Below are 63,483 nucleotides of genomic sequence, written 5' to 3'. Positions count from 1 at the left end.
TTAGGAAAGGAAAGGAAAGGAAAGGAAAGGAAAGGAAAGGAAAGGAAAGGAAAGGAAAGGAAAGGAAAGGAAAGAAAAGAAAAGGAAAGGAAAAGACAAGGCTGCCTATACATATAAAATAAACATGGCACACCAAGCTGCTCTAAGACTAGGAACCTCCACTCACATAATGGCTGGATAAGGAAACCTAGGATGGGCAAAAGTTGCACAGAATCTGGAAAAGGAATCAGAGACAGACTCTGCTCCTAACTTTACAGAGACAAAAAAAAGACCAAGCTACACAACTGTAACATATAATACAAGGGCCTAGGTCAGACTCTTGCATGCTCCCTGGTTGTCAGTTCAGTCTATGTGAGCTCCTAGGAGCTGACAGCAATTGATTCATGGGTATTCTTGTGGTCCTATGGTTCCTATACCTCCAATCCTGAAACTCCCTACCTCTGGCATACACACACACACACACACACACACACACGCACACACACACCCCTTTATCAGGATTCTCAGATATCTGCCTAATATTTGGCTAGGTGTCTCTGCATCTATTTCCATCAATTGTTGGATGAAGCTTCTCTGGTGACAATTGGTCTAGGCACCAATCTTCTAGTACAGCAGAGTATCATTAGAACCATTTTATTGACTTTTTTTTTCTGCCAGTTGTTTGCTTCAATCCTAGGTCTCTAGGATATTCAGCCACTGGATCCTGACCCTTGAGGAATTGTCAGATGGACTCCTTCTCAAGGCATGAGTGTCAAGCTCTACTTGTTATTGCTTGGCCACTCCCACAATTTCTGCACTACCTCATCACATCTTATAGGCAGGGCAAGCTGTAGGTCAAAGATTTTCTGGCTCATTTGGTGTCCTAATCTCTTCACTTGAATTCTTGTCTGGTTGTAGACAATGACCAGTTCAGGCTCCATAGCCCCTATAGCTAGGTGTGCTAGCTAAGGTCACCCTTCTAGATTCCTTAATTTCCACTGCTAGGATTTTATCTGATCTCTCAGTTACATTGAACTTGATAGGAAAGAAACTTGGGAATCGCCTTCAATGCATTGGCTAAAGAGAAAATTTCTTGAACAGAATATCAATAATACAGGCACTAAAATAGACAATTAATATATGGGCTCTTATGAAACTGAAAATTTTCTGTAAAAAAAAAGGGGGGGTACTGTCAATAGGGCTTCAGCCCACAGAATGTGAAACATTCGTCTCCGTATGTGACAGAGGGCTAATTACCAGCATATATAAGGAAATTAAACAACTAGACATCAACATATCACAAAATCCAAGTAAAAAAGTTTGATGTAAACAGAATTCTCAACCAAGGCATCTCAAACATCTCAGAAACACTGAAATGTTCAACATCATTAGCCATTAGGAAAATGTAAATCAAAATGACTCTCAGGTTCCATCTTACCTTTGTCTAAGATCAAAAAGACAAGTGACTATTTATGCTAGTAAGGATGTGGAATAAGGGGGACATTCGTCCATTGCTGGTGTGATTGCAAGCTCCTACAATTTTTCCAATGTTATGAATCCAAAATTCTGTATGAGAGTCTTCTTGGTAACAGTCCTCTCTTCAGAAGCATATTGACTACTCATATTGGATGGACTCCTACTTATTATCCCTATGAAGATTTCATGCCACTCTGTCACAGCTTTAGTAAAATCCTACAAAACACACATATGTATCTTCTAAGTTCACAAGATGTAGTTCTCTTTGTGTAACAGTTTGAATGAGAAATGATCCTGGTCTACAAAATTGTTCTTAATAGGGTGCTAAAAGGTAGACGCCTGACTCCTATTCAACCTCCCTTGTCATAGTAGACTGTCGCCATCTCCAACTATGAGTCACAATCCTTCTACCTTTAATTTGCTTCCTGTTAACATTAGTTCGCTGATACTAGAAGAACTACTACTACACAGTGGATAAGTTATTTGAGTTATGTCCTATACCACTTGTGCTCAAATGTGTGTGTGAATGGGTGTGTGTGTGTGTGTGTGTGTACATATCTTCACACCTTTGAACCCCTAGTGGCATATTTCTCTCCCTTTTGCTCCACTGAATGATTGAACACAAATCTCTCATGAATTTCTCGTAGATTTTAGGGGCCAACTCAAAAGGCCTTGCCACTGACTAAGTAACAAAATGAGTCTGGATTTAGCTCAGGCTGGACCCAAGATTTCTGGCAGAGAAATAAAATTCTACAGTCAGCCTTCCTTGAGTACCCATGCAGTAACCTTTTTTTCTGCCACAAACAAACATTTCCCTTTTCTCTTCCTGCCTCCTCCAAATGGGGTAACATTGGGTACATATATCATGGGGTTACATATTAAAAACCCTCATTAACCTACAGGTTCCTTTAGTATGATTGATATGCACCAGTTATGCATATTAAATACCCCATCTTCCTTTGGGCTGTTGTCCTTTATTGAATCCAGCCTTTCTCTCTAACTCTGCAAGCTCCCAGGTTGATACAGCCTATAGTTTCTTCTCCCCACCCCACAGCTTCCGTCTTTCCTCTTATGGCTAGCCCCCATTATCACCATCCAAACCCTCCTATTCTGCTTCATTCCAGTAATTTCCAAGAGAGAGCACAGTGAACAATTGCCCACTCAAAAGTCCAATTTATCCTTCTACCTTTAATTTGCTTCTTGCCAAATCTGGCTGTTCAGAAAAAACTTTACCTTTGCCACAGAGAATGAAACAGTTCTGTACTTACATTGAGCCCCCACTTACAATATTAGTATTCTTTTTTTTCATGATGCTGAAAGAAATTAGTTATTTCCATTACTTTATATGAGATGCTGTTTATTTTTTATCTCATTGATAAGTACATTCAAACCTACCTCTTCTCCTGGTCGTGTTCTCTTACAAGCTGTACATAAATCAGATAAGAAACACCGAGTTGTCAGAAAGTTATACTTATTAACTATGAGAGGGTTGCCATGTTACAGAGTACACACTGAGCATATGCTGGTTGCCAGGAAAAGGAAGTATCATGAAAGTCACACATTTTTTTGTTGTTGTTCTTTTTTTTTCCAATTTTTTATTGGATATTTTATTTATTTACATTTCAAATGTTATCCTATTTCCTGGTTTTCCCTCTGGAAAACCCCTATCCCATCTTCCCTCCCCCCACTTCTATGAGGGTGCTCATCCACTCACTCACCCACTCCCACCTCCCTGCCCTGGTATTCTCCTATACTGGTGCATTGAGCCTTCACAGGACTAAGGTCCTCTCCTCCCACTGATGTCCAACAAGGCCATCCTCTGCTCCATATGTCCTGGAGCCATGGGATCCTCCACGTGTTCTCTTTGGTTGGAGATTTAGTTCCTGGGAGCTCTGGTATATGGGGGAGGTCTGGTTGGTTGATACTGTTATTCTTCCTATGGGCTGCAAACCTCTTCGGCTCCTTCAGTCCTTTCTCTAACTCCTCCATTGGAGACCCCGTGCTCAGGCCAATGGTTGTCTGTAAGTATCTGCCTCTATAGTTGACAGGCTCTGAAAGAGCCTCTCAGGAGACAGATATATCAGGGTCCTGCCAGAAAGTACTTCTTGGCATCAGCAATAGTGTCTGGGTTTGGTGTCTGTATATGGAATAGAGCCCCAGGTGGAGCAGTCTCTGGATGTTCTTTCTTTAAGCCTCTTCTTCTTCTGTGAACAATATCTTTTGAATTCTGAGCTAGACCACATGAAAGTAACATTTGAAGCATCCACAGTCACATCCCCTGGAGACATGTCAGGGCATAAATTTATAAAGATTGTCAGATGTGATCTCAAGACTTCATCACAGAGAAACAAACAAACCAACAAACAATCAAAAACAGAATAAGACAGACTTCTGTAGAAGATAGACAGACAGACAGACAGACAGACAGACAGACAGACAGATAGATAGATAGATAGATAGATAGATAGATAGATAGATAGATATGGAGAGAGGAGGGCTTTCATCTTAAAAGAAAATGATAATAAATAGTACATAATGAAGTCTTATAAGTAATTGGCCTGGGAACACACAGATTTAGTTACCTCAAGTTCCATGTTCCAGTGTGTAAACAGTTTCATGAAGTTTTTATAGATTTACAGAACAACAAAAGTCCTAAATCAAAATAACTTTAACATAATTTGGTGGGGGTCTTAGGTAGGGTTTCATTGCCGTTAAGAGACACCATGACCAAGGTAACTTTCATGAAAGACACTTACTTAGGCCTAAATTATAGTCTCAGTGGTTCAGTCCACTAACATTATAGAGGAAAGCAGGGGAGTGTTAGAGCAGCTGGAGCAGGAACTGAATGTTCTACATCTTGATATGAAGGGAACTAGGAGAAGACTTTGATGCCACACTGGGCTGAGCCTAAACATAAGAGCCTCAAAGCCCATCAACACCGTGACATACTTCCTCCAACAATGCCACACCTACTCCAACAAGGCCAGATCTCCTACTAGTGCCACTACCTGGGCCATACTCAAACCACCATGAGAAATAACATCAAATTAAGATGGGGCAAGCTTTTCTATAGGCCCAATATGCTGTCTGATGATATTAACTTTTAGGTTGATGGAAGCTGGTGAATTACTGGGTTGGTTGCTTCCAATAGAAAAAGTTTTTATAAGTTTGGAAGCCAGCATCTGGATTAGAACTTCTAACAGCAGGCATCACGGGTGATTCATTTTTACCTGGAAAGGAAAAAGAAGGGAATTCTCAGGGAGATTTCTCTTCCCTGGATGTAAATTGTTATTCATCTTATATATGGTTGGGCCTGGCTTTGTCGGGGTATCTATTTATTTCATTAATCTTTTTGATAGCCAGTTAGCTGTGCCTTCTCTGGTATCAAACAGGCATATCAATCCTTGGCTACATAAGGGAACTGGGTCTGGGCCATTCCCTTTAAGGGTAAGAGGGTCCTTCCCCATATCTGTGGCATATTTTTTGTTGGTCTCGGTGGTGCCAGAGGCAGTCAGCAGCAGATTTGCCATGAGCTTTCAGTTTTAGAGAGTTAAAAGTGAACAAGGCATGATGGAGAGTATTTCAGGGGGACTCTTCTGGGTGGGTACCGTTCACCCTCTTTTGTTTTTAAAGCCAATTTTTCAGAGTTCTTGTAAAATCAGGGCAGAAGTGCCAACAGTCGCTCCTTCCACACTCAGATAGTCATGAAGAGCCTATTTAAAGAAATATAAATCTATATTAATAATCTTTTATCAAAAAACTGTTATAGCACTGCTGACAACTAATCAGACTATATAATATATCGATTAGTAATAGCTTCTTCTACTTTTTGTGAGATTACTTCTCTTTTCTCAATTAATTGTTGAGGAAAATTAGGATTTACATCATTCTTGAGAATATTAAACAGAGACTTAAATTCTTTTGTGGAGAGCTTAAAATAAGATCATAGCCAATTAGCAACTCCTAGAAACATTTGAAAATAATTTGAAATAAGTAAACTCTCTCTTTCTCTTTTTTTTAGACCCTTTATCTGTTTTTTTTTTATTGGATATTTTATGTATTTACCTTTAAATGTTATCTCCTCTCCCATTCTCCCCCCAAACCCATTATCCCATACCTCCTCCTCCTATATTTATGAGGGTGTGCTCCAAACATCCTCCCAGTCCCATCTCCCTGCTCTTGAATTCCCCAACACTAGGGGATCCAAACTTTCGGGGACCATGGCCCTCCAATTCCACTGATGTCTGACAAGGTCTCCCTCAATTACCTATATAGGTGAAGACATGAGTCGTCCCTTTGTGATCTCTGGCCAGAGGTTTAGACTTTAGGAGCTCTGGTTGAAACTTTTGATACTCCTTCTAGAAAGGACCAAAGCACCCAAACTCCGGTCTTCCTTCTTCTTCTTGAGTTTCATGTGGTCTATACATGGTGTCTTAGGTATTGTGAGCAAGGGGACCGGAGCCATTACAAGGTCCCCTTCAATTACTGGAGGTCAGGCCTCTATCCCCGCCTTAGCAAAATTAGAATCTCCACAGCCCTTCTATACTTAGAGAAGGGAGGAGATGTCAGGGGCAGCCCTGATTACACACTGAAGGCCTAAAATCAGCCATAGGCCTAAAATCAGCAATAGGCCTGTCATACATGTATACTAACACCAAGTCTTGGGTCTCAGTGGAAAAACATTGAAACAGATGGCTATAAGCTATTGTAAACAGGCAGCTTTTGTGGAAATTTACCAGCCTGAGTAGTCACAGACCTTTTAAATAGATAGCCTTGGCAGACAATACCAACTTAGATAAGGACAAGTGAGTCATAGGTAGAGTCATAGTGACCTGTCCCCTGAACCTTCATCCAGCTGATACCCAGTTCTGAAAGATATCTGTATTCCCCCTGAACACCCACACTCCAGTCTCATCCCCTTCCCCACATCCTGCCTTTCTGTGTTTATAACCCCTGTGTGAATACATTATGATTTGAGAAAAAATAAGTAAATTATTTAAAAAAATAGAAAAAAGTTTTTATGTATTGTTTACAAGATGTTAATTCAAAACCAGAAGAGGGCAAAGAATATCAGTTCCAGAAGTCAGGAAAGAGCCCTTAATAAGATGATTATACTCTGAATGTGCAACTTTTTAATTTCTCCACAGTCAATGAATCTCTGCATTCACAAATTATTTTCCCAGGTTATATAGTTCATATATAGATATGTATGAACAACATTTGAAGAAAATAGAAGATAAGGCTCTACATTTTCATGAGAGCAAAAGGGGATATACAAGAGGGGTTGAAGGAAGGAAAGGGAAGGGAAAAATGCAATTATTATATATTCATATGGTCTTTTCATTTGGGTCAGCTCCAATAGTGCTGTGAAGACAGACATATCCAGAAGTACACTTTGTGAATGTAGGCATTTCTTTGACTAGTCAAGGTAATAGAGAAGTATTTGTGTCTGTGTAGGTAGGTGTGCATGCATGCATGTGTGCATGTGTGTATGATTACTATACGTGTTTTTGTATTTGTTATAGAAAAAGTCAAAATGCTCCAATTTCTTCATTTTTATCAACTTTTTGAATGATAAATATATCTAAATTGAAATTAGTATGATATATTATTAGAATAATAATACAATGCATTAAAATCATCACACATTTACAGATTTTATAAAGAATATGTGCTATTGAACTAGTTTCAATTATAATATAATTGTAGGAACTAATTTGTGTGTCTTTCTACTTTACCTACTGTACATTAGTCCCAATTAAAATTAATGTTTAAGAATTTTCATGATCAGAGAGTCTTCACTTATTTTGCATCTCTTTTCTATATTATGAGGTTTTCACTTAACATGAGCTACTCTTTTTTTTTTTCATTTTAAGAGACTAGTTCTGTCTAAGATGATTGGGCTAGGCACTGATCTATGAGTATAGCAGAATATTAGGAATCAATTAAATGACTAATTTTTTGCAATTATGTTTGTTTCTATCCTAGGTCTTTGGGCTCTCCAGCCTCAAGTTCCTGGCCATCTAGGCAGTGTCAGGCATGATCTCCCTCTCACAGCATGAGCTTCTAGTTGGATCAGTCATTTGCCTGCCATTCTCACAACTTTGTACCACCATTACCCCAGCTCATTTTATAGGCAGTGCAAATTGTAGGTTGGATATTTTGTGAATGGGTTGATATCCTAGTACAAACAAACACTGGAATCCTTTCCTGGCTACACAAGATGACCATTTAAGGCTCCATATCCCCCATTACTAGGAGTCTTCACTAGGGTCACTCATAGATTCCAAGGAATTTCTGTAGAAATTACAAAGGACTCTTCATCCTATCACAAAGACTCTTGCTCAACTATGCTCATAGCAGCTTTATTCAAGATCACGTTCAGGCAAGCTGTCCTCTGGCAAAGTAAAAATAAAAGAGGAAAAGGCTAAAGATAGAGAGTGGAAAGCTCTAGCTCTTCTTCAGGTCCAGCATCTTTTGTGTACAAGAGAATTGTTCCTCTATTGTGCACTTCAGCTTATCTTCTAAATCGTCAGCTTTCATTTCTAGGTGGGCTATCCATCTTTCACCAAACTCCACACAGGTCTCTGCCTCCTTGAATTTAAAGACTGTATTCTTTTCTTCATACTTGTCATCTCTTTTCAGTTAGTTTTCTTCAGCAGCACCCAGACATTTCCAGTTCTTGTGCACCTGTCTGATCTACTCATCTAGTTCTTAGCAAACAGATTCTGGCAGCTTAGCTCATTCCCACATGCTTCCTATGTCTCCTTCAATAATCACCAACTTTCTTCATATTTTTGTGCATCACTTTTGGTCATCTTTGTCTCTCTTCACTCATTTTATCTGCTTTATCTGCTTTGTCCAGCTCTTTCATTGGTCAGAAGCTCCTGAGCAAGGAATATCTCTTCATCAGCCAGCTGGAACTTACGATTCAAGAAGGGCCCCTCAGCACTGGCCTGTACCTGTGCCCACTTTCTATCTCCATTTTTTGATCTGAGGCACTCAGGACTTTGCTCAGCATCCTTTTACTTCTGCTGTAAAACTTAGATCTTGTAATACACTGGCCTCCATGTGCTACCCAGGCAGCTGCTTTTAGAACTCAGATTGCTAACCCCTCCACTTGGAGTTGAATCTACTTCCTCAATGTATATTTTTCTTGTCTTTGATCCAACCTAACTTTCTCAGCTATAGTTGCCACAGATAACATGTACTAGCTCAACTAGCTCTTACTAGACAACAGACTAACTCTTGTTCACTATAGGTAAAAGATTCATTTAAAGTTCCCAAAGGTAGTAAGGTGACCGTTTTCATTGTAAATATGGTAACTGTGTTTGTCTCTCTCCTTTGAATAACATTGAGTAATGGAAAGTTTCTGTCTCCATTATTCTTATTACTGCTTTGTACAGATTGCCCTAGACACATAATAAATCACAATAAGTATTGTATGGCAAGATGACCTTTACTGTATAAGAGAATCAATACTATCAATTTAAGTTTATAAAGGAGCTATATTTGGGACTGTAAATGTCCATCAAAGATCCATGTATATAAGATTTTTGCCTAGCATATGGTGTTATTGAAAGAGGAAAGTAAGTAAGCGATGGTTAGTGATATTTCACCAGAAGTGTTGCCTTGAAGAGGATATTATAAACATTGGCCTTTTCCTGGTTCTTTTTAGTTCTTGGCCACCATATATTGAACTTACCTTCCTTTTCATCCACCTTAGAGATATAGTATCCCATTATAATCCTGATGCATTGCTAGTTTGCTATAATTAAAGTGTAAGGCAAAACAAACATATCTTCTGTTAGGTTAATTATATCTATTATTTTGTTAATGTATAAGAAATAATTGTCCATTATGTGATGTGAAAAGCAGGAATCTTGATTCAATTGTGTTAACAATTTAAACTAAGGCAATAACATAAGAAAATATAAAATATAGTAAAGTGAGAGTATAAATTATTTTTACTAGACTACTTTAGTAAAAATCTAAGGAAACACACTAAAAATGTTATCAAAATTTAATGAATGAACTAAAATATGTATAATGGCTACATGTTGCAAGATAACCTAAAAATAAAAATTAATTTACTCAAATACCAAAAATGTAAATGTAAATTCAAAAAGTACAGTTAAATTTTGTAATTTAGATTTTTAGTGCTATAAGAGAAATTTAAATATGGTATATTGAAAGAAACTAAAATTATCTATTTTTGACATTCACAATTGGCTATGACAAAAATGCTACCTTTTATGTCAATGTCACCACAGATATACGTTCTCCTTGAAAGGAGATAGGAAAGTGTGACAGAGAGAAAGACCACACAAAAGCTCCAGAATTGATATGAGAAAGAAACTAGTTGGCAAAGAGAAGGCTGAGAATCCTTGAACTGAGGTTGACTAGAAGGGCATAGAACCCCTAGCACAGTGGCAAAATAATCTAACAAGTTCGAAAGTCCATGGCTCATTATAAACTGCATCCATTAAAAAGCATGCTGAGAAAGTCCATACTATGCAAATGATATTGTTTAGTAATACAGCTGCTTTTCAGCTTTGTACAGCATTGGTGTTTGTCTAACTTTGTCTCTGCTCTTGCTTGCTTCTTCCCTAGAAATGAATTCTTCTTAATAGATTCTCTGATTTTTTGTTTGTTTGTTTGATTTCAGATGTGCTTCCATTTAATTCTGTGTCCTAGGACACAAAGAAGTGGCTATCCTGAAAGTTGCCCATTGATCACTGATATCTGACAATATTAGTAAAGCTGTAGGAAATCAGATCCTGCAGTATCAATAAAACAGCACATTTTAAGTCTACTTACATAAAAATATCTGATAATTAAAATTAAAGTATTACCTACATAGTAGCATCAAACTTTAAGTATAAACAGGTTTTCTTGAAAACATCTGCTTGGAATAAAAACCAAATTGACTACATACACTCATAAGAGAATCCACAAACCCACTTGTATTAGCTAAATATTGCAATGGAATGAAATATAAGCAGAACAATTTAATGAAAAATTTCTAGAAAAATTCAGTGATACCATGGGATAAGTAATTATTTCAGCCATGGCTAATTCATACCCTGTAATTGACTTGATATGTATGCATGTTGAGGTGTCTAGCTAATCCCCTACACATCACATGTCTATGACCATGACCAACAAGAAGCACAGAATTCTGTAGCAATCAACACATTCCCTGGGTTCTGCAGTCATAGAAATGAAATAAGCAGAATAACATATTAAGTTCAGCTCTATGGAAATGGCAATGGAATACTCAAGATTCCCGCCTGGAAGGAGAGGGTCAAGTTATTCATCTTTCCTAGATATGTTAGCTGCTATCCACAGATAGATATGGTCTTGACTACTATAAGAGTATACAAGGAGTGGAATATTGAATTCAGTGGGAAGGTGTGACTCTAGTGATGCAGTTTATGAATGTTCTTGCTCCTGACAAGGTGAGATTTTTCAAAGTCACACAGCTACCTGTTAATCTTTCAGATTCCAGAAATAGAAACTCCTCCATGCTTTTATAAGTAAGCAAAGTAATGAACATACTGGTTTACTAAGCTGTACTTGGATAAAAATCATGTCTTCAATCTCATGGTTAACTCATTTAGAATAAGCAGACTGCTCTCTATATCTCTCTAAGGAAAAGTCATGGTACAGTACAATGTTAATTTATGTGACCTTATGGAACACATTCAGAAGCAAGTTGATATACAAGGAATAATAGGCAATAGACAGGACTATATAGTCCTAGAATAAATAAATGTAGAAATAACATGAAGTAACAAAAATATATAGTCACTTGAGATTGAACTGAGATCTTGAAATTGTATGTGTGTATGTGTGTATTTACAATTTAGCAAAATATAAAATGCTTTATATTATATGGAAACATTAAAATAATTGATTCAAAAAATTGCCTTTTACATAAGTAAATGTCACTGCATGCATGAAGATAAATATATATCAAATTGTTCATCAGAGTAAGTCTAACTTTGAGATATATGAATGTTTTGTACAATTAACAATTGTACAATTAAGTACAATAGCAGTATATCCCTTAAAGTTAATATAAGCAACAGAGTAAAATAATATAATTTAAGGGAAGATTAAGGTAATTTATATAAATTGCCTTTAAACTTATTCTATCATTTAACACACATGGTGAAATTAACTCAACAGAAGAAGTTGCAATTTAATTTATTCTAAATAAGCATTTTGTCAAAACAGCTTTTGTGAAACTAATTTATATTAAATCCTTAACTAATTGCCCCTCTCTAGCCTATACATGTAATACAGGAAATATCAAATACTTACATTAAATAATGAATTAAAAATATGAACAAGGAACATTTCATTGGCTTTTGAAAATGATTTTTATTTTCAGCAACAATGAGTATAGATCAGCAAAACAGAATTAAAAATATTCTGAGTTGGATTTAAATTTCAATTCTTTACAATAACTACGAAAAAAGAAAACATGATGCTGGGCAGTGGTGGCGCACGCCTTTAATCCCAGCACTTGGGAGGCAGAGGCAGGCGGATTTTTGAGTTCGAGGCCAGCCTCTTCTACAGAGTGAGTTCCAGGACAGCCAAGGCTACACAGAGAAACCCTGTCTCGAAAAAACAAAACAAAATGAAAACATGTTTTGTAGGGTTTTGTTTGTTTATTTGTTTTCAGTACATAAATTCAAGTAAATACAACTATCCTTAAGTTCAGATAATTATCAATTGACTCCATCATTCACTATAATAAATGTAAATCTCAATAATATAAAGGGAATCCTTTGTATGTCATGTTGAATGCCAAAGAAAAGAATGGATTCTGTTAGATTTGTGGAGTCTTCAATCATCTCTAATAAAGACAGAAAGAACTGTAACTTCTTATTTTCAAGTAAAGTGTTACTTTTTAATAGCAAGTGTTATAATCGTGTCTGGCAGTGGTGGCACAGACTTTAATCCCAGCACTTGGGAGGCAGAGGCAGGCTGATTTCTGAGTTCGAGGCCAGCATGGTCTACAGAGTGAGTTTCTGGACAACCAGGGCCACACAGAGAAATCCTGTCTGGAAAAACAAAACAAGCAAAAACAAAACCAAACCAAACAAAACAAAACAAAACAAAAAGTAAGTGTTTTAAAGAAAAAATCAGCACTGTAAAAATCTATTTAAAATGTAAGGGCATATTAAAGCAAGATTTGTTTGGGACTCAAACAAAAATCAACGAAAGTTTCCATGTCTAGCTTGAAATAGAAACTACTTCATATTAAAAGTTTCAAAAATGTTGCATATAAAAAGAGGATATTCAGAGACCGCCCCACCTAGGGATCCATCCTATCTTCAGACATGAAACCCAGACACTATTGCTGATGCCAAGAGGCACTTGCTGACAGGAGCCTGGTAAAGCCCTCCTGACTAATACAGATACGGATGCTCGCAGTCAACCTTTAGACTGAGCAAGACACCAATGGAGCAGTTAGGGGAAGGACTGAAGGAGCTGAAGGAGTTTGCTGCCCTGTAGGAAGAAAAACAGTATCAACCAACCAGAGCCCCCAATGCTCCCAGGGCCTAAACCAGCAACCAGAGTACACATTTGGGGACACATGGCTCCATCTGGATATGTAGCAGAGGATTGCCTTATCCGGCATAAATGGGAGTTGTTCCCCTTGGTCCTGTGGAGGCTCCTGTGGAGGCTCCTGTGGAGGCTCCTGTGGAGGGTAGAGGAATGATAAGATGCAGAGGCAAAAGTGGGTAGGCCAGTGGGGAAGCACCAAGGGGAAGGTGGGTTGGATAGGGAGTTTGTGGAGGGAAAACTGGGAAGGAGGATAACATTTGAAATGTAAATAAATAAAATAGCCAATAAAAAATGAAGAAAAAAAAACGAGGGTAAGTTAGAAAATAGAAACTAACAGAAAATGTCAAAAATTCTAGAATCTGAGACTTATAGCACTGACAAGAACTTACATATATTTAACACAAGAATATAGTGCAAATCATGGAAAATGAAGACATTGAAGATACTGAAATTTTATATTATTAATTAAAGAAGAGTAGACTCTCTAAAATGAAATCAGTGGTTAACACAGTACACTAAATACTGCTGAAATAATAAATAATTTTGAAGATATGTCACTGAAAGCATTTAAAGAAAGCGTATACCTAAAAGTTAGTTCACAATACTAAACAACATTTAAATAAATTTTAGATAAAACTTAAATAATCTACTATAAATGTGAGAATACTGTTGCTATAGAGATGTTCTATAAACACGTTCAACTTAACAATGACCAAAACCATGCAAAAATGTAACCAAGAAAGCTCATATAATCTCAACAAAAAAAGACAGAAAAATAAGAAAGGCAGAGTATAATTGCACTGCTTAAATTAGTCCCGAGTAGAAATAAAACAAAACAAAAAGCCTCCTCCCCAAATCACAAAACCCAACATTCAGAGAAAATAAGCACATTTCATTTTTACAAGAGCAAAATTAGGAATAAGAGCAGCTATTTTTCATAAAATAATTGTGAAATTATTGTAGCAACATTTGCAAAATATTTCTATTTTATGATATAAGTAATTTGTGGAATAATATTTATGCATCCTGTACATTTATATAAAGTTCTATTTTATGTGCAACTAAAATATTCATCAATGACTGACAATAGAGAATCTTTCAGAAAGTATACATGAACTCAAAGATTTCATGTTCAACAGAGAATAATTAAACTGAATACCAAATGAAACCAAGGAAACCAAATAGGCAGATTCAAATATTTCCAGTTTATGCTTTTGAAAATTAGTTAACAAAAACAAAATATGCTATATGAACATCAATGATCAACTATTTTCCTCCCCACTTAAATATATTTAGAAGACAACTAATTCCCCCATCTCAGAGAAGAGACTGTTCACCTGCCACAAATGCTAATAAAGCTGACAAACTGAAAAAATGTATGCATGGCAAGTTTGGTAAGACATGAAAGGAGGAAAATCAATCGTGAGAAATGGTGAGCAAATTTAGCAATGGATGGCCAACACGACTCCTTTGTGAAAGTGTTTTAGTGTTTGTGTGCCTGTAGGGGATTATTTGATGCTTCTGGGATGGGAAGCCTTGCCCACTGTGGGTGGTACCATTCCCTGTACAGGGCACCCTAATATAAAAGAGAAGAAAGTGAGCTTCTTACTAGCATGAACACATTATTTAATGCTTTGCTTTGGACATAATGTGACTAGCTGATTCAAGTTCCTGTGCTGTCCTTTGATGATTCCACAATGACGGATTGTGACCCGGAATTGTGAAACAAAAAAGGGTTTTTTTTTCTTTCTTTCATCTAATCTGATTTTGTCAGGGTATTTTATCGCATCATCAAGAAGTAAAAGTAAGACAGCTTCCTGTAAAGGAATGTTCATCCAGGAACATGGCTTATCTAGCAAACGATCACATTCAAGATCTTCCAGGTATGTGTGATATAGGTGGGTTGACATATTTTTGATCACTCTGAATGGAATACAGAAATTCCCTCACTATATACCTTCAATCCCAAATGATGACATCTAATTGAAGGACAGACAAAGTGATAAATCAGAGAAAGATTTGTCAAATAAGTTAGAGACAGAGTTCACCCAAGAAACCATACAGAAAAGAGGTTTAGAGGCAGTTTTTCTAAGTAGAGCAATTGAGTAAGAAGCTGAGATGAGCCAGACTGTATCAGTCAGCATGGAGAAGAGTTTGAGCCAGAACAACTAAATTGAACCAGCCAGCCAGCATTCAAAAACAACTAGAAAGTGTGAGCTCATTCATCAGTAAGACTGTGAAAAAATTTACTTCAGGTGAATAAAAGATACTTTTACAACTCTAAGTCATTAATCTATACATAATGCATGGCTATTACATATATGAAATTACATATATTATATAGACAGACACGTTGTTAATATGCATGTTTCTCATTAAATTGCTTTGCTTAGCTGCAAACTAACTATTGCAAGTTGTTCTAATTTTCTGGCTTACTCTTATTCTATGGATACTATTCCCTCTACTGACCTGCACTGAACTGCAAAAACGCATGAAGGAATTCAATTTCTTTACATAGCACTAATTGCACTGACTTCTATCTGACTGACTCAACCCCACTGCACTGAATTCAACTGACTAACAGGAACTGATCTTGAACTTTCCTTGCACTGATCTTTTTTTGTTGGTTTTTGTTTTTCAAGCATTACATTTATCTTTTTGAGTTTTTAATTTTTTTTATTTTATTTTTATTATTTTTTTAATAATTTATTTATTTTTCCCAAATCGTAATTCATTCACACAGGGTTTATAAACACAGAAAGGCAGGATGTGGAGAAGGGGATGACACTCGAGTGTGGGTGTTCAGGGGGAATACAGATGTCTTTCAGAACCGGGTATAGGCTGGGTGAAGGTTCAGGGGACAGGTCACTATGACTCATTGAAGGCAAAGATGACATGATGAATGTTCAAAAGGGAATGGTACAGAATCAAGGTCATTAAGTTATACTTATGCTGGAGTATACTTTTGCAATGTTTGAGACAAATCTAAGAGTTTTAACTTTATATCATTTGTAATTTAAACATTCAGTTAACCAAATTTACAGTTATTTTATGTGAGAAACTATGTCAGATTATATAAATAAGTAAAGGTCTTTTGTAAGCTTCACTGGGTGCTAATAATAAGTAATTTAATAGCTCATCTCTGAAATGCATATGTATGATACAGATTTCATACAGGCAGGCTAAGGCAAAGGTATGGCACTTCAATTTGCACTGCCATCTGTTGCTTGAGAAATTTTAGATATGAACTCAGCCAAGTCAACTGTATTCATTAAAAGCATATACAACATGTCTTGTGGGAAACTGGTAGAACCCATCATTTCTGTAATGCATTACAAATTGACAATCTGAAAGGAAAAGATAATGCCTTGGGGTTAACCTTGAATGAAAAATAAATAATTATCAATATTCAGAAGATAATGGCAAGGAGTCAATACATCAATAATTATACTTATACAGAGAGAGTAGCACAATCAGTTTAAGCTTATCCCCAACTACCTTACAAATAAATGAGACTCAGACTATGGTCATTTTATTTGGTTTTGACAAGTGTGTGTGTGTGTCTGTGTGTTTTACACATGTTAATCTCACTGCATTCAAATAATTTAAAACTGTCCATTTTGAACTTTCTGAGGATAACTTGCAACTACTGGTGTTAGTTCTTTGAGGGTCTGGTAAAATTTTGTACAAAATTCTTCTTGCCCTTGGTTATATTTACTTGGGAGAAGATTTTATTTCTTTGTTTTTTGCTTCATCTACATTGTATGTTTGTATTAATCATGCAGCTGGGTTTAGACATTGGTAGGTCACATATATCTAGACATTTATCAATTTACTTTAGGTTTTATTGCTGGGTGGAATATAGGTTTTTGAAATAGCCCCTTCAGTTTCTCTGAATATCTTCTGAGATGTTATACTTTCTTATTCTTCGCGTTTCTTCAGAATTGTTATATTTTCCTTTCCATATCCTATAAGATTAAAATTAAAATTCTTTTAGATAATTGTTCTAAAGTTTTATGAATATTATTAATATTTATAATGAACCAATGTTTTATTTAATTGTATTATAATATTGTTTACTTTGTTTTCTATTTTATTATTTTTCAGTCCTGAATTTGAAAACAAATATCAATAACTGGATAATATTATACAATTTATTTTGATTATATTTATTCAATTTTCTTGCCTCAACCCCCTACTTCTGCCCTCATTTCTTACACCCCCAATATTTTGTCCAATTTTTCCCTTTAATTCATATTTTCCATATACTGCTGTCTTTATGGTAACTTCTAGAGCTTGGTAAATATAGTAGGTGATAAATTTTTAATTACAATTTACTTTCCCTAAAGTAGAAGCCATTATCTGTCTATTGTGCCATAGTTAAAAGTTAAGATACTGAACTCCTTCCAAATATCTGGTGGGATGTTGAATATTTAGGCCTGATTTTATTATTTATATTTGTCTACATTTTGAAGAGAGTATTATTTGTTCTTACTATTCAATGATCTTCAGGTATATCACTGAATTATTAACTTGCGATATCATGAAGGTTTTTTTTTAACTTTTGTACTGTTGAGGATAAATATAATTACCACATTTCTCCCTTCCTTGTGGTTCTTTTATTCATTAATTGATATTGCACCCACATACGGATATGCATGTTGAGAAATTTTAATTCATCAACAAGGCTGCTCTCGCAAGTGATCACATTCAAAGACCTTCTAGGGCTATGTGATCTGGCCAGAATGCAGACATGTTCTAGACCACAGGATGATCTGGTTGAAATATTAATATGCAATTATGAAAGTAAAGTTAGTTTATAGAAGGAAACAATCATGTTTAAAAATTATAGCTAATCAAGGAGCAGTCAAAGTGACAATTCAGAAAAATATTTGACAGAATGAGTCAGAAATAGGATATGGCCAATTCTCATGAGAATAGAACAAGTAAGAGAGGCTACTTAAGAGCAGAGAGACAAAGAAAGAAAGACAGTTTTACAGAGACAGGTTGCAGAGAGAACAAGCTAGATAAGGGTGAGGACACAGTGAACCATAGAATGAGAAGGAGCAAAAGGAGTAGAAGAACAAACATATTGCCAATGTTAGCATGAGACTAAGCAGAGAAATTCAGTGAGAAGCCAGATTGAACCAGTCAGCTTGAAAGAATAGACTGTAGGGAGGCAACATTCTTCCAAGTCTAGACCCAGAGTAGTTTGAACAGAGAAAGAAATGCTCTGGGTATTCACACAGGTTGGGGACTCTTCTCATTTAATACCTTCATCTGAGGAAAAAAAAGTAGTTTTCATATGAATATACATATATATGTATATATTACTAAATTTATTTATTTTATATGTATAAATGTATAAACATTTATAATATATAATATATTTTATATATAAATAATTTATAAAAAAAATAGTTATATTAATAAACATATATTCTGCTTAGTTGCCATAATTGTATTTATTTAGGCTGGCTTGTTTACTGTTGATTAGCCTGTAGATGTACTCTTCTCTGGATAAGACTATTTCTCTCATTTTCAGTATTCCTTAACTGCCTCTAATTTGTTTAAATGTAGGGCTGAGGCTTATGGACCCTCATGATTTTTAAAGACACTTAGCACTGAAAAATTTAGTCTTGGGAGTGTTTGATACACTGTTACATTGTGCTTTTGTGTTATGAGTGTTTGCTATTGATGTGTAGTATTTTCTGTATCATTCAATTACACAAATTGTTTAGTTTCCATAATGATTTCTTTATTCACTGTATTATTCAATAGTGTGTTGCTTAGAACTCATGACCTTGCACAACATTTTTTTTAGTTTCAATTGCTGTTGCTATGCAGCTTTATTCTATTGTAGTCAGGTAGAATACAGTGTATTATTTCAATTTCCCAAAATGGTTTAGACTTGCTATTTGCTATTATATGTGGTGAAGCATACATAAACTCTAAGGGCTGCTCAGAGAAGTATTTACTTCTATTTGTGAGGATTAAATAAAATGCTAATGTGTATTATGCCTATTTGATTTAGAATGCGATTTAGTCAATATTTTTGCATTTAGCTTTGTACAAGTGACCTGTCTCTTATCAAGAGTAGGCTACTCATACTAACTATGTTGGACCTTTTCTCAAATATCCTATTGAATAACATTCTTTTAAATAATTTGGTCTACCTATGTTTGGTGAATACGGGTAAGAATGTGTTTATTTTTCCTTTGATGTGTACAAAGCATAGCTTTTTACATTTTCTAATGACTTTTTTCTTAAAGTCTAACCTTACAAAATAAAACAGATATTAGTATAGCCATGCCTATTTGTTTCTTAGCTTCATTTGTTTTGAATATCCTTTCTAATCCTTTGACTTTAAAGTAGTATCAATCTTTAAGAGCAAAGTTTGCTTTATGAAGATAGAATATGACTGATCTCACCTTTTTCAATTTCATAGTATCCCTTTTAACACTGTAATGGTAATACCTTCTTGGGATTTTAGTTTGTGACTTCCAGATAATTATAGATTCTGAAAAATATGACTTTTGTCCATCCATAAATCTTTTTAGAAATAAGTTTTCAGTTTATAACCCATATGTGTATTTTTAAAAATTTCTCATAAATTGTAGACATTTATATTTTGTTTAACTTCTTGTTGTTACATAAAAATATCTGAAATAATCAACTATAAAGAAATTGATTGACTCATTATATTTTAGAGCTGTATAATATTTAACAGCCCAAAGGTACAATGTTAAGCACATTGTTTAAGGCAAAACTTTTCTGCGAAAACAATTAAGGAGAGAGAAACACAGGCCCAGTCCTTCTGTCCTCGAATACAGTGAAGAATTACTTTTGGACATGATATTTCAAAGTCTTACTTTGTCCTGACAATGCTATAGGATGGAAAAAATTCTGAATTCATGAGACTTTGAGAGGCATTTATAGTAACCATAGTCATTTGAATTTGAAGGTAATGATACAGTTTTTCCCAGGGGTATGTCCTAAGTGTATTCTTGTACGTTTTTGTTTGTTTGTTTGATGGTTTGTTTTGGAAATTTTGGTAATAAAATTAAGGTCTAGATTATTTTGGTTATATATTCCTTTTAAAAATTTATTCTTTAATCAATTTTTACAGTCCAGACTTTATTACTCTCCTGGTCCACTCTCTGATTGTTCCACATCCCATACCTCCTCTCCCTCCCTGTCTCCAAGAGGATGTGCCCCATCACCAGACCACCCCACTTCCTGGGGCTCCTAGTCGCTCAAATATTAGCTGCATCTTCTCTGACTGAGTCCAGACCCAGCAGTCCTCTGCTGTATATGTGTTGAAGGCCTCATATCATCTGGTGTATACTGTCTCATTAGTGACTCAGTCTCTGAGAGATCTCGGGGATCCAGGTTAGTTGACACTGCTGGACTTCCTATAGGGTATCCTCCCTTCTCAACTTCTTCCAGCTTTTCCTAATTCAACCACAGGGAAATGCAGATCTAATTATATCCCTTTGTAGTCAATATGTTTTCTTAACACAACTTTACACTTTCCTCAATATATACCCTTGATTTCGATGTCAAAATTATTCTAATAAATAAACTAACTATCCAATAAAATAAATAAATTAAATAAAGACAAAGGACTCCCTTGCTCCCCCAAAATAAATATATCTGTGATGCTATTTCTGTTATTTTCCATTGAGCTGTTTTATATCAGCACCATTGTGCTTTAGTGACCTTAGTTTTATATTATTTTCAAAGTTTATTCTCCTTCTCATTATCTGGATTAGATTATGTAAAATAATTATGATTAGACTATGTGTTAATAAAATGACTTTTGAACAAATGTAACTCTTTTATAATATATAACATTTCTCATGAAATAAAATCCTGGAACTTGTGTTTACATTGATTGCTTTCTATCTTTTCATTTCCTTAAAGTAAAACTATCTTCATTTTGGAAAAAAATAGCTTTATCTACAATTTAGAGTTAAAGTGCTGTTTTTCAATGACTAAAAATGGATTTTAGTGATTTTGCTATTTAAATGCGAAAATAAATTGGGCTAAGAAGTGAAAAAAAAGTGTGTTTTTCAGTTTGAATATTAACTTATGTAACAAAAGACATGATTAAGTTAATTATCTAGAGTGCAAGCTTATCTTTGATTATATAATTGTATCCTAAATCAAATGGTAGTGTCCTTGCAACAAATCAGTGGGAGATTAGACAGAAACATAAGAGGGGAAGGCAACATGAAGAAGATGGTCATGTTCTTACTGATGGAGCCATGTAATAAGAAATGTCAAACACAATCAGAGCTTGAGAAAGCTAGAAAGAATTGCAATTTTGCTTCACTTTAATTTCAGATACCTTCTCTCCTGAATATAAGAGATCAATTGTCTGTTGCCTTAATTGACTGGCATTTACTAATATGCTATACATACCCTCTCAGAAAGGAATACAGATTTAAACTAGAATCTTCCTTAATGGTACTTTTGAAATTATATAGTCAAACAGTGTACTTGATGTTTTTCTGTCAACTTGACAAAAGCTAGGATGATCTAGGAAAGAGAAAACTCAACTGAGAAAAAAATATATCATTGAACTGTAATCAAGTCTACGTAACATTTCCTTGATTAACGATTGGAATGAGAGGTCTTGACCAAGTGTGGGTGGTGCCTTCCCTGGGCAGCCAGTCCTGGATTATGTAAGAAAGCAAGCCAAGCAAGCTAGTGAGCAGGGTCTCTCCATGATCTTTGTTTCAGTTCCTGCCTCCAGATTAACGCCTTATATTTCTATAATGATGGTCTTCCCTTCAGGTTGTTTTAGCCAAATAAACTCTCTCTTTCCAGAGTTATCATGGTCTTGTTGCCTTATCAGAGATTAAAAAGAAAACTTACACATACTGCTTGTAAAATATACAACAAAGGTCAGGAATCTATGGAAGAGTTAGGGGAAGAACTGAAGGAACTGAAGGGGATGGCAACCCCATAGAAAGACGAACAGTGTTAACTAACCTGGACTTCTTGGAGCTCCTAGACACTAAGTCACCAACCAAAGGGCATACACAAGCAGGTCTGAGATCCTCAGTATCTAAGTAGCATAGGACTGCCTTTTCTGGCCTCAGTAAGAGAAGATGTGTCTGATCCTGTACAGACATGATGCCCCAGGGTAGGTGGATACTCAGGGAAGGGGCATGCTCTCAGAGGTGAAGGAGAGCAGGGATGGGGAAACAAACTCTGGGGGAGGGGCAGGAGGGAGGGCGACATTTGGGATGTAAATAAATAAAATAATTAATTACTGCATTAAAAAAGTGACATACTGCTCTCTGTGAATCCCTTCTCCAATGGGATCACAGCCATTTACACATCTACCATGTTAAACAATTTAGAAGGCCTAGCTCAAATGCATACGTTTGGATCTTTTGTTCTATTTAGATTCTTTTCCACATTGTTTTTTGTGTTCATATTACTGTCCACAACTGTGAGTTACTTTCAGGAAACAGGGTGGGGATGGTCTTTCCTCCTATGCTTCCATGTGCTTATATCATTTGCCAGTTTTTACGTGTATAACAATGGGCAGACTATTTAAATTTTCTTTAGTCTATTGAAAAAAAAAATTCTACAGGGCTGGAGAAATGACTCAGTGGTTAAGAGCACTGACTGTTCTTTCAAAGGTTCTTAAGTTCAATTCCCAGCATCCACATGGTGGTTCACAACCATCTCTAATGGGATCTGATGGCCTACTCTGATATGTCTGAAGACAGCTACAGTATACTCATATAAATAAAATAAAAACATGTTTAAAAAATTCTACAATAGGTTGAGAAGAGATTCACAGTGTAGGATGTACTCAGAGTGAGTGTAAGAACACAGTAAGAATAGCTATCTATTTGTAGAAAGAATTCATCTCTTGTCTAAATTTTGTATAATTTAAATTATGATTTTTTTATCTCATAATAGAAATAACCAGATGTTGTCATAGCGTCCCTGAAATATAAGTTTACATCTTGATCTTTAAAATATCCAGGAGATAATAAACAGGAATTAAACTGACATCACACATGAGGAATTTTATTTAATAATTTCCTCTAAAATTTACATACCTAAGATGTCTCCAATGATAGCAGCATATTTCCTACTTATTTCCATTAGTAATTCCAAGGGTTTGCATGTTTTTTCCCTCATCTTAGGTTTCATATCATGGATTACTATTTACACTTCTATTAATTATCCTTCTCACTCGTCTTGCTTGCAACACACTTAAAACATACTCAAAATCTATTCTGCTTACTGCAATACTTTTGAGTGTTTCCACTCTTCATCATTTTTCACTTATACACACAAAGATTAGAAGCTGTTCAAGGTCAATATATTAAAAATGAGCAGAGATCTACTCACTTTTCTGTCCGTCAAACAGCCTGAACATGACTCAGTAAGACAGGTCAATCTTCCTGGATATTCATTTGCCCTTGAGCCCTTTCTCTTCATCTGTCAGACTTCTCTCAATGGAAATAAGTCCCATTCATTTTTAATTAGTTGATATTGCTTCCCTCAGTGATGGTCATCTAACACTTTGTCTGACTACAAGGGAGGCTCAGGAGACCCTTCTGTATTCAGTGTATTTTTAAAAAATCTTTCAAAGCATTATCCAGGGAGATAAAATGTACCTGCATTTTCCATGCTCCAGCTCATTCCATCCTTTTGTGCAGCAACTGAAGTGAATTTCAAGATCAGGAGGCATAGGTATAATACATCATGTGTAGAGATTGCTCTGTGCGTCAAGGAAATTTCAGAGCACAAAAGGTTGCTTGTCTTGTGAAAGGTTAGTTGCACAAAGATACCTCATATAACTCCCCAACTACAACTTAATGCACTGAGCAATAAAACAGTGAACAGTCGTTTTTTTTTTTTTTTATAACTCCTCAAAGGGAGTTTTATAGATTTACTTTGACTTCACAATATATTTATCTATTTTAAAAATAGGCAATATCATATAAAATGTTCAACTTCATATAACTTTACAGAAACATTCTTTTTACAACTGTGTATTTGTTACTGTGTTGTTGTTGTTCACTGGTTTAATCAGAAATCAAATACATGTGGAATCACTGTAAGCCTCATTCTAGAAGCACTTAAGCAAATAAGAGAAAACAACAGACCTGGTCATAATTAAAATATATGGGGAACTATAACTCATTCATTCCCTCTACCATTGTCTCAGTCTCTTTCTCCATATATATAAACCTACATATCAACAAGAATTAAAATACATATTTTGTCAAATACATCTTACAGAATTTAATGAGAAATAAAAACTCTTTTTGTCTAGATGATATTAAAACATAACATTTCAGAAGAGGAAAATATCCATTTCATCTCTTCTTGATAACATTTAAGATGTTCTGAATATATTTTGAGTTCTGCATATAATACATCAAACTATCTCAAATTCTTTTGGTAAGTCTCAGATTCCCTCATTTCCTTCTTCACTCGGATGATCATATTACTTCATGGAGGAATTTGAGCATACAAAATTGGACTTCATTTAATTTTAGAAAACTGGGAAATGTCCCATAACTCTTTCTTGTCCCCCACTCTCTCGTTAATGCTCCCACAAGACAAAGGTGTCATATATGTGTTCAAATTAGTCTGACTTATTGTAAAACACTGATTACAAGTTCCTAGGTGGGTTGATATATTATTGAGCATACTGATCAAGTTATTTTTCTGAGCACAGAGAAATTGTAAGTTACTTTTCTAGTATTAAAATTGTTTTTATGGTGATAATGAAAATAAACCTTAAATCTTTAACAATGTTCATCAATAATTGTTACTGACAATATATCGTAAGCAAACTTATTTTACTCTGTTTGAAATGATACTCATTCATAGATAAACAATAAAATATTTATAACATAAATAATATATATTTAATATTTTTCTGGAACAACTTTTTTATTCACATCATGCTATAATTGCTCATTTTTAATCATTTATTGATTGGACCATATTTCTGAATATTGTAGAATGTGTGAAAACATTTTCAGAGGGAGGCAGATGTCTGGTGGGAAATTGGAGGTCTCACTGAACAAACAGTCCTACAAAATTGTGAGCTCTAGACTTAGTGAAAAAAAAATCCTATTTCCAAAACTAATGTAGAGGGGGTTAAAAAGAATAAAACAATAACATCTTCTGCCAGCCACACATCCAAATGCAGATGTATGCACCCTACATTTGAGAGCACTTGCATACATCACAAACACAAACACATACAACCGCATGTACACCAACATATTCAAACAATCTATATATTTTTTCCTATGATTTCAATCTAAAACAGCTAGCTGAGTTCTTTCAATGTGATAACACCAATACACTTGGCTAGTTTGCTATATTTAAAGGAATTCTTTGCATATGTTTTCGTTATCATAATTCTAAAAAGTCAAGTTGTTCAAAGCAAATTTCTGGTTTTAAAATACCAACTTCCTTGGTCTTGTCATGAGACATAATGGCATAGATTTCTCATTGTCTTCATTACTGAGAATATATTCAGCAAACTAACTAAAATGTTTTCATTTTATTAGAAATTTTCTTTCCTTTAATTGATCATACTGTAAACTTTCTCCTGGCCAAATAATGTGTCATATTCATTTCTGCCAGTCATAAAGTTTTTCTGCCACAGATAGTAGTCATCAATAGGTTGTTACGGAGGTAATGAGCCAATTAATGAGACAATAAGACAATATTTGCAAAAGACTACAGAGATGACAATTAATAGATTAATAGCAACTTATCTAATGAGTCATGCTTATGCATTAGAAATGAACAAGATTACTCAGTGATTACCACTGATCTAATTATAGATATAGACAATAAAATTAATAGGAAAATTAAAAATGTGCACAAAATGGAGCCATGAGAAATTCTCTGTACTATATACATTAGCTTGCCATGTTTACTTGAATTGTCAAAACCTATTACAACTTTTCTATTTTGTTAATGGTATTATTCAAAAATACACTATTCTTGATTGCATTTGAAATAGACTAGCAACGTGGAACATTTGATGTTCATTTTAGTATTTTCTTTTAATAATTCATATTTTAATTTATTGATTTATTTATTCATTTATTTATTTGTTTACATGTGTGCATATATGTGTGAATTTGTATCATTGTAGACATGTAGAAACCACAGGACAACTTACCAAAATCAGTTCCCTTCCTTGCATCCTGTGAGTTCTAGGGATTGACTTGGTTCCAAGGCTTGAACGTGAACATGCACAGTGAACTGTTGAATTGTCTTCCCAGCCATAATGTTATTTTCTATGTGATATTAGTTACTTTTATTTCATTTGTATATAATTTCCTTGTGTATTCATGTTGGGGATGAAGTGGATATGTCCCATGGGTCGTTGTGTACATGTGGAGATCAGAGAGCAATGCACAGGAGATGATTACTTGCTCCCACAATGTGGACCTGTTTTGAGACACTATCCTTGAGTTGTAAAAAGTATATTCACTCCAGATAGTGAATTGATGACAGAACAATGAAAGGATACCACCCAAATGCAAACTGGTTGAACAATGAGTTTTGCTGACAAAGATTATAAGAATTTTGGGTGAGGGGTTATTTACAGGAATGGAAAGAAGCCGAAGATGCATCACCAAAACTCACTCCAACATGGATGATGGTTTATGTCCAAAGTAAACCTGGAACTTACTGTATGACTTGCAGGCAGCTGGACAGGTTGCACATTGTCTCTTCCAGGTAGCTCAGTTGTTGAGACCCAACTCCAGGTAGCTTCTCTCCTCTGAGGATGACCCTCAGTGCCTTTCTAGCTTATAAGCCTGGATAGGAGAGTTGAATCAGTTTCAGGGGCTTCCTGAAGCTTTTGAGCCTTCACTTCCTGAGCTTAATTGACTCTTGCAGAATAGAATATTTCACCTCCCTTTCAAATACCAAGTGACTGAGTAAGCTTCTCTCAAGTTGGGATGTTTAAAAACAGAAAACAATTCTCTACAACAGGGTTCTTTAAGTGAAACTCAGGGCTTGGCAACATGTTTCTTTACTTCTGAATCATCTCTTCTGTTCTCCTGTACTTTGTTAATATCAGTATATGCTGCGCTGTGTTCATATTAAGAACAACACTGCCAGCATTTGTTTTAGCTAATAAATAGATTTATACTACTCTCTTGTTTTCTAAAGATTTTATTTGGGTGAGTATTACTCTGTGTGAGCATGTGCTTCTGTGTACCCATGTATGTATGGATGCCAAAAGAGAGTATCTGATTCGTCAGAGCAGGAGTTATGGAAATTTTTGCAGTCTGAACTTTGGCTTTCATTATTGTACAAAAAATGACTTTAAGCACTGAGCCAATTCTCCAGTGCTTACCCCTATTTTTAGAAATTAGTTTGAATTAATTTTATATCCAACCGCTTTGCTGAAGTTGTTTATCAGGTTTAGAAGTTCTCTGGTGGACCTTTTGGGTCACTGAAGTATACTATCATATCATCTGCAGATAGTGAAATTTTTACTTCTTCCTTTCCTATTTGTATCCCTTTGACTTCTGTTTGTTGTCTGACTCTGGCTAGGACTTCCAGTACTATATTGAATAGGTAGGAAGAAAGTGGCCAGCCTTGTCTAGTCCCTGATTTTAGTGGAATTCCTTCAAGTTTCTCTCCATTTGGCTTGATATTCGCTACAGGCTAGCTGTATATTGCTTTTATTGTGTTTAGATATGGACCTTGAATTCCTGATCTTTCCAGGACTTTTACCATGCAGGGATATTGAATTTTGTCAAATGCTTTCTCAGCATCTAGTGAGATGATTGTGTGTTTTTTTTTCCCTTTGAGTTTGTTTATATAGTGGATTACATTGATGGATTTCATATATTCAACTATCCCTGCATTCCTGGGAAAAAGCCTACTTGATCATGATGGATGATTGGTTTTATGTGTTCTTGGATTAAGTTTGTGAGAATTTTATTGAGTATTTTTGCATCTATATTCATAAGGGAGATTGGTCTGAAGTTCCCTTTCTTTGTTGTGTCTTTGTGTGGTTTAGGCTGATGCTCACAGCTAACCATTGAACTGATCATGGGGTTCCCAATGGACAAACTGGAGAGAAGACTGAAGGAGCTCAAGGGATTTGCAACCCATTTGGGAGAGCAATAATACCAACCAACCAGAGCTCCCAGGGTCTCAACCACCAGCCTGGGAGCACATAGGTAGGGACCTATGGCTCCAGCTGTATATGCAGTGGAGTATGGCCTTGTTGGGCATAGATGGGAGAGGAAGTCCTTGGCCCAGTGAAGGCTGGATGCCTCAGTGTAGGGGAATTCGAGGGTGGGAAGGTGGGAGTGGGTGGGTGGGTGGCGGCACATCCTCATAGAAGTAGGTAGAGGTGGGATGGTATAAAAAAACACAAAAAAAGAAATTAGTTTATTGTCAGTACATCAGATGTAAGAGGCTATTCCTTAGTTAAATGTACATTGTACTTGACAAGACTGGAACTGCTCCCTTCTGCTAATAAGTTGGCCTGCTTGCAATAAGCATTCATTTAATTTCTTACTTTAAAACCATTCTTTCAAATTAATGTATACATAAGGTGTGAATAATTTGATTCATTATTTTCTTTTATGTGGGTATATTACTTTACTTTCTTTGCCAATAATATTTTAAAGGGTTACAAAATCATGCTTAACATATTTTTTAAATATATTTGTTTACATGGGAGTAAAATTGCTTGTTGCATATATAAATAATAATTGTATTTGTTACTGCTTACACATTTAGGTGTTTTCAAATGATGTGCTACTTCTGTGATATATGATAAAGTGATATATGATAAAGTGATATATGATAAAGTGGCTTTTTCATAAATGTTAATTTATCAATGAAATTAGGAGAGTAAACAGAAGAATAGGCACCACAAAATAGTTTTCAGCCTTTGTTTGTTAGACCTCCTAGTAGAGATAATAAGTTGTAACTATTGTTGAAGATCTTTGTAAATGAAATAAGGTTAACACACTTAATGATCTGTTGATAGCTTTAAGATGTTACATAGTATATCAGTTACACTCCAGTACAGGTGTCAAGACCAAAAGTGGTTTGCAAACACAGAATGAATGTTCTTATTTCTGTGTGAGTGTGTGTGTGTGTGTGCATTTGTGTGTGTGCATGTGCGTTTGTATGTTTGTGTGCTGTTTGGCTTGATAATCTTTTGTCTTACGAATTGTCACATTTTCAGTTTATTAATCTGTTTTTCATTTTTGCTTCTTTTTTGTATTTTTGAAGAGATGGTTGTCAAATTTATCTAGAATTTAAAATGAATCATGATTTTTATAAGTTATCCCTCAGAACTAGTAAAAATGCAGTTAAAATATCACAAAAATGAATAAAAACATTCATTTACTCATTCATTTATATTTATTCAATTCCATAAAATATTTTAGTACATAAAATATTCTAGGTGGATTGAAAAATAAGCCAGAAATATTTTTCCCAAACAAATATCACTTTAAGGTTTAAGTAATTTGGCAGGATTTAAGAAAAAATGATAAATGCTTTCATTAATAGATATTATCAAACTAAAATCAGCTTAGAATAAATATCCTAATTTTATTATCCTTGCTAATTCTTATAAGTTTACCCCCTAAGCAATACATGCTGAGATAGCACAGAATATCCATTCTAGATGATTTGTTTTAAAATTTTGCTTATCATTAAATTACACTTCTGATCTAATACCTACTTAGTCTAAATATAAAACAATCATATGCTTGTACCTGTACAATACCTACCATAGCATATGGGACCACAGTGAGTAGAGTCTCCCTTTAGCAAGACTGTGAGCAGAAGAATGGCCCTCTTATATATATTAGATAATTTATTATCTGCTTTCCATAGCTTTTTATAGAGTGATGATAAAAGGTCCATGATAAAAGGGCAAATGAATGGAGGCAGGCACAGCTCAGAGCTTAGATATTGAACCACAAGGACAAGACAAAGAGAACACACTGAAAATGGCACGCAATTTTTGAATCCTTAAAGTCTGACCTATCTGACATACTTCCTCCAACAAAGCCATTCCTCCTCATCCTTCCCTGATAGACATCAACTGGAGACCAAGTATTAATATACCAGAGTCTAGTGGGATACATCTCATCCAAACTGCCACACCCTACTGACAACTACTTATTAGTAAAGGAGAACACAAGTCCAAGAAATGTGTTACTTCTTCTTAATTGCTGGCCAATGCTGTCCCACAGACATTTGTTCCAAAGTGTATAAGCTATTATCATTGCTTTTGGTTTCCATTCATAACTTAATAATAACCTATTTCTGAAGACATGACTTATTTGAATCATAGCACATGGAGAAATGAAACTAGTATTGACTTGGAAACTTCATCCTTACTAGATAGCATTTTATAGTTCTGAAGATTGCTAGGCATTCTACTGGAGACATAAAATAGTCATCAGTCTTATCCAACTTTAAATACCAAAACCCATAGTAATATTGATCCTGGAAAGATTACCTACTGGTACAACAGGGACACTAATGAGTAACCAAATATTTCTTAATTTGATTTAAGGCTATGTTCACAAGGTTTAATGCATAGCTATCATGGTTAGAGAGGCTAGGAATCTGTGGCTCAATATATCATGGGCTCAAGGACAAATGCCACTATTAATATTTTTCTGAATAAAATAGTACTGAGTACTACAGGTTAGTACCTCTCTGAACTCTCATTAGAAAAAAAATTGAAGTAAATGCCAATTAATATACAGACACACAACTAGTTAACTTGTAGAAAATAAGAGACTGTGGAATTCCCAACTCTTAACTCATGTATTTATATCATACCGTTTCTCTCAAGTCTCAGAGATCACTGTAGGAGAGGGGACTAAAACATTGTAAGAGCCAAAGGTGAAAGAGAGATTCAAGCAGTGTTTTCTGGACATAAAAGAGTCATTGCACATATGAGCTCAAAGTAATTGTAGCAACACACACAAGACCTTCACATCATCAAAACATCAAATCAGAAAAATCACTAGCATAGAGAGAAAAGGTGGGTACAAAGTCGTATCTCCATATGATAAGTGACTGGGAATTGATAACATTTGGGTTAATAAGAATAAGTTCTCTTCAACCATGTGACCCATAATAGATCTTGGCCTCTCTGAGGCACTCTCTATATCCTAAAGTATTTGCACAACATTAAATGGACTGGATAGGTTAAAGCAATAACAGAAAGAAAATTCTGTGGATAGGGAGGTTGGGATAGGTCTAGGATGGTATGGGTAAATGATCAAAATAAGTTGTATATAATTCTCAATTAATAAAAGATATTATTTAGAAAAAGAATCACTCGTGATTTCAAGAGTATTTTTAGAAATGTGAAATTGTGGTCATCAAAAATGTGTTACAAAAAAACATAAAAACAAAAACTGTCAAAACATGCAATATGTAATATAGATGTATATGTTCATATACTTGTACATGATGCATTTAATTTACACCATAATATTAACATAATTTTAGCAGCTAATTAAGTAAATATACACAAAATAATGGTATAGATAGCATATATTCTCAGTTTTCTTGATAATTTCTCTCCGTCAATATTTCACTCTGTTTAGTTAAGGGAATCATCAATCTATAATGCTCTCTCAGAACCTTTTATACTCAGAAGGCAATTTTCTCGTTGACTAGAAAGGGTAAATATTTAATGTGTTACTACTCGCTTTTCCCTATAATAATTTTCTTTGAACAAAATCTGTCTCATATTTCTCTGTGACATGAACTGGTTAGCTTAAAGTTCATAACGTATCTTTTTTTTTTCTTAAGAAGTCATTTTGTCTGGAAGTTGTATAAAGGATTCCTACTATTTGTTTGAAGTTGACTTTAGCTCTCTGAAATGAAAATCCTGTCCTTTTAGATTGCAACTTACAAATATTTGACTTATAATAATCATCTCCTTCTCTTGTGAAAAGAAATCTCAAAGTTCACAAATGCTGCCAGCACTGTAAATTGCATGTGGGGAACAATTTTACTTTCACAGATCAAAGGTGCAAAGTACTAGCTTTGGCTTCTCATTTTAGAGGAAGTTGGATAATAAATGACTCATCTTAAGACCAAATGTATTATCAAGTTTCACATTTCCAATAAAACATTAAAGAAAATAGAGGGAGGGAAGAAGGTAATCCATCATCCTGCATTAAAAAATGTAAACTGGGGCGGGAGGCTAGGTACAGCAACAACTGGGCGTCGGGTCTTCTCTGTCGCTAGGAAGCGGGCAACCGGAGGGAAGATGGTTTACATCTCGAATGGTCAAGTGTTGGACAGCCGGAATCAGTCCCCATGGAGATTGTCTTTCATAACAGATTTCTTCTGGGGAATAGCAGAATTCGTGGGTTTTTTTTTTTTTTCAAAACTCTGCTTCAGCAAGATATGAAGAAAAGACGAGGCTACGGGAGCCCCTCTGATTCCAGACACGACGATGGAAGAGGGCCACCAGGAAACCCTCCACGAAGAATGGGTCGGATCAGTCACCTTTGTGGCCCCAGACCTCCTCCGATGGCTGGTGGATGAGGAAGGTAAATGTCTGCTCTGAGAAGCAGACAACTAGACATACACACGCGAAGGAGGAAGTCATCCGGAGGTGAAGAGCGGCTCATGCTGGAGAAGATGGTGTATGTCCAAACAAGGATTGCCCTGTGTCCTCACAGATGAATGAGGTCGTGCTGGGAGTTCCCTCTGCAGGATCTGGCCTGACTGATATGCAGTTCTATAAACGTACATGTTTGTCTCCTTATCTTTTTTGTATAGTTTACTAAATCACTAATATAGTTTTAAGAAGTAAATATTTTTAGGTTACAAAACTTGATTGTTCATCTTTATATGATTATACCCAAAATCTTTGATCTGGAAAAAATAAAGGCCATGTATTTTTAAAAAAAGATGTAAACTGTTGTCTCTGTGAGTGAACCACGGGAACGTAAATGTTTAGAGGAGCCCAAGAAACTATAATTTTGAATACAAAATGCAGCATAAACTGAGTCTCAAAGGCTTAGCCCACCTTCAGAGGTTCCTAGAAACAAACATTAGAAAATTAACTACTATTTTCTTTCATTGATCTTGCCAATGTGTGCCAATACTAGTTCAGCATTGCTCAAAAGCAGCAAAACATGGCTTCTGAGTCTCAGGGAAGAATATCTAATGTAATGCCCTTAAACATGAAGTTAGTTGTGTCGCATTCATAAATCAACTTCTTTATCCAGTAGGTTGAAAGAAAATGTCCCTCTCTTTGGTGAGTCATGGAAGGATAGGAGGGGGGATTGCAGGGTCCACAAGAAGACAAACAGAACCAACTAACCAGGACCCTTCGTGCTCTCAGAGATTGAAACACCAACCAAAGAACACAGAAGGGCTGTACCTATGACTCTCCGCACATATGTAGATGTTTATGTGACTTGAAGTGAGGACTATCTCAAAAGCTGTCGTCTGTGTGTGGAATATGTTCCTCTAATTGGGCTGCCTTGTCTGGCCTTAGTGGAAGAAGATGTGTCTAGATTTGATGTGCCAGGACCAAGGGTTATCCAGAGTGGCCTCGAATTACACAGAGGAGAAGAGTGTGTGTGGGGGGAGGCAGGAGAAGACTGTGTGTGGGGGGAGGTGAAATGGAGGGGACCAGTGAGTGGATGTAAAATGAGTAACCAAAAAATATTAATTAATTTAAAAACTCATATATATTTTGAGAAATAAATAAATGTCAATAATTGTAAAAAAAAAAAGTATCTCCTTAATTGTTCATCTGTCTGTCTGTCTTTGTCGTGAAGTATCTATCTCTGTCTCTCTCTCTGTCTCTCCGTCTCTGTCTCTGTCTCTCTCTCTCTCTCTCTCTCTGTCACTTATGTGTGTGTGTGTGTTTGTGTATGTGTGTTTGTGTGTGTGTGTGTATATGAGTGAGTGTGTATTTGTGTATAATAGAAGATTCCTATGATACTGAATATAAAACTCAGGAATATCTAGTTGCCACTCACGAGACTGTTTTCAGGCTTCTGGTTATGTGTTAGATACAACTCATGATATTATTTGATGGTCATAGAGTATGTGTAATGTATGCTTACATATTTATTAATATATACATCACCACTAAAAAGAAAATAAGCACAAAGAAAAATGTTGGCTTTAGCTGTTATATTTATTTCAAATACTTGGTCTTTATTAGGATTTTTTTCAATTTATTTCAATTTATTGCTGCTTTGACAAATAAAATTCTATATATTTTAAGACTTTGAGATAGATAGATAGATAGATAGATAGATAGATAGATAAACTGAATGAAAAGAAGCATAAATCTGAGAGAATAGAGCAGTGTGGAGGATACGGGGCAGTTGGGAACAAGGAAAAGATGGTCAAGTAGATATTGTTGAACAGTTTTTAAAATGATCATTAAAGCGGGAAAGTTTCCTTCACTTTTCAAGTGTGTCTCTTTACATCATCCTCTCTTTAAGTAAAAAGAAGTCATGACTATTGATCTCTGAGCACTTCTAGAGTTAAGCCCATTACAATTTAACCCTAGGAATATAGTCTATATTAATTAGAAAATGTACAGTACTGTAGTTTCACTCTTCCTCCAGGTACAGTACAGCAGTACATTTCTTCTGTAACTGTGCAACTCTGAATGTTGACAATCTTTGTTGAAAATATTTTTTAAAAAGTACAATTTAGACAAAAAGAAAGAAAATGAACAAGCATTTAAGTGCTTTAAATATGGTAAAAATCATATACAGGTATTTCATTTTTTAATTATTCTTTTTATTGGATATTTATTATTTATACCTGCCTTTATTTTAGCTTTTTTATTGGATATTTTATTTATATTTCAGATGTTATCCCCTCTCCCCATTTCTCCCCCAGAAACCTCCTACTCCATCATTTTCTTTATTCACACTTCAAATGTTATCCCCTCTCCAAGTCTCCCCTCCAAAAATCCCCCGTCTCATCCCTCTGCCCCCTGCCTCTATGAGGGTGCTTCCCCACCCACCTACCCACACCTGCCTTCCTGACCTGGCATTCCCTACACTGGGGCATTAAACCTCCACATTTCTAAGTGTGGCAAGTGATGTCCTTCAATAAGATATGTTATTTATGGCTGTCTTTATGTTTGAAAAATCTTACTCCATGAAATCTTCATGATAGTTTTTTTTCCTTTGAATATCTCAAATATTCCATTGAGGTTTTACAGGATAACTAGAAACTCGGGACCATCTCATGATTCTTGTCATATCAAGTGCTTCAGCAGGTACAATCTATTCTCATCTACCACTCTTACCTCATGCTACATTTAAGAGATGTAGATTTCAATAATTTTGTGTACCAAACCTTCTTAGAAGAATGAAGATAACAGCAATAGTATTCTTACACTAAATCATCTTCCATTTTACATGTATCTCTCTTCAACTGTCATTTTAGAACTAGACAGCAAATGAATCCAAAGTAGTAGCATGAAGAACTTAGAGGGACAAAGTATCTGATAGAGCTATTTGGCATATTCCTTTGAAATCATATTAGCAAAACTTGTTGAACTGGTAATTTGAAAACAATTATGTACAGTTTCCATATGGCAACCTCCTGATAGTACCTATAGCTATGTCTACAATACTGATGTGAGGAATAATATTTGCAATGATACTAATGGTATTTTTATTGGTTAGTTTACTTATTTACGTTTCAAATGTTATCCCTCCTTCCTGGTTTCCTATCTCCAAACTCCTCACTCCATACTCCTCCCATTTGCCTCTGTGAGAGGGTTCTTTCAACCACTCATCTACTTCTGCCTCATCACTCTAGCATCCTGCTACACGAGGGCATCAAGCCTAAGAGGACAAAGGGCCTCAACTCCCATTGATGACAGACAAGGTCATCCTCTGCTTCATATGTATCTCGATCCATATATCCCTTGATGCATAAACATTTAGTTAGTGATTTAGTCACTGGAAACTTTGAGTGGTCCAGTCAGTTGATATTGATATTCTTCCTATGGAGTTGCCATCCCCTTCAGTCCTTCCCCAGAGCTCTTTCATTGGGGGTCCTCAGGCTCAGTCCAATGGTTGGCTGTGAGTATTTGCATCTGTGTAAGTTAGGTGCTGGTGGAGCCTCTCAGGTAACAGCCATACAGTGGTATTTTAATATGACCAGCAAATGGAACTGAGAGAAAATAATATGTAATTGGACATATTCTTACTGAACTTATAACTCATTTTTATGAATTAGAACCTTTACACCTGCATGATTTAGAGAAGAGAAAATTTACACATACTTGCCACCCCCAAACATTCCTTCCTCATGTGGTCTTTGTCCCTTAAACTAGAACATTTGCTTCCCATTTGACAGAGTCTTTCTATACCTTTCACTAAATTAGGTTACCCACGTATCTTCTATAGACACTGATGTCTATGTTCCTTGAGTTATGCTTTTTATTTAACAATATAAAGTATAGGTGACTGAACTGTGAAAGTTGAGGTTAGAGATGCAAGAAAGAGCCAGAAGTGGTGGGAAAAGTCCATAATCCAGTATTGCAGGCAAAAGAAAGGCATATGGTTCTGAGTGTGTGGCAAACCTGATCTATACATTAAGCTCCAGGCCAATTCCTGGATAGTGAGAACCAACTGAAAAGAGACTTTGTTTTATACAAAATGCCAGAAGACCAATTTCCTCTGATTATAATTGTAAAACACCTATATAGCTGGGAAACGGTACATGCTAAATGAGAACTATAAACTATAAACAAAGCAGCCTGTTTTACAGCTTCAAATAAAAGGAAAGTACAGTAGAGAAGTAATCTCGCTGCATTCACACCAAAAACCAGGAAGCCATTCATAATGAGAAATAACAAAAGATAGCATTCCATTGATAAATTGAAAACTACCAGGAAACACCAAACAAGGTGTACATTCCACACAGGACAAATTAGTGGAGGCAGAACATGGGTACAAAGAAGTATACATAGCAAAAGTAACTTTAATTCCCCCCAAACTCATATCAAGTTGTCCTGAAGTGACCCCTGACCTCAAGAGACAGAATCATACAAGGGATCAGTCCAGAAAATGGTCTAAATCATAAAGCGCCTTTTCTTTGGTTACCTAACACTCAGCATCTCCACAGTCACATCAACAAGGATAAGAAACTAGGAAGAAGATACTGCCACACTGGAGAATCACCAGTGGCACCTTATAAACATCCTGGAAAAAAAGAAAACTACACAAAAAAGGCTCTAAATATAAAACTGCCATGAAAACCAGTTTGTAAAAGAAGACCAAGACCATGGCTGTACTAATATAAACAGAATGAATAACTGTGAAAGATAGATTTAATCTGGAATGAAAGACTAGAATAAAATTAAGACTGACCTGTTAGTTTTAAAAATCATAAAATGTCAAGTAACTTGTGGCTTAAATGGATATAGTGCTAAAAAGTGACTAAAACTAGCAATTTGAACAAAAACAAGAACATTCATGAAAGACAAATACCACTGATTCTTTAGCCATTAAAAGATGAGAACAGTAAAAATCAATGCTATTGTCATAAATTTAACTACATAAATAATGCCACAATGAATCATCATCCAATAACACTAGAAATGACTACTCTCAAAAATATAAAAGGATTTTATGAGGCTAAGCAGTAGAAGAGATTCTTCCCTATTAATATGAATCTAAATTTGTATAATCATTATGAAAATAGAAAACATCATGGAGCTTCCTCCAAACAATGAAGGTAGGATTACAGGATCATTAAGCTATCCTACTCCAAAGAATACTTACAAAGAAAATAAATCATTATGTTAAAGAAGCATATATCTTTCCCATATTAATTAGAACTGTATTGCTAGTGGGTACAAAATAGAAACAACTTGTAACTATCATCTCTTAAACAAAGAAAAAATATATGTATATATAAACATGTATATGTCTGTATGTGTGTATATAAACACTCACATACTGGGATGATATTCAGAAATAAAACTGGATGGGATTCTAAGACCCGTGACACCTCTGATGTAAATAGAGATCACTGTATTAGGTAAAATAGGCCAGTCATAAAGAAATATGTAGCGTATCATCACCTCATAATTGCAATATGAAAAAAAATGATATCAAAGATGTTGATAGCATTGGCTATCAGAGTCTGAGGTGGAGAGTAAACATAGAGACAAGAGTAGAGTCTGACCAATTGATCAATAGGAACAACATTATAGTTTTATAGTAATAAATACTTCAGTTCATTAGTTTACAATAAAATGGTTATATCAATAATCTATTACATACTTTATGTAAATTCAAAAGTATCAGAAAATTCATCAGTAGAGAGATTAATAGATACTTGTAGAAATATGAAAAGCTAATGAAAATGTCATACACATGCAACAAATGTACCCAAAGGTTACACAACATCCCATTTATACATGCAGTTTCTGTTTTACACATTATATAATTATAATCAATAAAAAATAAAACCCCAGTAAGTATGTTCCATATGAACAGAATTCGAGTCTTGAGGTTTCCATGGAAACAAGTCAATATTCAATGTAAGTAAACCCATAACCAACATATAGTAGAAATATGTAAGTGCATAGCTCTCAAAAAATAAGTCTTATGGCCCAAATGATCTTTGAGAGCAATTTTACTAAATGCCTGGTGACAGTTGAACAAAATTTTATAATCTTTGCCTGAAAGTAAAAATAGGTAGAACAAATCTCTACTTAATATTTTTTTTAGTCTAACTGGATATTTTATTTTATCCGTGAGTGATGTTCCACACAATATTACTTCACCTTCTCCAATGGAAAGAGGGGAAAAACATATTAACTCATTAAAGCCTGAGATAGTCCCCTCATTTCCTTAAACAGTATCCTCACTGTGAATAGTGCAAGCACATGATGAACTGGAATGCCCCCAGTCTGGCTCATTACAGGAGGTAAATAGATTACTTGCTTGGTTTATAATTTTAATTTCTATCAAAAGTAAGAATAACTGTACTAGTGCAAACATTCATTTCTTTGTGACAAATTGTGACATATAATATTAAATACCGGCATGGCATCATCTCTGTAAATCAAAAGAGTAATTGAGAAACCTGAATTTCTGAATAGAAAGCTTGAATACAGAGGATAATATATTTCATAAATTAAGATTTTTTGATAGTTTGATTGGAATCAATTTATAGTGAATTACTCTCTACATATTCATAATATGCTGACATTCAATATAATTAGTTGAAGAAAATACATGAACGTGCACCATTTTAAATATGGGTAATTTTAATTTTGCAGTTTTCCCGTCCATTTTTAAGAAGCTTGTGCAATACATCTCATGTATACCATTCAAACCAGACTGTAGTCATTCCTCTACTTTTTCCCCAACACTGTTAAATTATATCTAACCTCATTATCAGCTAACTAGTTGGCTTCCCGTTTACTAAGAGCCATCTCTCATCCTCATATCAAACCTTTAACTGTGTATTCTGTCAGTTCTAATGAATGTGGCAAGAGAATGCACTGAGTGTGCATTTGAAGATGCAAATATGAGTTCTCACCTCAATTCTTGTAAATGTTTTCATACATTCTCTTGCCTTTGAAACACTTTCTCATTCTGCATACCTTGCCAATGCCTTCATCATTACCTATGACAGATCTGTCGCTTTACCAGGCCTAGGGATGCCTTTCCTTTTCTCTGTGAAAGGATAAGAACAGTTGCTGACAAACCTTTTCCGTGATTTAGGCTGAAAACATCAGTGTTGAGTGAAGCTATGGCATCTCATTATGTTCTAGTCCTCCAACTACATATTTTTATAATACTACATCTATGATCCAAGTGTTTCCAGCTAAAATAATCCAAAGGTTTGGTCAGAAATTTAGTGGAAATGGATTCCTTGTATTGCAGGAGTGTAGCTTCCCTTCTCATGGTAACTAGATTTAATGGAATTCTTTTTCGAATGAGAAGTATGCTAATTAAGAAAAGAGAACAACACAATAAAATTCTAAACAGGCAATCACCAGAGAGTCAATGGTTGATTGCATCGTTTAAACCCTGAATGTAATCTTGACTGACATTTTAAATTATGCAAGTCAGGTGCTCTTAGTTTGTATGTTAGGGAAATTTGAGTTTGTTCTCATAACTTACAATTAAGACAGCTTGCCTAATACTTTTCTCTTCTTTACAGACATTGACACCTATTTTTCTATTCCTTGATTTTACAAGCCCATTTAAAAGCTATATCCATTTTCTAGATATTCTTCCTTCTCAAATGTGCCCAACAAGCTAAGATTATTCAATTCAATTATTTTCTCATGGAAGTTTCACTGTATGTGCTGTTTGTGTGGAAATGTCCTTTGAAACCTGATTAAGCAAGATGGTTGTACCAACAAAGCACTCAATCAGAAGATTTCTGAAGCTTACAATTTTGCATTTTAATTTGATTATTTAAACTATAATTGGTTCTCTAAAATGCTCAGTGGCTAACAGCAGGGGTTGATCTTCTAATGGACCCTGGTTTCATTCTCAGTACCTAGATGATGGCTTACAGTCATCTGTAACTCCAGTTTTTAGAAGATCCAAGGCCATTTTTAAGCCTCTTGGGGAATTGTACTATCATGGTACACAGACATATGTGCAAACAAATAAATTTAAAATACAAAGTAGGCACCTACGAGAAAGGCAATACCCATTTTATTATCTTTATTATACTTTTGCCTTGACCTAAAATTATTGGTCAAAACATCAAAACCAAATTCATCTTCAGTTCAGGCAAACAGTAGTATTTCTACCATGTGCTATGTTTATATATCTAATTACATCTATAACAAAAAAGATATCATACCTAGCCAGGTAAATTATTTGTTAACAGCATCAATAAAGCCAAATACTGTCCCAGTTGTTATTGCAGCCACCCATTTGAGTCCAAATTGTGCCTGCTTTTATTTATTTAATTAAAATATGCTTCCTTCATTTGATTATCTTCAGTCTCTTCCAAATAACTCCTCCCATGTACTCTTCTTCAAAGTATTTCTGTAAGTCATTTACTTTTTCTATAATTATACATATATGCAAGAAAATATATAAATTCAACCTGTATTATACATATATGCAAATAAATATATAAATGCAATTTCCTGAGCCCATTTAGAGTTGATTGTACCTTGCTTTAGGAACAACTTACTGGTATTGGTAGGGAAGCAGAGTCTGCTTTTCTCAGTAATCATTAAATGCCTGTGTCTCTTCATTTAGGGATTTGAGATTTCCTTGTGATATTTCCCTAACCCATGTTCCCAAGTAAAATTATGTTGAAATTTTTTTAGCTATTATTTAAGTAGCCATATCGTTGAGATGTTATGGGTTTTGCTTCCCTATCATATGTAGAAGAACAGAAAGCTTGAAGCAAACTTCCTGCTTCTTTGGCTCTTATGACCTTTCCACTTACTCTCCCAAAATGTTCCTAGGGCCTTAGGTATAGAGGCTGTTTGTAGATGTATCATTGGCCTAGGCACTCCAAACTTGGTTGTTGTCTGCATTTTAACCAGTTATAAACTTCTGTAATGTTTTCTTTTGGCATCATACAAAGCAAACAAATAAAAATAAAAACAAAAGAAAAATTTCTTTAATAAGGGGTGGGAGCTATAAATTACTGTGACTGTTAAGTATGCATATATAAAATCAAGATAGGAATTACACTGATTTAGGAAAGTGGCAATGTCATGTTCTACTCTAAGCCCCTTGCCCCATATATAAAGAGCACAAAAACTGAAAAATCAAGACTCAAAGAAACAAATGATCCAATTAAAAAGCTGGCAATGTATTTGAACAGAGAGTATCCAAATAAAGGAGTAGAAATATGCAAAAAATATTTCAAAAACTCTTACTCATCCTTACCAATTAGGGAAAACATATTTATTTCTTTATTTTTAACTAATTAAATTATCTATTTACTTTACACCCTGGTCTCAGCTCTTCCTTCCTCCTCCCAATCCCTCCCTTTCACCACTCTCCTATGAACCCCTCCTCCCTTTCTCCTCAGAAAAGAAGAGGCTCTCCATGAATGTCAACTAGCCTTGGCATAACATGTTACAGTAAAACTAGGTGCCCTTCTTCTTCTTCTTCTTCTTCTTCTTCTTCTTCTTCTTCTTCTTCTTCTTCTTCTTCTTCTTCTTCTTCTTCTTCTTCCAAAATACAATCTTTTATTGTTAAGTCAAAGAGGTATCAAAGCAAAAGTTACAGGATAAGACTTAACAAAACTAATAAGTGAATCAAAGGAAATGAAAATGGAACTAGGAGAAGGGCAATTATGAATTAATGGACGCAGGAAAGAAGGAGGGAGAACAGTGAAAACTGCAGAAGATTCTAGGGGAGACGATCTGGTGTTACTTTGATCTCGCACAAGTACCTAGGGAAATGAATAATGGGATAAGATTTCTAAGCTTCACTATGTGCTTAAGAGTCATCCTCCCCAATGGAGCTGTCTCTGTTGTCTTCTCCTTCCTAGGGCTCTTTTTCATCATACTTCAACTCCAGCTGGTCATCCCCGCTCCCGCCCCCTGTTCTTCATTACCATCATCATCCAGCAGGTCACCCTCCTCAGGAGAGTCATCTGCACCTGCCTCAGACTACTTTTTCATACTAGTCTCATCTTTCTTCACAGAGGCGCTGCTCTGCCCTTTTTCAGACTTTTCGTTCTTCATCTCTAATGGGGATGAGGACGACAAGTTTGCTTGTTTGCTTTGTTTTTGTTCAATATTTTCCAGGCTTTCCTACAGAGAATCCACTTTTTGTTTTAAAAAGGATTAGCTCCTTTCTAATGTCCTGAAAGTCATCACCTTTCAATTTTCCAGACTTGGAAGAAGATCCCCGTTGTCCACTCTTCGAATTGAATCCACTTGTGCTCCTTCGTGAGGTCTTCCCCGATTCACGCTGGCACTTTGAAGGTACCACAGCTGGAGCAATAGGAGGAGGAGGAGGGGAAGGGAGAGGAAAAGAGGAGGAGGAGGAGGAGGAATGTGTGCTGGGTAACTGTACATATTGTCATAATAATCCCATTGAAAGTCATAGTCCAAGTCAAATGAGGAACCGTACATCTCTGCTGCATATCGTTTCACACCTGCTTTTCCTAGGTTCAGTTTTGGTTCTGCAGCCAGGTTAATATGTAAAACCTGGACAGCAATCATTAAGTCATCCTGTCCAGCTACAGCAGCTCAGGTATTTGATTCATTAACATACTGGACAAAGGCACAACTCTTATGCACAGAGCCACTCACATGTTTGCCTTAAATTGAAAAGATGGTTTCCACATCAGATGTCTTGACAATTAGAGTGTTGAGATTCCCAGTGAATACACAGAAATTCATGGATCGATGATCTGTCTTGTTGCTAACATTGCTAGCCATCTCTTTTGATGATAAGGTTTCTAACAACGCTGAAGATGTATCTGAAGATTAAAAAATAATAATAACCTCACGAGAGGAAGGAGAGAGAGAGAGAATAGACTGCCTTTCCTATTTAGTCTACGCCGGGACACCTGAGCTACAACAGCAAGGAACCACAAGACCATTTGCTCTCCGTCTCTTCAAAAAATGACCCCTGAGCTCCTCTGTAGGTGTATCTTCTATTGTGGCTAGACAAGGGTAGCCCAGTTAAAGGAAGGGATCCAAATGCAGACAATGTGGTCAGAGACAACGCTGCTCTCAATTTAGGAGTCCCATATGAAGACCTAGCTAAATAACCATTACAAAACTTCAGAAGCCTTAAGTCTATGCTATCCTTGTTCTCTGACTGACAGTTCAGTCTCTATGAGCCCCAATGGGCCCAGGTTACTTAAAATTGTAGGTTCGTTTGTGGTGTTCTTCACTCCTCTGCTGCCCTCAACCTTCCTCCCCATCTTCCGTAGTATTCCCCAAGCTCCAATGTTTGTCTCCAATAGTTCCACTCCAACAGTCTCTGCATGAAGTTCCTCTTGGTAGATTTATGCTAGGTACCTGCCTGAAGCTATAGGAGGATAGCATTAATATTGCTAGGGGTGGGCTCTCTCTCATGGCCTAATCTAGAGAGTGTGTATTTTACTTTGGATGAATTGTATCTCTGTTGTGATTTTAGTAAAAACAGTTAGAATACAAGGTGCCAACATCTGTGAACTTCCATTTGGGTACAGAAGACTGAACTCAAGTTGTGTCTCAGAGCAACAACTGCTCATAACTGCTGAGCTGTACCTTTAGGTCTACTAAGTAAACAAAAGGTGTATCTTAAAGTATTCAGAAGGTCAACAAAACAGCTGTATTTTTTGTATGTGCCAAGTCATACTGAGTTAATAGGACAGCAGTTATTTTTATATAAGCTCATCAGAAACAACTAAAGAATAAAAGAAACTATAGGATTTTGTCAGCATATATAAATAATTTGTGTTGTTCACCAATATGAACTTACTTTAAATTCTCCTCCTATTCCTCCTCTTCCTCCTCCTCTTCCTCTTCCTTCTTTTCCTCCTCCTCCTCTTTTCCCCAGGTCTAGAGTATTTCATTATAATTTACCAGATATTCAGTACAAAAAAAAATCAATTCACCCTAATCCCTTTTAAAAATGAGAATATAGAATCAGAGGGAAGTATTTCTAATTGACTCTATGGAGCTAAGTATTATAGTGTTAAAATAGGACAGAAAATAAAATGTGACTATATTAACTAAAGTAAAGCAGAGGAATGTCCAAGAAAATATTAAGAAGAAAATCAAGTTACACAAATATTATACATCATAAACAATTGAAATTTACCACAGTTAAACCTCACATGCAAATATGATGGATTTAAACAGAAAGAAACTTAGATGAAAAAATAAATTGATCATATTAATTGATATCCATAGTATTTGCATGATTCAGTACATATTCATGATATTGTTCCTCAGCCAACTAGGATCTGGGAGAAAATATTGAAGGTAAAGGATATTATCAAAATATATTGCATGCAAAATATTAAATAAAATTTTTTGTGGAGAAATGTGAGAGTTAGTGAGAAAAATCCAAACAAATAAGTGTTTAAATTATATATTGGCAGCTACCTATATGCCATAGCACAAGTTATTGCTGAATGTGGATAGAAAGTACCTGGTAAATGGCCAGGATGGGATAAAGACACAGAGCAATGAAGGTGCCATTTTATTACTTCAGTTTAATCTTATTTTCAGACAACCCTAGGCAACAAAAGATAAAGGCACAAATGGCATATCAGATTCAATTTCCTGTCTTCACTATCAGATGGAATTCAAAAACAGATTTAATATGATTTTCAAAAATGAGTAAATGAATTTTTTTTTTATTCTCATATGAGAACTGTTGGTTAGAATTCACATGGAAACTGTCAAGGATTTTCTTCTAATTGTTATTTATATTTCCTCATATGATCTAACTTCTGTGATATTAAGGTTATATCTGCCTGAATAAATATTACCTGTGAGCCTTTAGTTGACTTACTAGAAAAAAGTAGGGGCATACTCCTGAATTTAATAGAATATAAAAGAGAAGTTAGGTGAGATAAAGTAACTTCTCTAAAATCAAACAAGTACTTAAATCCTGCAAGTCTATTTGTTTAGAAAACTTGATCTCTTTTTCTACTTTGCTTTAAGGTTCCTTTATTTAAGGAGAAAAACAACTGAAAAGGTTGGTCTTAGATTTTGTTTCTATCACACATATAAACATATGGAAAATAATTAAATTCAATTATTTTTTAACAGAATAAAACTGAATATCTTAGAATTCAATTGAAAACAGAACATAATGGTTTTCTTTATTTGTTTGTTAGGTTTTTTTCTTTTTCTTTTAAAATGTGTCAAAACTTGTTAAATAAATACTAGCCCAGAAGCTCACAATACCCAAGATTCAACTCACAGATCTCATGAAGCTCATGAAGAAGGAAGACCAAGTATAGGTGCTTAGGCCCTTCTTAGAAGGAGTAACAAAATACTCAAGGGAGCAAATATAGAGACAAAGTGAGGGACAGAAATTGAAGGAGGGGCCGTCTGGAGACCATTCCATCTGGGTCTCCATCCCATGTGCAGTCACCAAAGGTAGACTCTGATGTAGATGTTAGGAAGTGTATGCTGACAGGATCCTGATATAACTGTCTCCTTAGAGGTCTGCAAGAGTCTGACATATTCAGAGACAGATGCTCACAGCTAACCATTGAACTGATCAAGGGGTTCCCAATGGAGGAATGAGAGGGAAGAATGAAGGAGCTGAAAGTGTATGAGGCCCCCATCAGGAGAACAACACTACCAACCAACCAGAGCTCCCAGATTCTAAACCACAAGCCTGGGAGAACATAGGGAGGGACCCATGGCTCCAGCTGTATATATAGGGGAGGATGGCCTTATTGGGTGGGAGAGGAGATTTTTGGTCTCATAAAGGCTGGATGCCTGTGTGGGGGAATTCAAGGGTGGGGAGGTGGGAGTGGGTGTAGGTGGTGGAACATACTTATAGAAGCAGGAGGAGGGGGATGGGATAGGGTGTTCATAGGTGTGGAGGGGGGAGAAAAGGGGTAAAGGGATAACATCTGAAATGTAAATAAAATATCCAATAAAAAATAAAAATTGAAAAAAAAGATGTGTCAAAAGCTGTTAAATAATGTCCCAGTGCCTAATATGAGATGTCATCCTCATATCTGTTGGCCAAAGTGTCCCAGCTTGTAAGCTGCCTTAATAATTCAGGTTCTTGAAATTCTTCTTAGTTGAAACTAGTTCATTATTATTATAAGAATTAATATTAGTTAATTCACTACTTATGAAGAGACAGAATAATTGATTGTAAGTCACAACAAAATCAACCATGAACTGAGCTGTAAGCTTCTTCCCTGCTGGCAAAACTTCATAGTTCTGAAAGATACTATCAAGCTATTGAAAATACAAAGGAAGAAGTGAAAATCATGTGTAGGCTGCTGGGTGCTCACCTGAATATGAGAACATTTCTGGTAACAGAATGACATTGGCTGGCAGCACAGTTTTCTGAACCCTATTCTTGTTCAATAATGAAGTTTATTTGAGGCTTCTGTAACACCAGATAATAGTTCCTCACTTGAACTAGCCCCAGCTCAAGTCTGCCTGTGAGAAGTATAAACACAGAAGAAAAGGATTCAACAAGGAGATAATTGTTGGCCACAAGCACTATGTAAAGAGGAGACTAAGGCAGGCTCTCAGCTCTTGAGGATGGATAATAGGAACAGACACTGTGTGCCAACCTATAAGGTCAAGGGTGTCTTCTTCATGAGCACAACAGTATTGGATGGATATTTGCTGAAGCATCCAATGAGGGAAATCTCCATGATACAGCTATGAGAAGTACCCTGTGGTATTCCAAGTACTGCTTCTGTGCATAGTTCTCAGACTTTCCTGAGTTGGGATCTGGAAATTTCAAGCCATTTGGGCACAGTGAAGAAGAATGCCTTTGCCACTGTTGTCCTGTTTGCACCTAACAACAATAGCTCCTTTTGTGGAGTCTTGGACTCCATAGATCAGATGTTTAGTAAATGAACTGTAAGTGACCTGTGGTGGACAAGGATCCTGTCTCAAAAAAGTCCCAGATCCTGACTTTAGTGTCTTGTTTTCAGTGAGCAAAGCCTTCCAACGCATGGACAAAGCCTTCAGTCAAAGCAAGGACACTGTATTATTTTGTGATATCTCTTGTATTCACCATTAATTTTCCAGTTGACAAAGGGTACAAATTTAAGTATTCATAGCATTATATGTGATTATCTGTAGAGAATGATACATGATGTAATTTTCTTCTGCAATCTTTTAGCACCCACTTAAATATATTATTTTATGTTAAAAACCCATTATCCTCAGGATAAAGGACAATTTGTTCTTCCTGTTGATTATTGGTAATTATTACACATAATAGTAGTGGAAAAAAATCAGCTTCTACAAAGAAGCACAATAGTGATGTGTTTTCCCAATTCACAGCAAGATTATTGAAATGATTAAAAATGGTAAATGTGTAGAGTAGGAGAGAATATGATTTGCAATAAATTGTCTTAAAATTAGAGGACTTATGTAGTTTGCTTGAGGCAAGAGTGAGTTACTTTAGTGCTAGCCTATGTCAAAAAGACAGGCAAGCAGTTAGAGGTGATAAATGTAGAAAAAGACAAAAGTAGCACTTTCCTGCTGATCTTAACAGGTGTAACAAAAAGAAATCCAAAAGAACCTCAAATATAAGAAGCAGGTTGAAATGTCTCCTACCAAGTGTTCAAACCTCTGGTTAGGAGATAATTGGTGGCAGACATTCTGGGTATAAGGAAGAATCAACAACCTTTGATCCTCCTCTGAACCCACAAGCCCCATTTGAATCTCACCTAATTATGTGCAAGTGTCCTTATTAAAGAGAATTACCACTCCAATTAAGTGAGAAACTATGACATCAGATTGCATTAAATTCCATGGAAACAGTGCCAATTAAGTGCATATTCTGTTGAAAAGCACATTCCAGTTAATGCAGAGACTGTCCTTATAACCAAATCTAAAAATGGAAGAAAATAATCAAATTACAAAAGAATTATTGTTTTACTACTCAAAAATCACTGTATGAAATAAGCTTGCACATTATTTACTTATTAAATAATGCAGTTCAATAAAGTCAGTCATTTTCAATAAGCTTTATCTTTTCAATTTAAAAAAAATATGAATTCCAACTCAAGAAATTCTCAATTGTAAAAGAGGTGCCATGGAACAGTTTCTTCTCTGCTTTTTCTGCTTCCTTTTCTTTCTGTTTCTTTTCTTGCTCTCTTCCTGTTTTTATCTGATCAACTATTTCATTTAACTTCTCTTGAACAACTGTCACGAGGGTGAAGAATTTCTTGAGTTTGAGGCCAAGTTTGAAGCAGAACTCCTGGAAATTAAAAACAAACAAAAATCGAATAAAAGAAGAGGAACAAGCAGGGAAAAATAAACCAAGTGGGAAACAGTTATTTGAAACAGATCATAATCTTGACCCAACCGATATACAGTTCCTGGAGGATGCTGGGAACAACATGGAGGTTGATGGGTCATTGTTCCAAGAAATGGATGATTTGGAGCTCGAAGATGGTGAGGATGATCCTGAATACAATTATGTTGCTCCAGGGAGTGACTCCTCAGAATGATGGACTGTCCCTGTCTCCAGAGAGATGTGACCGCCACAGCATCTGTGGCTATGCTGAGAGGGTTTGGATCTTCCTTTCATTGTTTTCTAAGAAAAAACATTTTTCCGGAGAATATTTTTCTGATAGCTTTCATCATTGAACTTAATAAACTGCCCATAAAACTTCAAAAAAAAAAAAAAGCCGGGCAGTGGTGGTGCACTCCTTTAATTCCAGCACTTGGGAGGCAGAGGCAGGCTGATTTCTGAGTTTGAGGCCAGCCTGGTCTACAAAGTGAGTTCCAGGACAACCAGGGCTACACAGAGAAACCCTGTCTAGAAAAACTAAAAAAAAAAAAAAAAAAAAAAAAAGAATTCTGAGAATTATGTAATATATCTCTGTCAGTAAATTTTTCTCAGGTACGTTTGAAATTTAAAACCTGATGGTGTGGAATAATTATAAACAAAATATTCTATTGTGGGAAGAAAATTGACTTACCTGTCACTTCATGTGGCTACTAATTTTCACCTGGTAAGAGCATTTAATCTTCTGTTAACAAAATCCTTAATATTATGTAATTTCATTAGATATACTTGGATAGGTATGAAACTTTAGATTGCTGAAAACCTGATCTACTATTTTTTATCTTCACATTCCAGTTTTTTCCTAGAATATTCTGATAGTCACTCTTTTGCATACACCTAATAGTCAAGTCATATATACAATATTTACATGTTGATATAATGTAATATGTCTCAACTATGTAATATGTCTCAAATAACTAAAATAAAATATTTTCTCAGAATATGAGGAATCATCTAAAATGTTTAAAAAACTGAACATGCATTTAAGGGATTTTCATGTTGTTATATGATTATTAATTTTTTGGGTTTTTTTCCTGATCTAGAATATGTAAAATCTTACACAAACTTTTAAAATTCAATATATATGTATCTATATATACATACATATATATATGTGTGTGTATATACTCTTTTATTGTAACTCTAGTTATGCACACATATTGTATTATTTGATGAAGATTGATAGTTATGTGTACACAAAGTTAGTTTGTGTACACAAAGATGGTGGGGTTGGGAGTTGAGCCAGTGTTTCCCAAAGATTCAAATATTGAAATGCTAATTTCAGGGTCAATACAGGAATCTCTGAGTGTGAGAGGCTTTAAAAGAAGTTATGGAGGCATGAGAGATATGTTCTCAAGTGACTTGTGAGACCATTGGCCATTCTCTCTCTTTTTAGATTCATCATATCTTGAGCTGCTTGTATTGCAATAGTCCTAGTGAAATAGGTCCAACAGACTGTGGATTAGAACTCCCAATCTTATTTTACAGAGTAACTCTTGTCTTCTTTTCAACTAATTAGCTCAAGTATTATATTGTAGTAATCAAGTGATGAGTGTGATCTATTCTTTTTATTTCTTGTAACACAATGAATAATTTATTATGAGTTATATAATTCTGACATGATAACACTTTTGAATGGCTTGCAAATCTGATAAGAAAACTACTGATTATAAAACAAAGAATATAAATTATTTAGAGAAACCAGAAAACTAGGCATTGGGTACTATTTTTGCATTGGACAAGATTGAATAAATTTAAGCTGCAAGAAGTAAGGTTTTTTTTTTTACGTGAAAAAGAATTTACAAACAGTCTAAACAGCCAAACAGAACATGCTAACACAGTGCTTGATCTCCCTGTTGCACATTGATATCTGTACAGGTTTGATGTTGGCAGGTACATAATAGAAGTACACAATTCTTTAATGCTATGTAAAGCTTCTTGATAAAAATGACATTTTTCAAATAAAAATAACAAAAAATTGTTGACAGTTACAGGTAGCTTTGACTTGAGAGTTTTGTCAAGAGTTGGTGGGAATCATCAAGCTCAGTGTCTCAGTCTTTCTCTTGGAGATTTGCATGTTGGTTTACGATTAAGAAAACACTGTATAATATTCTCTTTGGTTTTTCCCCTGAAGAAAAGCTGATTGCATCACTCTTTCCAGAAAGATCATAACCAGCACAGCATACACAAAACAACATAACCTTATTTCTTCACAAAATAAAAAAACACCAATATCTAAATCATAACCATAATTCATACAGTGTTTTGTTTCCACTTTCTCCTTCACCCTGTGAATGTAAAGAAAATAATTTTTGAGACATTTGACAGGAAATAAAAGGAGTGTTTGAAATGATCTTCATATGTGACTCTAGATTAGAAAATAACTGTGAAGTAAGACAAGCCAGTATATTAATATGTGAAATTTAATCTTAAAAAAATTCTTCCTAGTCATTCTGAAAGTTTCTTTATTTATATATCTTGAAAAAACAACTTCAAAACCTGATATTTACTAACATTTTGTCTGTAATGTGTGATGACATTTTGAAACAAAGTTTGTTCTTGTTTTATTTCAGATCTCAAACTATTTCTATTATTGTTGTTATTATTATTTTACAAATGTCTGCAGCTTTGTGATTACATATAGGATAGTGATATGAGTGTACTCAGGGACAAAAATGCTTATGTTGGACAGAAACTGTACAGAAACTATACTATTTACTGTATATAAATAGTAGGACACAATACCTATGGAGAAGGAACTAGGAAATACTGTGACAGGGAACCTTACCTGGGGAAGGAAAAGGAGAGGAACGCAAAGGGAAAAGGAGGGCTAGTAAAATAACACTAAGGGATTTTGGAAATGCTACAGGGAATTTTGTCATTTTGTATTTATTTTAAATTACAAATATATATATATATATATGCATATATATATATATATTTGTATATATATATGCATATATATATATATGCATCCCCACAAACACACACACACACACACACACAGACACTGCATGTACACACACTGCCTCCCCACACCGTACAAAAAAAAGGTCCTCACAAGAGCTAAAATATCTTTTAAAATTCATGTTTTATGTTGGTTTTTATTTTGGGGATAATCAGTAACTATATAATTAGACATAAGGCCAACGGAATAAGAGGGAATTCATGCCAGGTACTATAAACCCAGCTTACTCCCTATGACTCCTGAGGCAATGGAATGTAGAAAAATACCTACTCATACCACTTCCATAAACTAGCATACTTTTAAACTCTATTTCAACTATTTGTCAAAGAATCGATACCGTCACAGAAAGCCACTGGTCAAAAATCAGAGAACGAATGACCACGGACTGCTCACTCCCAATTCATACATCAGCAACAAAACCCCTACATCAAGGACTCAGGAAATATAATAGAAGAAGGCCAGAAAGATAGTAAGAGGTAGGGGACCAGGACATTTGTTATAAATTCTTTTTCTTCTATATAGGACAGGAAAGCTATATCTTTGAAATTTCAATTATAGTTTAAGTTCAACAATAACTTGACATGCCTGTCTTGATGGAGGAAATCACACAACTGAGTGAGGAGCTGCAGGCAATTAATGATTGCCTAGACAAAGAGAAGCAGCAGGCCTAGGAAAGTCAGTTATCTAATGCTAAATGTTCATCTCTAAAATATATAAACATAAGCCACACAAAATATCCTCCACAGAATATATTTATAGATTTATACATTGTTATGTAAGTATCAACAATAATGGAAAAGGGAAAATCATTTGACAAGCATCTGTTTTTTATCACTTGTAGAAAAAGGTATTTAAGCAAATTCAAACATATAGATGAGCGCTAGGGATAGTGATATGGTGAATGTGTTAAAGGCTATAAACATACTGCAATGCTTTCCATGAATGTTCTTCATTATATCTCCATATACTTATAAACACATATGCAATTAGAAAATAACTGAACTCTCTATCATGTCTCCCCTTCCCCCAAAAAAAATAGCAGAAAAAAAGAAAAATTGAAAATGAAAGAAAGAAGAAAAAGACAAAAATATAATATAATAATTAAAAAAAATGATGACCAAAGAAGTTAATGGTTTATTTCAATTGTGCTCCCACAGCACATCCCATTATCAAAGGAAGTCAGAGAAATAATGCAAAGAAGGAAAATTGATAAAAACACTCAAGCAAACGATGTAGAGAAGTTCTGCTTACTGGCTTGTTTCTCATTGAGTATTCCATCTGTTTTCAGATAACACCCAACACTGCCAGCCCAGGTGTGACAACTCTTACAGTGTACCAGGACCTACATCATCAATTATCAAGCAAAAAATGAACCACAACCTTCACCAAAGGTCCATCTAGTAGATGGCAATACCTCAGTCGAATTTCCTTCCAAAATTACTATAGCTTGTGTTGTGTTGATGTAAACCTAATGAGAACAATCATTTACTAGTATCTATATTCATGTTACAAAGCTTGTCATTAAATTAATTTATTGAAAAGTATTTTGGAATCATCTAGTTCAGAGTTCTTATGAATGAACTTGTACTGTATATTCAACTTCTGATATTGATTAGCTAGATATCCTCCTGAGGTGATATGGTGCTTTATAGAAATTCAGTGAGTGGTTGATATAATGGATATAGCATAATGTATCACCTCCTGCTGTTAATGGTAAGTCCGTGTTCCGTACCTTCATTGACATTTAATGTCAAATTCCTGCATCTAACATTTCAAAATTTACCCATTGGCAATTTAATCTGTAAGTGTGAATTTCTCTAACGACAAAAGATGTAAAGTTTTCAATTATATCTTTTTCAGTTATGGTTTTATTTTATTTTCCTGTTGTATTTTGTTCTCGAAATTATGCTCTATTTTTAATTACACACTATTACTTTGGAATAAATAATAAATATGTATGATTAAAACACCATTTTTTCAACATTTTCTCTTTGTGACAGCTTTTTTCTCATTTGTATTATTTTTTAACAACTTCATAACATAAATTTTGATGACTTTCTTCCCCATTCCTCAAATCCTTCAAGATTTCCTCTTCACCATTCACCCAAGTTGGTGCCTTGTTTTACTTTTTAAACTCAGCAATTTCAGTGAATATTTATAAACTTGGATGCATGTATTTAATTACACCTTAAAAAATAGATTGACCCAGTTTCAAAAGAACACACGATATGCGCTCACTGAGAAGTGGATATTAGCCCAAATGTTTAGAATACTCACAATACAATTCTCAGACCATATGAAGTTCAAGAAGGAAGACCAAAGAGTGGATGCTTCTGTGTGCACTGGGTCCCTGATGGAGGAGTTGGAGAAGAAACTGAAGGAACTGAGGGAGATTGCAGACCCGTGGGTGAAGCATTAAGGTCAATGACCAGACCTCCTGGAGTTCCCAGGTAGGGGACTGGACCACTAACCAAAGAGAACACATGGAGGTTCCCATGTCTCCAGTGCATATGTAGCAGACGATGGCCTTGTCGGCCATCAATGAGAGGAGAGGCGCTTGGTCCTGTAAAGGCTTGATGCCCTAGTGTAGGGGAATAACAAGGCAGGAAGTTGGGAGTGGGTGAGTGGATGGGGAACAGCCCTCATAAAGGCCGGGAGAGGAGGAATGGGATACGGGTTTCCAGAGGGGACACCTGGAAAAGAGATAACATTTGAAAGGTAAATAAAGAAAATATCTAATGTGTGTGTGTGTGTGTGTGTGTGTGTGTGTGTGTGGGTGGGTGAGAGAGAGAGAGAGAGAGAGAGAGAGAGAGAGAGAGAGAGAGAGAAAACAGATTGACTTTCCATTTCCCAGAATAAAACCTAAAACAAAACAAAATATGAGAGTAAACCTGACTTTTCATCTCCTAACAGTTATCTATTTCTCTTTAACTATATATGAACTCTTTTTTGAGGTGTTGAGCTAGACACCAATCTCGTAGCACATCCTCAGTTATTAGAGATATAACAATTTTTCTCAGGACACCATTTTTATCATTTTATTCACATTGATTAGCATAAGAATTGCAGAAAATATGTAATCACAGAAAAGTTTAGTTTTAGTACACACATAACATTATGTTAGTTAATTTCTTATAGGAAACTAATGAAGTCCTAAGTGAATATGTAATATTACCATTGCCATCGATATTTCTAGGGATCCTGTGCCTCAGAACAATGGAAATCACAGATATCTTTGGGTCAATCTCAGAAGGACAACCACTTCCTCTGGTCCAAGCATGGATTTTTAAATTGCAATTGACCTGTAGCTAAAACCAGTGTACCTGTAACAGTGTCTCCTCCAAGAATGAAACCTGAAAGTACTCTATGAGAACTCTCCCACCCAGACACACATCAAGATTAGCTGACACACCTTGTCTTTATTCAACTGTATACCATCCTGTTATTCAGTGGTACAAAATTAATGCACTGATTTTTTGAGCTTCCTATGCCTCTCCATAAACACACATAGCCAACACAATCCTAGCTTTTCTGTTTCTATATCTATGTACCTGTCTTTTCTTTATTCACTTATATCCCCAATCAAGTCAAATACAAAGCTTGGGCAGGCTGCAGCATTATTACAAAAATGTTTAATGGAGAAAATTCAGGATTTGAGAGGCTAAAGAAAGAGCTTGTCAAATTTAGCAGCTTACATACTAAGTTTGAGCCTGGACTAATTGATAAAAAATGTTGAAATTTTATAAATAAAACTACAGACAAAAATAACAATTTTGCGTTTTACACTTTCACTTCCACAAATTATTATCATTCCTGGACTTATATTGAATAAAATAAAGAATGTTAATTATTTTAATGACCATTATGCTAATTAGTATAATTGTAATTCACAATTTTAATATAATCTAATAAAAAAGATTTTTTGCCTTTAAAATTAAAAATACATTTTCTCATGCAAAATAATCTGATTATAATTCCCCTTCCCCAACTCTTCCTTAGCCTACCAACTCCAATACAACTAAATCCTATCCTTTCTTGCTCTTTTTTATGCAATGTATCTTGAGTAGTTTTTCCTTCCTCTACCCCCCTTATTGTTCCCCTTTCCCTCCTGTCCCAATGTACTTCTTTTCTGACTCCTGTTAGAAAATAAAAAGAAATCTAAGAGATAATAATAAAATTGTGATTTAGTAAATAAAAACACACACATGGGATTAGGACATGGCAAACAAACAGAAAGAAAAGAGCCCAAGAAAAAGCACAAGAAACAGATGTCTTCCTAGATATAGCCTCACTTACATGTTCAGCAATACAATAAAAAAAAGTAAAAAAAAAAAACTAGAAGAGGAAGCCATAATTTATATTGAAATGTCCTCTAGGGTAAATATATAACTAAAAAACATAAAAAAGTAATATTTTATTTAAAAGAAATATAAAAAAATCTCATACAAAAATATGAGACAACGAACTTTCCAAGATCCTCTTCAATAATCAGTTTCACCAGTGAGACTCGTTTGGAGAAAACTAATTTTTTTATTGGCAAATTCTTAGCAAATAAAGAGAGGTCATGCATTATAGATAGGGGCTTGTTACTGCTTCCTGTCTTAGTACTGGAACCCCATGAGTCCGAGGCCAGTTCATGTCTGGGCATGCTGCCAGTCTTGGTGAGTTCATATATACCTTGATCCTGCTGAGTTTAAGAGGCATTGGCAGAGGTGGAGATTTTCATTAAGGAAACAATGTTTTCCAGAGTCAGGAGGGTAGTTGCCTGTACAAACACTCAGGGTAGTAACAAGATGTACAAGAAGATCACACGCTGACTCAATCCATTTTAAATCCCAGCATGCAGGGGAAAGGTTGGCTGAAATAGGCAAGGAGCTCTTAGCACATGATGATTGTAGAAAAATGAAGATACTGCTTTCTTTATTTTGAACTCCTGTAAGTTGATCGTACTTCAAGGAAGATCTTATGCCCAAGAGTAAATAGGTATGTGAACTCAGGGGCTGGAGGGACATAAAGTTAAAATGACAATGAGGGAATAAAAAGAGGGTAGATACTGTAGGAATAAGTGAGTAAAATTAATATTATCAAAAGATTTTGTATAGAATTCTCATAGATTGAATAAAACTATTAATAAAGAAAAAATATTTATTCTTAGGCTTTGAGGTCAATACGTTGAGATGATCTTTTCTTAGAATAGCATTCCTCGCCTAGATTCTCATGAAATTTTTTACTATATTCTTGATTATCATCATTGCTAAGCTAATTTGAAGATACAATCATTTTGACTCCTTTCTAATATCCTATTGTGTCTCCAGTGATCAACTTAGTACTTATAACTTTCTGAAATACTTTTCATTGTACAGTAAAATAGATTCATACGTTATGTTATTTTTAGTATATTTTTAGCTTATTGTTCATGCTAATTTCTTGAAACTTATTGAATAATAATAGACAAAATAACTATATAGACTTAAAATAAAATGGAAGCACAATGTCTGTTTTACTATTATAAAAAATATTAAATTTATAAACAAATGCCATTAATTACTAGCACCACTGCTTCTGCAATTGCTTTAATACAAAAAGTTAAGACAGCTATTTTTGTTAATCATTTAGCAAAAAATGTTACTAATGTGTTGAATATACAAGAGGATTTAGATAGGCATTTGGAAGAACAGATTGATGCTCTTTATCCTATTCAAATTACTGGAAGGAGGTTATGTCAAACTCCATTGGATTCACTGTAAAATTTACAGTGGTAGTCATTATAATTAGGAACAAATTTAAAGGTACTTGCAGTTTATTTGGCATAATTCTAACACCTCTCTGCCTGTTTCAACTTTGCACAGTAAGCTTATGAATTTAAAGAATGCTGATCTGCCGAATGTTGATGCAATTGATATTGTTGATAAAATTACCCATGTCCAGAGGTCAGTATTGCTATTTTGGTCAAGGTTCAAGAATGGCATATATAGCTTGATCATGCTAGCCTTTTTTGTCCTGGGAATACTTTTATTCCTGTCCATTGTGTTAAAGCTTGTCTTTAACAACATCAACAGGTTGGCAGACAAAGTACATGGATTGAACCTAAAAATGGACTCCCATACCGAGTTATTAAATTAACAGCCTGGTAAGCTAAGCACAGGTAAGATTCTGCACAGAGCCTTATCAACCTAAGACATAAATGCATTGCTTTTAATAATGCATATTCCATGATGGATAAGGAAGGTATTTTTGTCAGGATGACCTAAGACAGGCTCAATCTTGTTTATGAAAAAAAGGGGGGGGGAGAGGCAGAGAGCTTTTGGGACAGCTTGACAAGTATCTGACATGGGCCAATGACAAGGAAATGGGCTGCTTGGCAGGAATATGACATTGGCCAAGGACAAGGAAGTGAGCTTCAGGCAGGAATATGACATTAGTCTAGAACAAAGAAATAATTTCAGGCAGAAATCTAAATATTACGCTAGAACAAAGAATTAGTTTCAGACTGGAATCTAAATTTTAGGTTAGAACAAGGAAGTAGGCTTCAGACATGAAAATGACTTTGGGCTAGCACAGGGAATTTGGCTCAGATATTTTGCTCTTCCTGATTAGCCCTTAGAAACAGTGATCACTGGAGTATTCACTGGACTTTGTGCATTGCGTTGCTTGTACTTTGACTATTTTTGTTTACTGTCTTGCTTATTGCTTTAATATTTGCATCTATTGTATTGCCAATTCCTCAAACTAGAATTGACATTAATACTTGCATGTAATTAAAATGGCATAAAATCAGAAATGAGGAGAGGAATGGGATAGGGGGTTTCTATGGAGGGGAAATGGAAAAAGGGGATGGCATATGAAATGTAAATAAATAAAGTATCCAATTGTTAAAAAAAGAAAAAGAAGAAAAAATTTTCAAAATCATTTTTGTAACATCCTCAAATTAAGAGAATTTTATTGAGAGTAATGAAGTAGGAGAACAGCTGTTTTGTCTCATGTTTGTCAATAAATTAAGAATCTCTCTCTCTCTCTCTCTCTCTCTCTCTCTCAATCTCACACACACACACATACACACACACACACACTCACAGACACACACACAAATATACACACATACCAATATACTCACTCATAAATACATACACATATATACACATGTATACACATACAACACATGTATACTCTCATAAATATACATATGCACGTTCACACACATACACACACATATACACACACTTATTAACCTTCATAGTATATAACAAAAGTGTATCTTATATCTCTATTGTTAAGTCTTTAAGTGTTGATAAAACTTTGAAACTTAGAACCTTTCAGATTGGATGTTAAATATACCACTTTGAATGAAATGCATACTTTCAAATGGAGAAAGTAGAAAATGTTTTGTCTACCAGGATGAGTATAAGACTTTGAAAATTAGATACATTTATATGTTTAGATACATAGATGAAAATGCACTTGCATATTATGTGTGTGCAGAGCTGAGAAAAATTTGTGGGAATTATTTGTCTTCCTCCAAAATCTGGATTCTAAAAATGGAACCCAAGTCATCCTCTGGTTTGTTGTCAAGCATATCTAGGCAAGGAACCATTTTGTTGGCTCAGCACGTGAATTTAGAAGGCAGCAATGGAACAAACATTTACAAAATGGGTTTAATTAATTTAGAGATTTAGCACTAATCAAGATGTATTTACCTTGCAATATAATAGGTGACCATTGTCAACAAAAAGGAAAGGAATCAGTAATGTAACTGAGGATAATAATTCAAAACAGACACAGAATACATGATATACAAAAATACCTATTAATTATGGAAAGAAAAATAAAGATTGATATTATCATTGAAATTAATTACTCTCATAATATATTCCTGTGTAAAATAATGATTTGTATGCCTATGTCTTGAAATACATTAATTCATCAAAATTTAAGATATTGGTGGTCCATGTTTTATGCATAAAGTATTCCCCATGTATAAGGTGGTCATGGTTGGACAGTTGGTAGTGTATGTAGATAAAAGTCTTTGTAAGATGAGAAAATATGTGTATATAGAAATTCATGTCATAATAAACATGAAAATAGTATAAAGGTTTTAGACATTTCTTTCAGAATAATGAAAATTTATTTTCCAAAACCTAATAATGATATATCTTTTATTTAAAAGTAATTAAAAATAAGAATCATTCCTCATATTCTAATAAAATAGTAGAGTTGAAAATCAATCAAAGTATTAACATTTTCCTAATAAAATGAAATCTTCTAGGAAATAAAGGATGTGCTAATGGCTGGTGCAATAAAATGCTATGTCATTCATAAAATATTGAGAACATTAAATTTCTTGGTTTATTTTTCTTTTCATTAAAATTGAGAATAGTCCAAGAAGTACACTTCTTTTTATTATAATTTTTTTTGCAGACATAGCATGTTCATAATGAAACTGTTTTTAACTCACTATAGAAAAAACTGCAAATATAATATTAAAAGTGAATACATGGACTGTATTTATAATGTTTTCATCATTCAAAATTGAAATATAAAAGATTCTCTCCATTATAAATCAAGTTTTATTGGCAAGATAATGCTTATCCATGAATATATAATACCAATAGAAAATTTAATTTCATTTATTGTTGCCATAATTAAGTCTTAAAAGTCACTACTGATTTTTTCCTTAAAGTTATTTTAACCTTTAACAAATAATCGCCAAAACAATGACAGAAGAAATTTCTTGTATTATCATCATTAACTTTTCTAAACTCAATTATTTTTTATCTAAGTAAACTTTTCTTCATGTTTACCATATTGCTTCATTCTCTATGTGATATTAACATTATGACATTTCCAAAATAATCTTAGGTCTCACATTTGAGAGACCGTAGGTCAGATTATGTGGATAAGACATATATTCATTCATCACTAGTAAATTTTCTAAATTTTGTTCTCCAATTTCTTTTAAAGTATAAGAGTCTTACTTTATTTGCTGTAGATGAACCACATATTTCTAAAACAAAATAAACAAAACGAAATTGAGTGTACTGAAAACAAAAACATTATATTTAACACAAACCAAATGAGAAAAAATCCTTAGAATTTGTGTTCCAGATCTCAGAATGGAAATTCGTCCTATTTTGAAGACTGGAATTGTGATCCTGCTCTAATACCAACGTCATGTTCAGTAGACTATACACATTATCTAAACAGATGAGAATGATTACTACAGTCCTCCTAGAGTCTCCAGTAGTGTCAACTTTGAATTTCAGCTTCTCTGAATAACATTTTAAAAGAGCTAGAGGCCAACCCTGGTTGAATGTTTTGCAATTATTGATAATTAACAGTTACTGAAAGTTTAGGATGCAATTAGGCACTGTAATAAACATCAGCTAATCTGATCGCTATCTAGTCTAAAGTGATTATATAAATAGATTAAGTTTAGATTGAGGTAAAAGAGATCAACACTCTGAAGGGCTGGATGAGAGCAAATTAAGCAAAAGAAATTTTGTGTGCGAAAGAACTCCTTGATTTCTTGTGAAACTATCAAACCTGCACAGCAATAGAACTCAGTTATTTTTTCCCCATAAATATTTAATTGAGTGTCCACTATGTGCTAGCCAATTACCTAAACATGGAGGGAACATTACGTCTCTTCACTTACTGAGTCTAATTGTAGTAGAAGATGAAAATAAGGATTTTCATTGTGAAAAGGGATGATCTTAAAATATTTCTATAAAAAAAGAAATGTTTTGCCTATAACATAAATCATTTTACATATTACGGAACACACAAAATCATAGTCTGATCATTGAACAAATATATAGTCAGACTACAAAAATCTGGAAAATTATTTCCAGCAGGGAGGGAGGGAGGGAGAGAGAGAGAGAGAGAGAGAGAGAGAGAGAGAGAGAGAGAGAGAGAGAGAGAGAGACTCAGAGAATTAGAAACAATTGTTTCTTAAGACACAGAGAATTTATTGTGCCAAGCTTGAGTCATAAACATAATTTACTATAAACAGTTTCCAGTAATGCATATGGTAAATGAAGATACTGAAGAGGGAGGTAGAGGTCAGAGAATGTTGGATCTCAGGTGTCTTTTTTTTCTATTTTTTTGATTAATTGGTTATTTTATTTATTTACATTTCAAATGTTGTCCCTTTCCAACCCCTTTAGCAACCCCCATGCCTTCTCCCTACCCCTTTGCCTATAAGAAAGAGGGTGCCTCCACCCACCCACCCACCCACCCACCCACCCATTCCTGTCTTACCTCTCTTGTGTCTCTCTATGCTGGGACAACAAGCCTTTACAGGACCAAGGGCTTCTCTTCAGACTGATGCCAGATAAGGCAATCTTCTACATGTGTTGCTGGAGCCATGGACCCATTCATGTATACTCTAAGGTTGGTGGTTTAGCCCCTCGGAGTTCTGGTGAATAGTTAGGGGAAGGACTGAAGGAGCTCATATGTCCTCTTAAGGAGTTAGACTTTCATATTAAGAAGGCCTTGGCAGTTCAAGGAAATATTGAAACCTAATTAATATGTATGGACAATTCCTTGAAGCCACTCATTTGTCTGTCTTCATTGTAAGCTAAAATTTTCTCAAAGTGGAATCCTATCTCTATCATCCAGTCAATGTTTCTGTGTTGAAGAACTGAAATGAGCAGGCCTAAGCTATTACGACTAGCTAAGTACATCACATTATCAATACAGTCTCAATTCAATATCATTATTAGTCTCAGCTGCAGTATAAAATGATGAGTAATATAAATGTACTCTTTAGGCTTTCTTGTAGTTAATAAAATGTCTAATACTCTTAATGAAGGAAAATGGAGAGAAAATCAAATATCATGCAAACAAAGAATATTATCAAACGTTCAATGTAGTAATCCATGAGGAACTAGATCTCATATGTAACTAGGTGCAATATTTTCTCATTTTAAACCCATGAATGTAATTATGAGTGATACTGAATACATTAAATGTAAGTAAAATATTAAAGATAAGTCAAACCCACTTTTATTACTAAGTTGAAGGAAAAGAATAATAAAATGTGAGGAAATTGATTGCTTCATTATGTCTCCCCAGTGCTATATTACTAGGTAAAATAGAAGGCCTTGGTTGTGGAATCATTTTCTTTATATTTCTAGATAATGCCTGCTATGCATAAAGGTAAAAATAGTGATGCTACTCATCTTAAATTACAGATAACATAGAAATAACAATTTATTAATTACTTTCATCTTGCTGGTCTGTATGAGAGTGATTCTCATGGGGTCTTATATTTAAATGCTTGGTCATTCTTAGTAGAATACTTTGGGAAAATCAGGAGACATCACTTTATTGAAAAGGCATGTATAATGCAGTAGAGTTTGAGGACTTAAAAGGCCATAAGATTCTCTCTCTCTCTCTCTCTCTCTCTCTCTCTCTCTCTCTCTCTCTCCCTCCCTCCCTCCCTCCCTCCCTCCCTCCCTCCCTCCCTCCCTC

General features: G+C 35.0%; 2 pseudogenes; one reads left to right on the top strand and one right to left on the bottom strand.

Moving 5' to 3' along the window:
* The first annotated feature begins 32,341 nt into the window (after positions 1 to 32,341).
* LOC114611814 lies at positions 32,342 to 32,631 on the top strand (annotated as a pseudogene).
* Positions 32,632 to 42,521: 9,890 nt separating this feature from the next.
* On the bottom strand, positions 42,522 to 43,471 carry LOC114611806 (annotated as a pseudogene).
* Positions 43,472 to 63,483: the final 20,012 nt, after the last annotated feature.

This window comes from Grammomys surdaster, unplaced genomic scaffold (assembly GCF_004785775.1).
Source record: "Grammomys surdaster isolate TR1022 unplaced genomic scaffold, NIH_TR_1.0 126124, whole genome shotgun sequence".
Classification (NCBI taxonomy): Eukaryota; Metazoa; Chordata; class Mammalia; order Rodentia; family Muridae; genus Grammomys; species Grammomys surdaster.
Note: the sequence above shows the minus strand (reverse complement) of the source record. Positions and strands in the feature narration are given on the sequence as shown.